We start from the raw sequence: 72,089 nt of genomic DNA, 5'->3' as shown, positions 1-72,089 counted from the left end.
ATTTGCAAAGTTCAAACGCTGATTTTTGTGGTGAGGACGTAGAAGAGGTTTTCTTCTGATGACTCTTCCATGAAGACCATATTTGTACAAGTATCTCTTTATAGTGGAATAGTGTACCACAACTCCAGTGTCTGCCAGATCTTTCTGGAGGGATTGTGCAGTCAAATGTGGGTTTTGAATTGTTTTTCTCACAATCCTGCGAGCTGTTCTGTCTGATATTTTTCTTGGTCTTCCAGATCTTGCTTTAACTTCCACTGTTCCTGATGACTGCCATTTCTTAATTACATTCCGAACAGAGGATATTGACATCTGAAAACATTTTGCTATCTTCTTAAAGCCTTCTCCAGCTTTGTGAGCGTCAACTATTTTCAGTTTCAGATTTCTAGACAATTGCTTAGAAGAACTCATGGTGCTGATTGTTGGGGCAAGGTCAGATGAGTCTGGGCATTTAAAACCTTTGAGATTGAGATCACCTGGTCTTCCCAGATGATGAGAACAATCCATGACACTGGCAGGTCTCAGCTTTGCAAAGGGGGCAGTGCATGCTATAAATTCTGCAAGGTGCCCAAACTTTTGCAGACGCCATTTTTTTTTCTATTATTTTGAAAGTGTTAATGATGGAAATAAAATCTAACTTTTGTTGACGTATTATAAGAATGTCTAATCTGTAATTTGATGCCTTTTAGAGATCTTTATGCACATCAATACAAATTTTTACCTGGGGTGCCCAAACTTTTGATCCCCACTGTACAACTTCCTCTGCAGGATACAGTAGCTGATAATGCTGGAAGGATTAAGATTTTTAAATAGAAGTAATTTAAAAATCTGTTTAAACTTTTTGGCACCAGTTGCTTTAACAAATTTTTTTTCCACTGGAGTACCCCTTTAAAGTTTGGATCAGTCAGGGTCTGAGTGTTTAGACCCCAACCAATCAGTAGAAGGTGCTGGGAGAAGTGTGTTGTCTCTGAGTCACATGCCCATGACTGTGTCATATTGCAACTCTATGGGACCCTCTTTCTTACATAGACACAGTGGGGAAAGAAGTGCATGGCTGAACCTCGAACAATAAAAACTTTTGACATGTCCCAAACAGGCAAGACTGCCTTACAAATTAAAAATTTTTCTTATCTCTGCAAATTAACTGATTTTTATATATTTCATTGTGAGAAGTTTTTTGAAAATATAACACATATCTTAAAGTATGGACCTAGCAGGCAAGATACTATATTTTCTAGTTATGCTATATATTGCACTAAAATAACTTTAAATGATGGTCTGCATTAGTAATCAGCCCATGCATATCAATAGTAGACACTTTAGAGGTGATAGATTTATTTTGTTACATATACAAGGAGTGCACCAGTGTTTCTTTCCCCATATTCAGTAACAAAACACATGCCCTGTTGATTAATACGGTGCAGTATTAAAAGTCTATGAAACCTGCCATGTATATACATCAAGAAATGCTACTGATGTTAATGTCAAAAGTATGCACACAGTTGTTCATTGACTCCCATTGTTACAAAACATATGCATATTGTATAGTTTTGTTTCGTTTTTTTGTTTCTTTTTGCAAGATTTTTTTTTATTGAAAAGCATAGTTTTGTATGGACATTGTTACTTGCAGGTGTAATTTGGTGTAGACATGGTCTTAAAGGGGTATTCCTCCCATAGACATCTTATCCCCTATCCAAAAGATAGGGGATAAGGTGTCTGATTGCAGGGGGGGGGGGGGAGGCACCACTGTGCCGGCCTGCTGCTTTAGTCTCAGAAACCTCTAAGTTTCCGGGACTGGAGACGTGATGTCAGGCCACGCCCCCTCATGACATCCCGCCACACCACACTCCCTTCATTCATGCCTATGGGAGGGGGCATGACGGCCGTCACACCCCTTCCCATAGACATGAATGGAGGGGGAGTCGCATGACATCATGTTTCAGGTCCGGGAAACTCAGAGGTTTCCGAAACTAGAGCAGCAGCCCGGTACAGAATGCTGGGTGCTGCACGGAGTTTGTGGGGGATAAGATGTCTTTGGGCGGAATACTCCTTTAGCATAATCCAAAACAAGGTTCTATTTTGCATTGACACTGAACTTTAGGTCTTTTAATCAAAGACTTAAAGTGTACCTGTCGCCAACAAAAAGTTTTTATATAATGTAAAAAAAAAAAAAAACAAGTATATGTATATTTGTAATATACACTGGTTAAAAAATTTATATTTTTGTGTAAAAAAAATTCTCAGCAGCTATTGCATTTCTGTCTTTATGAGGAGTCCAAATACAGGAAGTTGGGGCAGGACAAGCAGGGCTCTGTGCAGGCTCCTGGCTTGTCAATCATCCTCAAGTGTGAGCCCATAGCATGTCACAGAGGCTCACTCCACAGAGCCCAGCTTGTCCTCACTGCACAGAGCCCTGCTTGTCCTCACTGAACAGAGCCCTGCTTATCCTCACTGCACAGAGTCCTGCTTGTCCTCACTGCACAGAGCCCTGCTTGTCCTCAGTGTTCAGAGCCCTGCTAGTCCTCAGTGTACAGATCCCTGCTTGTCCTCAGTGTACAGAGCCCTGCTTGCCCTATGTGTACAGAGCCCTGCTTGTCCTCACTGCACAGAGCCCTGCTTGTCCTCGGAGCACAGAGCCCTGCTTGTCCTCGGTGTACAGAGCCCTGCTTGTCCTCAGTGTACAGAGCCCTGCTTGTCCTCACTGCACAGAGCCCTGCTTGTCCTCACTGCACAGAGCCCTGCTTGTCCTCACTGAACAGAGCCCTGGTTGCCCTCAGTGTACAGAGCCCTGCTTGTCCTCACTGCACAGAGTCCTGCTTGTCCTCACTGCACAGAGCCCTGCTTGTCCTCACTGCACTGAACCCTGCTTGTCCTCACTGCACAGAGCCCTGCTTGTCCTCAGTGTACAGAGCCCTGCTTGTCCTCACTGCACAGAGCCCTGCTTGTCCTCACTGAACAGAGCCCTGCTTGTCCTCAGTGTACAGAGCCCTGCTTGTCCTCACTGCACAGAGTCCTGCTTGTCCTCACTGCACAGAGCCCTGCTTGTCCTCACTGCACTGAACCCTGCTTGTCCTCACTGCACAGAGCCCTGCTTGTCCTCAGTGTACAGAGCCCTGCTTGTCCTCAGTACACAGAGCCCTGCTTGTCCTCAGTGTACAGAGCCCTGCTTGTCCTCAGAGTACAGAGCCCTGCTTGTCCTCAGTGCACAGAGCCCTGCTCGTCCTCAGTGTACAGAGCCCTGCTTGTCCTCACCGCACAGAGCCCTGCTTGTACTCACCGCACAGAGCCCTGCTTGTCCTCACTGCACAGAGCCTGGCTTGTCCTCACTGCACAGAGCCCTGCATGTTCTCAGTGTACAGAGCCCTGCTTGTCCTCAGTGTACAGAGCCCTGCTTGTCCTCAGTGTACAGAGCCCTGCTTGTTCTCACTGTACAGAGCCCTGCTTATCCTCAGTGTACAGAGCCCTGCTTGTCCTCAGTGTTCAGAGCCCTGCTAGTCCTCAGTGTACAGATCCCTGCTTGTCCTCAGTGTACAGAGCCCTGCTTGCCCTCAGTGTACAGAGCCCTGCTTGTCCTCACTGCACAGAGCCCTGCTTGTCCTCGGAGCACAGAGCCCTGCTTGTCCTCGGTTTACAGAGCCCTGCTTGTCCTCAGTGTACAGAGCCCTGCTTGTCCTCACTGCACAGAGCCCTGCTTGTCCTCACTGCACAGAGCCCTGCTTGTCCTCACTGAACAGAGCCCTGGTTGTCCTCAGTGTACAGAGCCCTGCTTGTCCTCACTGCACAGAGTCCTGCTTGTCCTCACTGCACAGAGCCCTGCTTGTCCTCACTGCACTGAACCCTGCTTGTCCTCACAGCACAGATCCCTGCTTGTCCTCAGTGTACAGAGCCCTGCTTGTCCTCACTGCACAGAGCCCTGCTTGTCCTCACTGAACAGAGCCCTGCTTGTCCTCAGTGTGCAGAGCCCTGCTTGTCCTCACTGCACAGAGTCCTGCTTGTCCTCACTGCACAGAGCCCTGCTTGTCCTCACTGCACTGAACCCTGCTTGTCCTCACTGCACAGAGCCCTGCTTGTCCTCAGTGTACAGAGCCCTGCTTGTCCTCAGTACACAGAGCCCTGCTTGTCCTCAGTGTACAGAGCCCTGCTTGTCCTCAGAGTACAGAGCCCTGCTTGTCCTCAGTGCACAGAGCCCTGCTCGTCCTCAGTGTACAGAGCCCTGCTTGTCCTCACCGCACAGAGCCCTGCTTGTCCTCACCGCACAGAGCCCTGCTTGTCCTCACTGCACAGAGCCCGGCTTGTCCTCACTGCACAGAGCCCTGCATGTTCTCAGTGTACAGAGCCCTGCTTGTCCTCAGTGTACAGAGCCCTGCTTGTCCTCAGTGTACAGAGCCCTGCTTGTTCTCACTGTACAGAGCCCTGCTTATCCTCAGTGTACAGAGCCCTGCTTGTCCTCACTGCACAGAGCCCTGCTTGTCCTCAGTGTACAGAGTCCTGCTTGTCCACCCTCACTTCCTGTATTTGGACTCCTCACTAAGACACACAGACAATGGCTGCAGGGACAAAAATATACATATTTTTTGTAACCAATGTATATTACAAATATACATAGAATGGTGTTATCTACATTATGTAAAAAAAAAAATTGTTGATGACAGGTACACTTTAATTGCAGAAATATCCAGAAATGCTTTAAAAATACAAAGATTAATTATTTCTTAGAGAAAAAATGACCTGGAATTTTTATTCTACCCTAAAAGAAATTAAGGGATCATAGAGATTAAAATTAGTGGTCTTGTCATATCTAACAAGACTATCATACGAAAGGCATGAGTAGCCCAAGTTACAATCTGTGACAGACTCTAATTAAATAACATTATTAACATGGCTTTTACCTGTATTTGGAATTATAACATTATTCTAATATGATATACAGTTAGCATTCTGAGTCAAAAAGTTTCTTACAGACTTTCCACTAAACCCTTTTCCCTCTAAAGCCTAGTTAACTATAGGGGAAAACTATAATGTTTTAAATTGGAGACCAGCTTCCAAGATTGAAATATATAGCCCATTCTTCTATTATTGCTCCTAGAAATGTAAGAATAAATGAATAACTGACACTAAGATATGTCTCTACTTAGTAGGACACTTTCAGTACAGGATATTGTAATACAGAGTGGGGGCACACCCCATACAAAGGGAATGCTAACCCAGTTGTGAGTTTAGTCATACATTTCCCGGAGAAATAACTTAAATGGGCACTCTCATTATAACAAATTTTTGCTATTGCACTCCTTATGATAAATAAAAAATCTTTCTAATGTACTTTGTTTAAAAAAAAAAAAAAAAAAAAAGAAGTTTTCTATGTTTTATTTGTGTTTTTAAAAAAAAGCTGCCACTAGGTGTCTACCTACTTGTCCAGAGCACATTTCCCCCATCTCTTGCACAGACTTTGGACTCCTGCTGGCCTGGCAGAACTCCAAAATCAGGAAATGCAGTCTGGAGTGCTGAGGGGGGGGGGGGGTGCAGCCATAGCCAATCAGAGCTCATCTCACACTGAATTGCGCTGGGCAGCAGAGTGAGGGAGGAAGTTCTCCCCCGTATGGCTTCAGATGATGTCACGTCTGCTGGGTAATGCCCAGACTGAGCAGAAAATACTGAGAAATATCAAGGTAGAAAACTAAAAAATTATAAAATAAAGGCAGGGGGTGGTTTATCATGACGGGGGGCAGGGAACTGGGAGGATTATAAAGTTTAACAAGATCATGAGAGGTACTCTTTAAGAACCACACCACACAGAGTTTTCTGAGGTGTTATAGTATTGCTTTAGTATAATGTTTATTCGTTTCTAAATCAACTCACGTACAGGGGCCTTTAGGTACTGTAGTATTGATAGACCATGGTATCCAAGGGGTTAGGACCTCCCACAGATGACAGCACAAACACAGCTCGTAAGCCCTCGCCACCACTGGCCGGCCATACATGGGCAGCATGATGCGAGAAGTCCTTTCCAGTTGTTATACATGTGCATTGTGGAAAGGTTGTTATTTTATTTCCCTTGTAGCAAAATAACATGTTACTATTTTTCTTACTTTTTAGGTGATGCCCCCTCCTCCTGATCCGGAATGACTGTTCTGCTGTTCTGCTGAATCTGCTAATCTTTAGTTTGATCACTTACACATAGCAATCCTTGCTGAGGGTGTAGCAATTGTCTTTGGGGTAACTTTTTTTTACATGTGCGACTTTAGTTTTTCTTGCGCCAAGTGCAGATGGTCAGCATGTATGAAAATGTCTGGGCCTTTTGATAAATGCCGCCTAATAGTCACGGAGCTGATGTGAGTGCACTTGTCAGTGAGCCTGGCGTGGCTGCCTGGTCCTGGCTGGTGTGCTGGTGTGACCATTGCGCAAAACTGTGTGACTTTTTTTGCAGACTTCACACTTCATAACTGTGTCTAGAAAACCACACCCATATTTTTTTTTTCAAATTAGCAATTATATGTATGAACAATTCATAATAATAATAATCTATACTTTTTTTTCTGTATGTTTGGCAGCTTCACACATAACCATATTTTATCCCAGTGACAGTAGGCCTGTATGATATACTTGTTGATGCATGCAGCTGTCTTTAACCCTATGTTTGTTATTTTAACTCAATTTCCATAATTGTCCGTATTTTAGTGGCCTTGCGGTTTTATTAGTTTTAGCTGTGGCTTATTGCGTTCGCCTTTATGTGTTTGTCCCCTTACTGTTATCTGCACCTGCCTGCATCTTTCACTCATTGCCGTACAATCTGGTTCTTCAGGTACCTGCCTCCTGCTGCCTTGTCATCTGCACCTGCCCATAGCCCTCTCATTATTTACCTCTTAATGTCCCTCTGTTACTGTTGTCTCTACTATTGTCACTGCTCCAGTTCATGCGTGAACTATCTCTTATGGTTACATGTTTTCTATACAGTCTATGATTATTTTATTTAATCGGTTTCTTTTGTTGCTGTTCTAAAAAAAAAAAAGTTTATGATAATTTTTCATTTGTATTTATTCTTAGTTTATATTTCTTCTAGAGAAATCCTGTCTGAAGTGAAGTGGGTGCTTGTTCTGGCTGTCATAGGGCAGCCCCTCTCGTTCCTAGCCACATCTGGGTGCAGTGCCCATGGGGATCCCCTGGCTCACATGGAGCTGGCTCCTAACAGATGGGCGCTTGGATCAGCTTTCTGAATCCTGAATAATTTATTAGGAACAAAATAGTTGAGTCTGTGAACAGGTCCCTCCTTCCTTTACTCTTTGTCTCTATAAAGTGCCATTGAGTGGCAGAGTTTCTAATTACAGGTCAGACAGGACAGACCCTCCTCCCCATCACAGTGAGTTATTTATACACCTGAATTACAGTGACGTCGCTTCTGTTGGAAGAAGCAGATTTATTTCACCTTTTAGAAAAAGCTGTATTCACTCAAACCTCATGACCCAGTTTAGATTCACAGAGAGCCAGACCTATGGGGAGGAGCAACACTGTGGGGGGAAAGGACAGAAACTGAGGGGGAGGATTGTCCGGGTAGAACTCTACTGTACTTCATATGAAACTAATATTAGATGGCTTAATATTAGATGGCTATTGATCCAGTAGCACATTTTCCAAATATTTGTTGCTGGACAATACTGTAATAACTAAAGCTTGCGCTCTTTCTCTCTTTCTATATATATATATATATATATATATATATATACATATATATGGGTGGGGGTAAGTGTGTATTACAAATATAAAGGCATCATGACATGTAGAAGTATCAATAATGTTAGTGGTATCTGCAACCGAACAGAAGATATTACATCATCAGGATGACAGCCATAGACTTTGCTTGCCTGGCTAAGACATGGGAAGTGCTTGAAACTAAGTATCGCCTCTGGAGGTTGGTTGGGTGAAAGATTTGGACAAACTGGGTTATAAGAGTTCCCTGGAAGTGGCCTCTGCAGTTTGTACCAAGTGAGTGATAGATGGGAGGCACTGGGCTATGCCTGTGGGTCTCTTTCCCAGCTCCTGTTTGCACTCCGCTCCCATTGATCAGGCATGTGGAAACATTCCGCCTCCTGTACTCCCATTGTCAGAATCATGTTGCCAAGCTGCAGCTGCCCTCAATAACTTCACCACAACCCCCACCTTTTGGTCACCAACCTGGGCCATTTACCCACTGTCCAGTTGCAGACATGCTAGAATCTTTAGAAGGCAAACCATAAGTACACTAGATCCAAATATTATATTGCCTGCTGAAGACAGATAATGCAAGATGAAATATGTTTTCTGGAGAAATACATTCAAGTTGTAAAGGGCCGTTATGCTGCCAAGAGCGCTGATGTGGGTCTTTCTTTTCGAGTTCCTAATGAGATGTAATGTGATGTGCTAAGATTGGGGGGTCTTTCAGGAGAGGCTTTCTGGGGGGCTCCAGCATGTTCCCTGAGCTTGAAGGACATTGGAAGTGCTGAGCTCAGCTGATTAGCATAACAATCCCTGCAGATCCTCTTCATCCTGCACTAACGCTGGGCTTTTCAATCCAATTTCCAGCCTCCTTCTTTAGCTGATTACATCAACTGGGAGGAGGGGACTGACCTTAAATCGATGCAGCATCTCCACAAACAGAGTATATAGGTCACCGTGAGATAGATGGAAACAGCTTGTAACAGAGGGGACCAAGAACAGCACATAGTGATACAGTGTGTGGTGGAGAGGGGGAGGACATTGTGGGAGGGAAGGAGGAAGTAGGAGAACATCAGTGCTTGACCAGGTGATCTTGCAGGTAGAAACTCCTTGAGCTACCGCCATGCTGTAGTGCAGTTCATATATGGATCTCATAGTGTTTCTCGATGACTGAAAACAATCATAATCTATAGCTAAAATACAGAATCCTGATGCTCTATATCATTTATCATTTCTAACAGGCCACTTAAAAGGGAATGTTCTAAGAGTGCAAGTTTTGTTGGCTCATGAGAAAATCCTAAATCCTGATACTTTAGACCCAGCTCCCCCACCTGTGAGTCAATGAATTCTTATGAATGCGCCTCTGCTTCCCACATGAGCTCACAAAGCCCTCCCTGCTCTTGTTGTTTGGAATAAAAGCTTCTATTGAGGCCCTCCCTGTAATCTCGGCAGGTCCCTCTTACCCTCTGGAATTCTTATGCGAAGCACGAGTTAATTTCAGTTTGCTAAGCTGAGAGGGAACTGGGAAGGGACCTGCTAGCAGGACACATAGTAAAGTGTGCATCTGTCCCCCCATAGTGCCCTGTCATATAGACATCTGGAGGATGAGACTCCTGAGAGGGCAGGTGAATGAGACTCTGCATGACCCTTTAAGTGCTCCATACAATATGGTAATGGTAAAACCTGTATGGGTCAAAGCAGTCAACTTGACTTTCTATGTAGTCATTGGCTGCACATACTTTGTTTCTTCTTAACGTTCTTCCCATCTGACAGTATTTAATTGTATTCATTTTATGTACGTTTACATACAGAACTATACAAATAAATATTCTCATATAAGAAGTATGGACAAGTTTTATTGAATGTGTAAGAAGAAACAAAGGTCCTTCTAGTCCTAAAGAGCCATAAATGACAGCTGCATGCTGCTTAAGGGTTCGTTCACACATGCGTATTTGCTTCAGATTTGCTGCTGCAGATTTTTCTGCCCATTGACTTCAATGGGCAGCAAAATCTGCGTAAGCAGATCTGCAGCAGAAAATATGTACGTGTGAACGCACCTTAAGGATACGTTCACACGAGCAGATCCACAGCGTATTTTACGCTGCGGATCTGCTGCCGGAGGACCGCTGTACGCGGCAATACGCAGCTATAAGCAGACACACTGCGATACGCGAGTCGCTGCGCGCATGCGCAGTATACTGTCACATTGCGGCAGCTCTTGGCCTAGCTCATAGAGCAGGGGGAGCGGCCGCAATGTGTGCAAGTACACCACACATGCGCGCGGCGACTCGCACATTGCTTCAGTGTGTCTGCTCGTAGCAGCGTACTGCCGCTCCGAGCAGGCACAAGTATAGGCACCATACAGCGGTCCTTTAGCGGCAGATCTGCAGCGTAAAATACGCTGTGGATCCGCTTGTGTGAACGTACCCTAAGGGTGCATTCACACATGCATATTTTCGGCTGCAGATCTGCTTCAGCAGATTTTATTGCCCATTGAAGTCAATGGGCAGCAAAATCTACAACAGCAGATCTGCAGCAAAAATACACACGTGTGAACGCACCCATATCATATATTTTCTGCTTTTGTTTAGCAAGTTGCAGCTTTAGACTAGGGCAAAAACCACTCAAAGAACGAGAAGTGTTATTAGCTGATGGTTATTTCGGGTTTTATTTCACCCTTAGAGATTCATTAGTTTTTACCTGCTGAAATAATCTGCAATATACTTTAATGACTTAGGAATGCTTGTTTAGTTGAGGCTAATGCTTATATTGCCAGTCACTGTGAGGTACCTAACGCCAATAAATGGAAACAGCCAGAAAAGCTTTTGTATAGTTTTATTTGGGGGAAATGGTGTTCTAGAAAATAGCACACAATAATATTTTACAAAGACATTAAAATTTGAATTGCTACATCAGTAAATGAATTGCTAAATCCCATTACTTCATGTGATATTGTTTTATACTACAACATAATAAAAGATCAGTATTATTCTGCGTCTATCTATCATCTATCTAGCTGTCTGTCTGTATATCCATCTAAGACAAGATAAGAGTTGCCCTTAATTCAGCCATCATTTTAGTATATTTATTCAGTATATTCAGTATTATTATGGGAGATTACATTTAGCAATATCTACAATATCGAAGTTTTGAAAAGTTTTCCATAATGGACATGTTCAGATCATTACCTACACCCTTCTACTCCAGATGATTTTGTTATATTTATGTTACATACCTTACTACCTTACTTTGTGTTACATTGGATGCAAATTGTATGTTGGAGTGAATGGCATATACAGAATTTGGCTAGCAGAGTGTGTTTTGGCACATGTTGCTGTTGTGTTGTTGTCCCTCATTACCCTCAATGGGTGTTGAAAACTGTATGTAAAAAAACAAAAAAACATTACTGTATGTGGAAAAAAAAAAAAAACATTAAACCAGCAGGGGTAGTGGCTTTTTAATGCATCATAAATGCTACATGAAGGTTCAGGACTGCCAGACCTTGCTTCAGGACTGCCAGTGCTTCAGATGAGCATTCCATTTCAGTTTGGTCCTTGTGGTGACATCTCTAAACTACAGCTTTATGTGATGCACATTCTAGGGCAGTGGTCTTCAACCTGCGGACCTCCAGATGTTGAAAACTACAACTCCCAGCATGCCCGGACAGCCACCTGGAGGTCCGCAGGTTGAAGACCACTGTTCTAAGGGATGGGAAATTCTACAGAATCCCTGAGGACAAGAACCTCAGATGTAAAATAAGACCATTTAGTATTAGGCTGGGTTCACACTACGTTTTTGCCATACTGTTTTCAATCTGTTTTCTAAAGAAAACCGTATGGCAAAAAAAAGGATGGAACAGTATGGAAAAAAGTAAACCGTACGCGTTTTTAAACAGTATACTGTTATTAAAAGTGCATACAGTTCCGTCAGTTTTTATAGAAAAAAAAAACATAAGTTTTTGAAAATGTTGTCCATTTTTAATGGGAGGGGTCTTGGGTGGGGACTTTAGGATTCAAATGCGCATTTGCAAAGTAAAAACGTATACGGAACATGTGCGTTTCCCATTGACGTCCATGTTAAAAAAAATTATGCGGTTGCAGTACAGTTTTTAAACCGTAGGCAAAATTGTGGTCAACCACGGTTTTGACTCCGGTTTAAAAACCGTACTGCAACCGCATATGTTTTTTTTAACATGGACGTTAATGGGAAACGCACATGTATACGGTTCCATACGGGGAAACGTATACAGTTTTTACTTTGCACATGCGCATTTGCATCCTAAAGTCCCCATCCAAGACCCCTCCCATTAAAAATGGACAAAATAATTAAAAACTATTTTTTATAAAAACGGATGGAACTGTATGCACTTTTAAAAACAGTATACAGTTTAAAAACGCATACGGATTACTTTTTCCCATACTGTTCCATCCGTTTTTTTTTTTGCCATACGGTTCTCTTTAGAAAAAGAAATTGAAAACAGTATGGCAAAAACGTGATGTGAACCCAGCCTTATTTAGCAGTATTTGGTAATATTATTTGGGAACAGAACTGAAGTATTATGTGGGACCTTAATGCCTGTACACTCTATGAGGGAGATTTATCAAAACCTTTCCAGAGGAAAAGTTGCTGAGTTGCCCATAGCAACCAATCAGATCGCTTCTTTCATTTTTAACAAGGCCTCTGCAAAATGAAAGAAGCGATCAGATTGGTTGCTATGGGCAACTCAGCAACTTTTCCTCTGGATTGGTTTTGATAAATCTCCCTCTATGTTCTTTGGGAATGGGGTTAAAGTGGAACTCTCCTTCAGGACCTAGTGGATATCTGTTCCCGTCCAAATCAATTATTAGTTGACGCATGCATCGAAGTGAATAACACACTGACACTTTTGTTCAGTACAGAAATTCTTTCTTCTCTTTATTACAACATTCCACAGGGTTTTATATAATGAATATATAATTCATTAATATATTGATTAATTATTAGTGACGTGTGTGTGTTAGTCTACGTGTACATATCTTTGTCATGCACAATTTTGACTTCTTTGGATAGCGCATATTTTTTGGGCACTATGTGCAGTGTAAGGCAGGGTTCACATTTCAACCAATGCATATTTTGTGATATACATTGGCAGGAAAACAGTATACCAACCTATTCCACAGTGTACCCCTGCCAGATTCATTGCTTTCAATGCCAACATAGTTTACAAGTTTTGGCCATTTCTAAGCTTATACTGTTTGTACTTTTTTTTTTTGGGACCCAGAAGAAGAGTTGACCTTGTGCAGGTGACCACGCTTTTGAATCCCACAAGCAAACAGTATACCCTTAAAATGGACCATACCAAATCCCTTTTGGGATACGTGCAGGGCAATGGATCCAGTGGAGTTACACTGTGGTATATAACATGCTATTCTCCTGTCTTCCTGACATATACCACAAAATATCAGACCAAATGAAAACCTATGAGAAAACAGTCCTAAAATAACAAAAAAGGACCCCTTTAATTTTGCTTAGGGTATCTATATTTGTTTATATATGTTCATCCCTGCAGTACATATATATATATATAAACCAGTACAGTAACTTTATTTCATCAATTACATTTTCTGTATATGAATAGATACGGTACTTTTGCATAATCACATTGATGTTCAGAACCCAATTCACACCTGCTCTGGCATCCTAGACCCCCAGCCTACTGATGGAATTATATTGGGGAGGTAGAATCTATTTGGGGATACATACCAATACAAACAGACACAAATTGGAATGATGAATGTTCTCCTGAGGGATTAGAGCTGGGGATAGTAAGGATGAGTCAGTTGCAGAGATGGATGTAGGTAATATATGTATTTCTGGTGGGGGAGGGGTTTTTAAGAATACTTTTTTTTCCGTTAATCATAAAGCAGTGGTTATGTGAATATCCCTATAAAAATTCAGCAGAATTCTTAGTGTTATATTTATTTTCCATGATGTTTTTCGTTTTCTTGCTTATAAAAAGGTGTATGGAAAACTACAGCCTCCATCACTACTGTTGTAAATAGTCATTCCCTTGAGGGGCTTAGCAGGGTGATGTAGTAAGGGACATGGCTTAACATTCTAGTGAAAGCAATGTGTTATTACAAAAGCTAGTTCGCCATTATTGTATCAATGATTCAGGCAGTGAAGAACATTTGAATTAGATTTAACAGAATTACAAAGAATTTATATTGTCTATTGTTATTGTCTGTTATTTACTTAGTAGCAAAAACACCATCATGCACATAAGGGGTGCCAGGTTCTAGATATCAAGGTTCTTGGCATTTTAGGGTCCGAAATGTTATAACAGCCTCTCAAAAAGCCTTGGTGAGGCTAAAGAATCCTATACATGCATCCTGCAGCTGGGACATGCACTTGTGCATACAGCAGTGCCAGCGTCCCCCTCCCCCCTGATATGTTCTCAGGACAGAACATATATAACAAACTTTGAACTCATGTGATTTTAGTTCACTTTAACTGTACAGACTTAGAGAACCCCTTTATTTATTACAGAAGTATAGAAGTTCCCCCAAGACTGAAAAGTTACAAGGTGACTGTAATGTACATGCTATCTGTTCTGTGTTATTTATATTGCAGCAACATATTTCGCGCAAAATATTTATTTCATCAGTCCCTGTCAAAACTGCCTACATGCTGACGCCAGACATTCTTCAACTACTCTATTGTATCACTTCGTACATTAGCATTGGTCCCAATGTCTGCTGAAGTGAATGCCCCACATGTAAGTATTCTTTGGTTGGTAAGTATCATTTGCATGGTGTCAGTTTTTTTTTTTTTAATGACAAACGTTTCGCGCAATGCGAAATCAACTCGGAGTACACTTACTAGCGCAAGAGAACTGCAAGCTCATGTTTCTATAGATGTCAAACATTTTGCGCAATGTGACATCAGCTCGGAGCACACTTATTAGCGCAAGGGAACTGCAAGCTCTTCTTTCTCTGATAGGCGCTGAAAGCCTAGTTAAGCATATACTTAAACTTTTTTTTTTTTTTTTTTTAATGAACTGGTGCCAGAAAGTTAAACAGATTTGTAAATGACTTCTATTAAAAAATCTTAATCCTTTTGGTACTTTTTAGCAGCTGTATGCTACAGAGTAAATTCTTTACTTTTTTAATACATTTTTTGTCTTGTCCACAGTGCTCTCTGCTGACACCTCTGTCCATGTAAGGAACTGTCCAGAGCAGCATAGATTTGCTATGGGGATTTTCTCCTTCTCTGGACAGTTCCTGATTCGGGCATCAGATGTCACTAGAGAGTACTGTGGACAAGACAAAAAAGAAATTCAAGAAATAAAGATTTTCCTCTAGAGCAAACAGCTGCTAAAAAGTACTGAAAGGATTAAGATGTTTTAATAGAAGTCATTTACAAATCTGTTTAACTTTCTGGCACCAGTTCAAAAAAAAAAAAAAAAAGTTTTCCATCGGAGTACCCCTTTAAATACAACAAATTCACTAAACATCGGGCAACTTCTTGATAAATTTGTTGCACATAAGCATATTACTTACAAACATAAGAACAGCTGTACAAAAGAAGCAAATAAAAAAAATCCCCCCCCCCCCCCCCTCAGTTTGCATCTACATCATGTCTTCCTTTCATCACAGGTTCTGTTGGGTTCAGTTGTTGGGATGTGGTCTGAAGGAACACAGCATTAGGGTGTATTCACACGTAAAGTATCCTTTGGATTTGTAGGATTTGTTGCGAAGGATTTGATGCTGCAAATTTCAAGGTAAACTAAATGACTAAACACAGCTTCACATCCTGTGCATCAAATATGCGCAGGATACTGTACGTGTGAATAGACCCTAAAAGATCGTATTACCCAAATCAGTCAGTCTGCGTAAAAAAATGCAAAAAAGGATTCTAAGAAAACTGAAAAATCAATAGCAGTTGGTTTAGGATGCTGCCTCTGTTATTAATGTTGTAACATAGTGCATATGCGGATCTATCCCTTTTTGCACACTAACCAGGGGTCAAGACCTGGGAAAAAAAGTGCTGGAACTCACCCAAGATTTCCACTGAAAGGGTGCGTTCACACGTAGTAAATCAAGAGTAATTCACGGCGAAAAATTTACGGGCGGAAAAAATAATTTTATTTTCGGAATTTGCGGAATTGTGTGCGGAAATGGGGGAGAAAGAAGTGAAGGGTTTTTCAGCCATTTCCGTGCAAATTCCACGCAAATGTTTTTACCATTGACTTCTATTGATTTCTGCTAGTGGATTCTGCTTGAAGAATGAACATGCTCATTTTTCAAGCGGAACGGAATTCAGCATCAGAATTCCGCTAGCAGAATTTCCGCAGTGTGAACAGGACAGCGGACGAAACATTAAAGTCAATGGGCAGAGGAGATGTGAATTAATTTGGAGCGGAGAATTCAAGAGTAAATTCCTCTTGAATTACTCCGTGTGAACGCACCCAAAGGCAGAATGGGAATGGGAACTGTGTTTCTGCTGTGGAAAAAGTGCAGGAACTTAGTTCCCACGCATTCCTGCAGGACTTGAGCCCTGACACTAACCATACAATTATTTTGCCATTTCATGCTGGGGAGGTAGTGTAAACTAGTGTGGTCACAGAATGAACTAGACCAGTGGTCTTCAACCTGCGGACCTCCAGATGTTGCAAAACTACAACTCCCAGCATGCCTGGACAGCCAACGGCTGTCCGGGCACGCTGGGAGTTGTAGTTTTGCAACATCTGGAGGTCCCCAGGTTGGAGACCACTGAACTAGACCTCAATGAGGGAAATGCCTAATCTAATCTTATCTGTCTATTTATGTATATTGTCTATTTACCTCATATATATTTATCTATTCATCTATCCAATCTATCTACCTAAAATCTATCTGCTTCTATATTTATCTATCTACCTAATATATATATATATATATATATCTCCAATCTATCTACCTAAAATCTATCTGCTTCTATATCTATCTATCTACCTAATATATATATATATATATATATATATATATATATATTTCAGATATGTTTAAGCTTATTTCATTTGCCATATGTATTATACACCTATCACATTATTGTGTGTATGGATGGAACGACTGAATTCATCAGACTGGAAAATGATGTGACCTGTGAGGGCCTTTTCCTCTAACATTGTCATTGTGACATTTGTAAGTCAAAAACATTAGTAAATATTTCACTCTATTATAAATAGTTTCCTTGTTGGATTTGCTATACTTTACTATACTATACTATACTTTACTATACTATACTATACTTTACTAAACTATACTTTACTATACTATACTATACTTTACTATACTATACTATACTATACTTTACTATACTATACTTTACTATACTATACTTTACTAAACTATACTTTACTATACTATACTATACTTTACTATACTATACTTTACTATACTATACTATACTTTACTATACTATACTTTACTATACTATACTATACTTTACTAAACTATACTTTACTATACTTTACTATACTATACTTTACTATACTATACTATACTTTACTATACTATACTTTACTATACTATACTTTACTATACTATACTTTACTAAACTATACTTTACTATACTATACTATACTTTACTATACTATACTATACTTTACTTTACTATACTATACTATACTTTACTAAACTATACTTTACTATACTATACTATACTTTACTATACTATACTTTACTATACTATACTATACTTTACTATACTATACTTTACTATACTATACTATACTTTACTATACTTTACTATACTATACTATACTTTACTATACTATACTATACTTTACTATACTATACTTTACTATACTATACTTTACTGTACTTTACTATACTATACTTTATTGTACTTTACTATACTATACTTTACTATACTATACTATACTTTACTATACTTTACTATACTATACTATACTGTACTTTACTATACTATACTATACTATACTATTCTTTACTATACTATACTATACTATACTTTACTATACTTTACTATATTATACTATACTTTACTATACTATACTTTACTATATTATACTATACTTTACTATACTTTACTATACTATACTTTACTATACTATACTATACTATACTTTACTATACTATACTATACTTTACTAAACTATACTTTACTATACTATACTATACTTTACTATACTATACTTTACTATACTATACTATACTTTACTATACTATACTTTACTATACTATACTATACTTTACTATACTTTACTATACTATACTATACTTTACTATACTATACTATACTTTACTATACTATACTTTACTATACTATACTTTACTGTACTTTACTATACTATACTTTATTGTACTTTACTATACTATACTTTACTATACTATACTATACTTTACTATACTTTACTATACTATACTATACTGTACTTTACTATACTATACTTTACTATACTATACTATTCTTTACTATACTATACTATACTTTACTATACTTTACTATATTATACTATACTTTACTATACTATACTTTACTATATTATACTATACTTTACTATACTATACTATACTTTACTATACTTTACTATACAATACTATACTTTACTATACTATACTTTACTATACTATACTTTACTATACTATACTTTACTATACTATACTTTACTATACTTTACTATACTATACTTTACTATACTATACTATACTTTACTATACTATACTTTACTATACTATACTTTACTATACTATACATACCTCCCTAATGTAGCATGTCACATAAGAACACAGTGAATGATGGATTGACAGTCATTTTTATTTTATAAATAATTGATTCTACAGTTTAGATCTATTGAATTATCAGGACATTTATTGGAACAAGAAGTCTTTATATGTAAACCAAGTCTTAGGCTACATTCACACTACGATTTTGCCATACTGTTTTGACTCTGTTTTTGTTTTGGAAAACTTATCCTTGAAAAACTGACAAAACTGTATGCAATCGTATGCCCAATACGGTTTCCGTTGCCTACAGTGTTATGAAAAAACGTATACGGTTTTTCTTTAGGGACACAAAACTCTTTGTAAACAGAAAAACATGACACAACCAAACACAAAAACGTACCAGTACACAAACTTACACAACCAAACACAAAAACGTAAAAGTACAAAAACTTACACAACCAAATACAAAAACGTAAAAGTACAAAAAAAAAGTAAACAACCGGATACATCTTGTTGTGTACATTTTTGTATGGGAGGTCGATGGATACGGTTGTTTATGGTTTTCAAATACAAAACCGTATGCAGGAACTGTATAGCAAAATCGGGATGTGAATGCGCCCTAAGAGGTGGCTGTGTAATAGCTGGAGCTTTAATGCTGGTCCAGGCAACTGTTGCTCCATAGTCCCCCGCACCTCTCTAACATGCTTAGCAAGTGTGACTAGATCAGAATCAGATGTCTCTGGGGCACATATACACAGTGTATCATAGCTGTGTGTATACAGGTCCTGCTCCATCACCAGTACAGTGCATACAGTGTGTATTATGTCCTAGCTGAGTGCAGGAAGGACTATGTAAACTTCACATAGAAAGATGATGATGATGCAGATGATGATGATGATGATGATGATGTAGAGGATGATGATGCAGATGATGATGATTTTCTAAGAGCCGAGGCAAGTGCTCTCTATCACCCAAAGTGCAAGAAAAAGTGCAAACGTGTCACACTAAAAAAACGTGCAGGAAGGACTATGTAAACTTCACATAGAAAGATGATGATGATGCAGATGATGATGATGATGATTTTCTAAGAGCCGAGGCAAGTGCTCTCTATCATCCAAAGTGCAAGAAAAAGTGCAAACATGTCACACTAAAAAAACGTGTACAGAGGATGTCGTCTATCGCTAAGCCCTTCTCCGACAGGAGAGAGGCCCCCCAACAAACCTGCCCTTCACCTCTGGGCCAAAAGGCACCTGCAAGGATGATGATGATGATGATGATGTAGAGGATGATGATGCAGATGATGATGATTTTCTAAGAGTCGAGGCAAGTGCTCTCTATCACCCAAAGTGCAAGAAAAAGTGCAAACATGTCACACTAAAAAAACGTGCACAAAGGATGCGGTCTATCGCTAAGCCCTTCTCCAACAGGAGAGAGGCCCCCCCATCATCATCATCTGTATCATCATCATAATTATCTGCATCATCATCATCTACATCAGTGGTTTCCAACTTGCGGACCTCCAGATGTTGCAAAACTACAACTCTACCCTTCACCTCTGGGCCAAAAGGCACCTGCAAGGATGATGATGATGATGATGTAGATCAGTGGTCTCCAACCTGTGGACCTCCAGATGTTGCAAAACTACAACTCTACCCTTCACCTCTGGGCCAAAAGGCACCTGCAAGGATGATGATGATGATGTAGATCAGTGGTCTCCAACCTGTGGACCTCCAGATGTTGCAAAACTACAACTCCCAGCATGCCCGGACAGCCGTTGGCTGTCCGGGCATGCTGGGAGTTGTAGTTTTGCAACATCTGGAGGTCCGCAAGTTGGAGACCATTGATGTAGATGATGAAGATGCAGATGAGGATGATGCAGATGATGATGATTATATTATAAAGGTCGGACACATGAAGCTTTCATGAGAAACAGCCCAGCCTACACAGCTACATGTGGCATCTTAGAAGAACTATTCTCCCAAACTGATGATGCCAGCCTTAAGTCACCACCAGCACAGCTGGGCAGAGGATGGTGACAGGTTACTGGAAACCACTTATAGGGCCTGTGATTCATAGTTAATGCTTTATATGTAGTCCGGGTGGAATGTCATCCCCACCCCCACCACATTTCCAGTGGCTTTAGGGACAGTCAGTGGCAAGCTGGCTCAGTAGGGGGGGTAGTGGGGGCAGGTGTCAGGGAGGGCTCCAGGATAAGGAGGCGGGGCGCAGCGCTACAGTGAGGGCGGGGTCTAACAGCAGGGAGGCGTTTCCTTGTCGGATAAACCGCTAGGTTCTGTCCCAGAGGGGGCGTTCCGGGACGACTGTGGGCGGGGCTACCACGCCCCCTTCCATCCTCTTGTCCCGGGAGCTGCCTCCGTTCTCAGGAGCCGCCAGAGACCGAATGGAGACAGAAGCGCCCCAGCCCGGACTGTCGCCTCCGGACTCTGCGCACGACCCTTGGTAAGGAGCACGGCTCGTCCTTATACCGGGGACCGTCGCCTCTCTGCTCGGCTCCGTGCTGGGGTAGCAGCCGCAGGAGGGCATCATAGGTTGGGAGGTACCTGGGTACACAGGGACCTTATGTGCAGGGGCATGAGTAGTGAGGCCACACTGGCGATTGTCCTGGTGCCCAGGGGGCACTGCTACAGGGATGCTGGAGGAGTGATGTACCAGTGCAGCACTTGTGACTATGGCTGCCAGGTCTCCTGAGTCTCTTGTTCAGTCAAAGTTTAAGTGGCACTTAGTTATTCTGCCCTTATACTGGCATGTATGCCATCTATTTAATGGAAGACTGGTTCATCATCATGGATGAGTGTGATAATCCTGTACCCTTAATCCTTGGTGCTGAACATCCCAGGGCATCACTGTGTGCTATTAAGTTCCTGCCCCACCACAGGGTACAGGATAGTCAATTCCTTGTCTTTAAACTGCAGACCTCCAGCTGTTGCCAAACTACAACTCCCAGCATGCCGCAGGCATGCTGGGAGTTGTAGTTTTGCAACAGCTGGAGGTCCGCAGCTTGGATACCACTGCTCCTTACAACCGAAAAGTTCACCAGATTGTGGGGGGAGGCGATAGTCACCTCTCAATCCCATCGATGGGGATGTTAGTGTTTAGTAAAGTTTCCTGGCGGTCCCACGAGTCTGAATTCTAACTCCAACGGTTTGATAAGTCCAAGAATGATCTTTATTATATGACGGATTGTCTGAATAGATTACATAAATGTCTGCCTCTAGATATATGGATATATAATTGTGGTGTGTTGGCTTAATAGACTCTCAGGAATTTAGGAAAGATGGATGGAAGTCAATGAAGCACTTGTATAAAATCTCTCGGTTCTATAAACTTTCGACAGGCGCCCCCGCCCCCCTCCCATTGCTCTTCTATCTCACTATCTTTGTTATCATTTATGACAATATAACGTCTTCCTTTATTAATAAATATATGACGAGACGTCCTTTTCAGCCGGGCGGCACTGCCATGAGGCCCTCTCTTTTTTATCTGCAGCTCTTGCCCCGGGTCTTCATATCTCATCCTATTCTTTATCCAGGTATTTTTGCCGTGTCCTGACATTTTCTCTCGCACCTTTCATCCAGCGAGACGTCCTTGCTGCCGGTTTATACATATTTCCCCCCCAAATAAGTTGTGACTTAGCGTTTGCCTTTTGTTTGTCTTTCCTGACGCTTCTTCGTGTTCCTTTTTTGTCCTTCAGCAAAATGTTCATCGGGGGACTGAGCTGGCAGACTACACAAGGTGAGCGGAATCATTGGATTGGTAGTATATTCAGGGAGCGGGGTGGGCAGAATGTGCGGGCATTGTATTGTTAGCACCCCTTTACTTTTTCACCCCTTTTTTCTTCCTTGTGTTCTCCACCCTTTTCTTTCTGTCTCCCTCCTATGTGCACCCTCCCTCCATCGCATTCTCTCCCTCTCCCTTTGCTTGGACAAGATGTGATTGGATTTTCTGTTGCATTCTGGGATCCGTCTGCCTCGCTTGGTTGTGATAGGCTGCTCTTGTGTTTCTAGAGGGACTGCGGGAGTATTTCAGTCAATTTGGGGATGTGAAGGAGTGTCTTGTCATGAGAGATCCATTAACCAAGAGATCCAGGTAAGGTTCGGTATAACTGTCGACCCAATTTGCCGTTTTCCGGAGGTCACAGGTCACTGGTCTCATTCTCCCACACTTTGCTCTCCATTAGGGGTTTTGGATTTGTCACTTTTATGGACCAGGCTGGAGTCGACAAAGTCCTTGCTCAGTCAAGACATGAACTGGACTCGAAGACGGTATGGGAACCATTTCTTCACATAGCCTCCGTTAAAAATTCAGTACTATGCGGAATAATACATGTGTTTTATTTGGATTTGACTTAGATGTGTTTCTAACAACATTGTAGCGTTTGTTGTTATTAGTATGTTTGCTTTATAAAGATGGTGTTGTTGTTGGAAATATGTCACCATGTTAGAGTGAAGGCCGAGGCCTGCGGTCCACTAGCCATTATTCACAAAGTGATCATTTTGAAGTTTGGGTAACAATGGTTGACACTTTGCACAGACTGTAGCTAAATTTACAGCCAGTACAAAGTTTCTAGGGGATCTCCGGCTTTAGTGGCGCGGTGGCGTCAACTGCTGCAGATAATACAGACTTGCTCGTCATTTGTGTGAAAAGTAAAGTATCTTTTTTGTTTAGCAGGCAAGCAATTTAGACAGCATGTGGGGGAAAGCAGGTATGATACCGTGTTGTATAGGTTGTGTCATTCCCATTAGTGATGCCACATACTAGATCACTAAAAAGAACCTAGTTAGACCGCTGTATTCAGTACTGGAGACCAGATCTTAGAAGGTCGTCAGTTCGTACAACTGCTTTCTTGTCACATATCCATTAATGTCTCTTAGCTTTTTAGTTATTTATTCTATCATTTATTTCCTTCTAAGATTATATGTTTGTGTGTTCGCCTAATGATTCTTTGATCTTTTTATGACATGAAATCAATTGTTCATTGTGAATCTCCTTTAGTTATCAGTAGTAGTTTACTACAATGTTGTTTTGCTTTTTTTTTTACCTGTTTTCTATACTATAAACAGGTGTAGATCTAGACAACCTTTGATGGGTATATTCATTTAGGTCGTATGCCTAGTTACTTTTCACTTGAATATTCATGTTGGCTTACTTGTATGCTGCAAATCCCATGATACCTAGCAATTATTCCGAGCATCATCTGTGGTACAGTAGACCTGTCATAAGCCAATACCTGATGTAACACAGGAGACTCCTTTTTATTTTTTTTTTATTTTTTTTTTTTTGAGTAAAATGAATTGGCAGCAGGTGAACAACAGTACTAAGACCCTTTTAGAAAATTCTAAATATTTTCATTTAACACATTAACAGTGAACATATCCTTGTGGGGGTGCGGGCTGAGTCTATTGAGGTAAGCAAGATTGCGGTCACATCCGGTAAATGTCAGGGAAGAAGAAAATCTCACCGTGCAATTCTTACAGAACATTTCAGGTGGCAGGAGGAGCTTTCATCAGGTTGTCATTACTATTAGCACTTCTCCCCAGAGGATTCACAACAGGTAAAATCTGTGCACAGAGACGACTAGGCTATTGCTAATAACAGTATGTGCCGTACAGTTTCCCGTGTACATCAAGTCTATTGTTTTTGTTTCTTATTTTCCATTATAGCACCAACCTACTTTGTGCACAGAATGCAATCTAGTAAGACCACTTGGCTGTAAAAATCACAGGTCTCACTGTTCTGTAATATTCCATATACCTAGACGCTACCTGGATGTAAATAGGCCAACATCAAAAGTATGGCAGTGTTTTTTTTATTTTTTTTCTCCTTGCTATTGATGGAAGATCATTTGGAAACATATAACTTGTGCAGCCATTCTGCTAACTCCCTGGCACTTTCCATTGAGCTTATTGCAGTGCGTCCCAGTCGGTGGGCTCTTGTTTATCAGTAAGAACTGTGAGGCTCTGGGGACTGTGTCTCTGCTGACACAGGGGGAGGGGGAGCAGTGCGGCTCATGCTGCTGTCCCCAGCTTCTTGGATGGGAAGTTTCTTTTGTTACCTGGGAGGGGACAAATGTGTGTGTTTCATACAAAGAACAGTTGGAAACAGAAGAGATGCAAATGTAGACACTTTATAATTTAGCTGCGGTTGGAGGAGTAGAGGGTTCGGTGGGAGGGAGCTGTAGGGGTAGGTTAGGGGAGGCTGACTTATTTACATATGGAGGTTACATGAACTGGAATATAAAAGTTTTCATTGTGGATAAAATAAAGATTTGATAACTACTGGACATAGTAAAGAATTTGCGGTATAGCAGATTATCTTTTTGAAATATTGGGTGCTTGTGTTTTACTGTAAATTTTGTTAATCAGCTCAGTCATTGGCAAGTGGACCGAACCTATCAACATGACCTGATCCATTCTATAGAACATGTATAAGGTTACGTTCACACGAGCGGATTTTTTTGCGGGTTTCCCGCTGCGTATTTGAAAGTGGGCGGGCTCTTCTCGGCTGTCCGCGGCATATTTTCCGCGGCAGAATCTACGCTACGGAAAATCCGCCGCAAGCCCTATTGAAGTCAGTAGGGACTGTGGTGGATTTTCCGCAGCGTAAATTCTGCCGCGGAAAATATGCTGCGGACAGCCGAGAAGAGCCCGCCCACTTTTAAATACGCAGCAGGAAACCCGCAAAAAAATCCGCCCGTGTGAACGTACCCTTAGTGTGTATGTTATAAACCTTCATCCTCTACAGATCAGATTGTATTATGACACTTTTGATGTGTTATTGGCTTTCAGGACTTGGCGATAAACAATACAAAGTATTCTAGCAGTTTTATAAGGAACATCAAAAAAACTTTTTTAGCCCATTCCTACCATGTCACCCTACTCCAATTCTTAAAAAATTCTAAAGAATACTTTTTTATTTGTAGTGTGTAAACGAAATTTACACTTTTATTCAATTACAATGGGAGCCTTGGTAGGAAATGTGTTTTATTGTGAGTTTAATAGTTATTAGAATTTTAGGTGGCTTATCTTACCTTTAATTCTTATCTGTGTACTTGTATGGCTTGTCTCTGTACACACCCGCTGTATATAATATGGCAATTTCTGCTGTCATTGTCATTGTCTGGGAGTTGATATTGGTAGGTGGGAATTATCTGGAGGCTGCGGCTTTAGTAAATTGTACTTTTTATGTTTGTGAAACTGCTTGTAGATCATTACCTTCTATGTCCATGTAACAGGACCCATGTGGGAATGAAGTCTTTTTAAGATCAGAATGCCCTTTAATTCTGTCTCTTTCTGTCTGTACTCTTCCTGTCTCTTCTCCTGCTACTGAATGCTACAGGTGTCTGTGCCATTTACCTGTAACAATAGTGACTTGTGTTTAGTGATGTGAAATTGGTGCAGTCCCTCCTGCTCCGAGCTGCAGCTTTCTCAGTTAATAGCATCTTCCTGGCCTTTGCTGACATAGCACAGAGGAATGTCATGACAAAGGGGTATTGTTGGGATATTCTATCTCCTGTTTTGATTTCTCTCCCTTGATGCCCAGAAGCACAAACATTCCCCAGTTCATGACTATTCGGTGAGGGCTGTGGACTCTATGCCAAACCTGACCCTGATATTTCGGCAGGTCTTCTGTCCTGGTAGGGGTCAACCTAGTTTACAAGTTTATAAGCATACAAAAACTATTCTTATCTACTTTATCATTCTAACTATGGCAATAGTGTGTTAACTGACCAATAAATCTACCCCGACCAAGTAATTACAATGTCTCCCATGAAAACGGTAAGACACCAGCTTTCCTTAGGAATATATATCTCTCTCTTAGAAAAAGTATTATGAAAAGAGCAGCGCTCCTGGAGTGACTGTTTACAGTAACCATGGCAACCTGGGTGTCACTACATTGATATAGGATCCCTAGAAGACATGTTTCCTTAGGCACATATATTTTACAGCCGTCAGTCTGATGAACACTTTGTAGCTAATTTTCAGGATTTATTCACAATACTAATATTCAATACACAAATACACAATGTTATTCTCAATTGTTATGAATTGCTATCTATTAACAGGATATTCCCATGTCAGACATTTATGGAATATGGACAAACTGTCTAAGATGCCAATGTCCCTTTAATAACATTATTTGCATCTGAATGTATAACATTTTAATGATATTTTGGTAGAATTCTGATACAAACTACTCCTTAAGTGATGTAGTTGTAACCCGGCAGCACTAGGTTTTTTTTTTTTTTCTTCTTCTGTTTTGTAAAATAGTGGTGATTTTAATTATTTTACATTTCCAGCCCTTTTTTTTCTTATATTTTTATGGTTAATAGTTGTGATGTGCTATTTTCTTTAATGTATAGGGAATTATATAAATCATGTTATAATAACATTAAGGCTGCATTCACACGGCCATCTAGACCCAACCCGTTCTTCTCCCGTCAAAAATAAAAACGGACAGTAACGGATGTTAACCGTTTGGATCCATTATTGTTCAGTTAATTAAAAAAAAATAAAAAATTAAATTTTTGGGTTCTGAGCAAAACACAAACGTATGCAAACGGATGACATTAAAGGCTCATCTGTTTTCCATAGACTTCAATGTTAATTTATTGTATCAATTTTGTCTTCCGTTTTTTTGACGGAAGAAAAAATACTGCATCTGCCATTTTTTCTGCCGTCAAAGAAACGGAAATGAGTGCAGACGGGTACAAACGGATGTAAACTGATTGTAAAAAAATCCCATTGACATGAATGGGATTTTTTTTAAACTGTTTTAAATCCGTTTACAGCCTGCAAGAACGGAGACCCAAACTGGGATAAAAAACGGGGACAGACGGCCGTGTGAACGCACCCTTACTTACCAGTCATTCTCCACACAGCTTTGACAATCCACATACAAAATAAAATAAATAAACAGAAAACTAGTGGTTTCCTATACCTGTCCTAGTTATGCAGTTGAGTTTACTCTGAAGTGTGAAGTATGAAACCATAGATACAGTTATTACAGTGATTTATGGTACATTTTATGTAGTGTAAATCTGTCTGTATTGTGTCAGGTATAAAATTCTAGGTTTCTGTATATCTATTTGCATAGTATTTCCCTTTACTGGACACTCAGGCATGTATACTTTTTATGGCGTTGTACTATTGACAGGTGAACACTTGCAGTGTCTTTAATGTCTTTGCGCCCTGCTGTACAGTTTTTAGGCATTAGTCATGTTTATTTATTATGTCCCAGTAGCCTTTCTCTTTAGTACCTTCAGTTGTCCGAAAGTTTAAAAATGTTCATATTTTCATTTTCAGATTGACCCAAAAGTAGCTTTTCCTCGCAGAGCTCAGCCGAAGGTAAGTTTGAAATCATCAGTATATGGGCTTCAATTGGCAAATATTTTTTATGCAAGTAAATATGTTTCTTTTAGAATTCCTGGAAGCACTGTAGTGGTGATAGTTGGGGACAGTCAGTTTAAGCAGCAGGGGAGAGGGCTAGGAGGGAGATGTAACTATTGGAAGGAAATCGGCTTATGTCCAATAACTAGCAGGTGGATCAGAATTGGGTCCTGCAAACACCGGCAGAATTGGGTTAATTCCCTTAAGTAGTTTGTTGACAGACGGCATCTTGGTGTCAGAGCCAGGAAGCTTAGCACCAGGGTAATTAGGGGCAGCTGGGAGACCCTCAACAAGGCTCATTTTATTAGTTACTGTGATTGTTTTTGTCTGATGATTTTATGTGATGTACGTCTCTATATAGTATCTGGCAAGTGTCTTGCGGGATTGATTTCAGGCTGCAATCTCTATAGCAAAGACTGAGGTTTTCCTAGGAGCTAGAATACTTTTCTTTGCCCTACATATGCTTCCAGGGAGCTTGAAAAAAAAATCTAATCCCTTCCATCATATACAGAAGCAGCACCTGTGTTCCTGCCTGCTGCTCATCCCCTGGTCAGTCCCTTGTCCGCACACGTCACCTGACTACTCTTAATTGTTACAGATGGTGACAAGGACAAAGAAGATTTTTGTGGGCGGATTGTCAGTGAATACGACTGTTGAGGATGTAAAACAATATTTTGAGCAGTTTGGAAAGGTGAGTGTGCCACGGCAGTGAGGGGCAGTGAGGTTTTACATAATCTGCGAGGGGCAGGTCCCAAAGTTTCAGGCACAAATTATGGACTGAGCCATTTGGTAATTAGCCGAACATCCATCATCATGATGAAGCGTGATGTTAATGGAGGCCTGCGGTCTCTATGACAGCTGGAGAGGCATTCTCATCCGCGTCAGTAAGTCGCTGGTCAGCACGTGGGGAGATTTCAAAAGAAGCCTGTAGATTTGGGGATTAAGTGAATAAAGCAATACACATTTCCTTTTTTTTCTTTCTTCTTCTTCTTTTGATCGGGAGGAATTGCTAACTACATCAAGCATAGTAAAAGTTGCAATTCTGCAGTTGTAAAGGGATTATTCCCAACTATGGCTTCTCCTCTCTGTCCATGACACCTGAGGATGGCCCTCCCCCATTATAAAGCCCTTGCAGACAGTGACGAACAAGCCTTGTTATAAGGCGATTAGATCCCCATTTAATTAGGAGGTTGGAGAGATCACTGGATGACTCGGATTTCTCTCCCATCGGCTGCAGATTATCTACCACAGTGTAATGGGGGGGGGGGGGGGGGGGGCGGTGATCGGACATTACACACATATGACAGGAATACATTATATTGCAGCAAGCATTTATAGACTGTGAATTGATGGGTTACCTGTCCAGACACAGTTGTTACAAAACAAAGTAAAATACGCCATCTTTGGCTTTAAAGTAAAACCGTGCCTATATCTTGTTACTTTATCTTGTTATTTCATTCCTGCTACTTTTATTTTTCGTGCCCACTTTTGTCTTTGTTTCTTCTTTCTAGATCTCTTCTTTTCTTGCATCTCATACTCCCTCTCCCCCTGATATCTGGTGGGGCCCTCCCCCCTCCCCCCATCTTTTCAGTTGCACACAAAAGCTTTTGCCTCTTTCCCTCTCCCCTGCGGCTCAGGACATACTAAGCTGCAGTCATAGTAACAGGACAGGGCTCCCAGAGCCTCCGATTCTCCAGGGAACCAAACGGTTTTCTTTGAAAGGCAAGAAACTGTTTGACCTGATGAGTAAATAAATATCTCATAGATCTTAAGGCAGGACACACAGAAACCCAGAGCGCCTCTGTTTCCCGGTGCTTCCATTTTCTCCCCTCAGCTCCTTGTGTACCTCATGCATTTCTTTTCTCTGTGTTCCCCCTCATTCTGAAGTCCCTGTGTGGCCTCCTTCTCCTTCTTTTCTTGTGCCTGCTCCCTGCCCTTCACTGTAGGCCCCTTTACCCCTATTCTTTTCACAATGCAGAGTTTCAGCACCCCCCCCCCCCCTTTCCTGCTTGCTTCCTCTATGTGATCCACCTGTGTCATTTTCAATCTACTCCGCTATAATCATTAGATTCACCCCTTCAGCTTGTTTCACACTTTGTCAGCGGCACATCTGCCAAGATGTCTTACATTTACATGGGACTGACTGCCCCCTCTCCCCTTGTTCTCTCATACAGGTCGATGACGCCATGTTAATGTTTGATAAAACAACAAACAGGCACAGAGGTAAGTCTCCTTGCTGTGCTTTAGACATGTAACAGAAATGTGTCTACCCAGATCTGCTCCTTGTGATGTGATAATCCTCTTTGCAGAGGCTTGTGTGTATAAAATGGTAAAGTTCCTGGGGATGAGTGTTCAGCATGAGGTCCGTGCTGAGCTGGACACAGCTTCATTGTTCTTTCCCTTCCTGACTCTGAATACCTGTCCATCCTCTTTCTGTTGCCTGCAGCCTCTCCTGATAACACAGTCAGATCTCCCATTTTCAGGGTCCACTATCACATATGGTGGGGTTATTAACTCATGCTGACAAAGCATATATAGAGCCCGTGGTTATAGCCCGATTTTACAGATCTTTATCTGATCAGTCACATGATAAGGTCACCAGGCAATCATCACATTTACATGGATCCCTTAGGGCAAGGAATGAATTAGGGTACTTATGCGGCTATTGTGTGGCCAACACATAAAGGCTACTTATATGCAGATTGGAAAAGCAGGTAACTAACCATAGTCCAAAGAGTCCCTTACCTCCCCATAGTGCACAGATAGAAACATCTGTTCTAGTTGAACTATAGAGGCACATTCAATATGCGTCATTTATTTTACTTCTATTATTAGAAGGGTCGGTGTTAAACTGGTTTCGGAAATCTTTAACATTTGAAAAATATTTGAGAAGTCAAATGATCTTTTAGTTGCTACACTCAGCTCAGTCCTTACTAGCGTCACAGGGATCTGCTCTCTCCGGTTTGTTTTGTCATTAAAAATGGGATCAGATCCCAGAAGAGGAAACAAGAGAAACCAATTGTAAATGAAAGGTTCGGGAATGTTTTCCCATGTGTATTCTTCTGAGATACATTCCTCTTCTTGTTAAGAAAAGACTTGAAACAATAAAACAGGACAAAAATACCTAAATATATACCCCCGTGATATCTGCTTTGGATTTACACTATGTATACCAAAGACTTTGCTGCGGTTCTGGATGCAGACTTAGCCACCTTCAGAGGGGTCAGTCTATGTCCTGACTGCACAACTTAGTTTCTGTGCAGAATCCCTGGCAATAAGCGTCATGTCTATTATTTTTTGGGGTGTATTGATTTCAGATCTGCAGCAGATAAAAATCCATGTAGTATGAACCATGCTGTGGATCTCCAGTAAAAATAATGGGAAGCTGTTTGTGGATAAAATTCTCTTGAATTTGAGCATGGAATAAATACAGGTTCTGCATCAAAATCAGCAAAAAATCCAGCTTGTGAGCATGTCCTAAAACTTTTAGTTCTTGTATTATATGTAATAGGTTATAGTTCGGTTTGCCCATACATATAGTCCGGAACTTTACTGTTATGTGAAGGACTCCAGAAGATGACTCCATAAAGGCTGTTGGTTATCACGTGCTTACCACATTTTCCAGCATGTCCAATAGTGATCAGTTCAGCTTGAAAGCATCACTATGTATTGTTTTGAGATCACACATGCTGGGAAATCGGACACTTGCCCAGAACTGACTTTGATATAGGAACATGTACAAGCATCTTTAAGGGTTTGTCATAAACATAGTTCCTGACCAAATACACTCTTAAGGATTTATGGACATTAAAGGGGTACTCATTTTTTAAATGAACTGGTGCCAGAAAGTTAAACAGATTTGTAAATTACTTCTATTTAAAAATCTTTACCCTTCCAGTACTTTTTAGCAGCTGTATACTACAGAGGAAATTCTTTTCTTTTTGAATTTCTTTTTTGCCTTGTCCACAGTGCTCTCTGCTGACACCTCTGTCCATATCAGGAACTGTCCAGAGCAGCATATTTTTGCTATGGGGATTTTCATCTGCTCTGGACAGTTCCTGATACGGGCATCAGGTGTCAGCAGAGAGCACTGTGGACAAGACAAAAAAGCTGGATATTTTTTAATAGAAGTAATTTTCAAGTCTGTTTAACTTTCTGGCACCAGTTGATTTAAAAAAAAAGTTTTCCACCGGAGTACCCCTTTAAGGAGGAGGGGGTCCTTATTTGGAAATGGTTACATTGTGGAAGTTTGCCCAGGAGCCATACCCATCATGACTAAACGATCATCACAAGGATCCATTTTGAAGGGGGCTGTTTGCAAAAGGAATGCCCCTTTAAATCTACATGCAGAATTCAGCTTTCTATGGGCTGGAATTTTTTTTCACTTTTTTACATTTTAATATTTTAAAAAACAAACAAAAAACTAGTTATAGGTTTGTCAGCACATCCTAGAAAAAAGGAGTGGCTTTGTCATTTTTACATGGGAGATAATGCAAGATCAATGGGGGGGGGGGGGGGGATTTATTAAAACCTGTCCAGAGGAAAAGATGGCCAGTTGCCCATAGCAACCAATCAGAAGCGATCTGATTGGTTTCTATGGGCAACTCAGCAGCCTTTCCATAGGACAGGTTTTGATAAATCCCCCCCAAGTCTGTGGCTAACTGTGCACTGTTTCTTTTCAGACCATTAGTAAAATGAGGCCCAAGAATAGGGATCCAACGGGGCAATCCCTTGTGCATAAACATGGAAACTCTCCTGTCAATGACTCAATCCATCCTCTTCCTAATTTAAAATGTTTAATATCAGAAAAGGTAGATATGTTAAACAAGGTTTAAGAGCCTTTTACATTGGACAACTATAGATAGAAATCCCTCATTTATAAACATCTTAATGATAATTTTCCAGTGTGTGCATAGACGAAAATCAATACAAAATCATTATTGGTGGCGTAGTCAGTAAATGGAGGTGTCCGAGTAGTTACATTTACAATAGACAATGCTGTCTATTCCAAGAGCAGTCAATAATCAACAATGATGCAATTCGACCGTCTAGGAGGAGTTTGCGGACAGTCAAGCTGTGCCCATACACATGGGTTGTCAGCGCAGTGTTGCATATTTAGTGCCTGGTTATATTTGGCAAATCCTTTTTCAAACTGATCCTGATAAATCCTATTGACTTTACAATTTCAATATTTTTGACAGAACAAATAGCACAGCAGACTACAAGATTCTGCATGTTGCATTTTTGGTCCATTTTTCTCAAAAGAGGACTTGTGGCTAAAACCCCCCAAAAATGAACATTTACTGACATTAAGTAGTTTAGGTTCCTTGATCACACACCTTTTTACAGTTTCTTGATATGCCCTTCCATTCCCGAGATATGTGGGTTTATCATTTGTCTGACAATTCAGTCAGATGGGCGTGAATTTAATTTTAATCAGGTGATGGGCGGGATTATACAGTAAAGGGGTGTGAATGTTTTACATTGAGGGACGGGTATCCCTAACACCTGACTGTATAATCCTGCCCATCACCTTATTTTCACGAACATTATAAATAAAAGTACACACCATCTGACTGATTCTCGTAATTGTCAGACAAAATATAAACCCACATGTCTTGGGAAATGAAAGGAGTATCAAGAAACCGTAAAAAGGTGTGTGATTAGGGCACCCTAAGCTATTTAATAATAATGAAAAAATCTCATTTTCTGGGGTTGCCTACAGGTCCTCTTTAAAAAAAAACACTCTGGGTAGAATATATACATTGTATTATCCCCAGTGCAGGGCCTGAAGGAGCAGTACTGCTTGAATCAGTGAGAAAGGGCTTTTATGTACCATGTAGGAAATTGGAAGCATAAATAGGTACAGTATTGTCCCATAGAGCTTGTGGCTTTACTTTGGACTGCTACTTTTCAATGGCTGCGTACCACAGGGAGGTGGGGTCCCCTAAAGTGGGACAACCTTTACTGATAATGTAGCAAAATTTGCTATGTCCTATATCTAATGGTCAAATGAAACATCTGTAAGTAGACTGTTGTGAAATCAGAAAGCTATGTGCCATGGTCTTTCTACAAATTTCCTTCAAGGGGTTTTCTTGGAATTTTGGATTGATGGCCTTTCCACAGAATAGCCATCATTTGTTGATTGGCAGAGCTGTTTTGTCCCTCCGCACTATACAGTCAATGGGCCTGGAAGCCCTGTGCTGTTCATTGTATAGTAGTGGCGCCGGGTTACTGCAGCCCAGCTACCATTAAAGTAATGACGGTAGTAGTTGGAAGTTCAGCTGCAGTTATTCGGATGCACCAGTATACAATGAATGGTGCAGGGCTACTGTAGTGCTAAATGCTGAACAGTGGACCGGTAGCACTCATGGATAGACCATGGATCAGTCAAAAAGTCCTAGAAATAAAATTTTACTAAAATGTACCCAGTAAGGCCAGGTACACATATGGGAATGCCAGATGCAACAAGCTGGGTCCTGTGCCCCATAGGTGGAAATAGGCCTTGGCATGGGACATATGAAACATCCAGCATTGTTGCTCTCTGACGTGGTTGTGGCTAATCAAAATTCATGCAATGTTTTTTGATGCCAGATGGCAACTATGTCAAACATCTGTGGACTTGGCCTTACTGAATATTTGTATATAAACAGTGAAACAAACAAGGATAGCGTTGGACTTTCATGCAGGACAGATTTTGTATACTTGTGTATAGATATATACGGTATAACAATGTACTATGCTACATCAGTTATAAGAAAAATATTGTAATACTAGTAAGTAAAGCCCATTCTTAGTGTACTAAGTTCAGTATACTATAATTTATACTATAGTCTGTCCTAAATACTGTAATTTGTATTTCTATGAGGATGTGCAGACCAACAAGGCTATTGCTTGTAAAAAGGTTTTAGTTTACATTATAAAGTGAGAACATTGGTAGGAATAACATTAGTATTGAGAAGCGGGAGACCTAGTGAGGAGGCCGAACAGTGTTAAGCCACCTACGTTGCCATAGAGTCGCCCTATTCCCTGTTTGCTACATGCTATGTATTAGTGATCGGATTGCATTCATTCACGGCTATATGGTGGTTTATGAAACAGGACTGTTAAAGTCAGGGATTGGGAGACCTGCCAGGAACAAGAGTTGACTAGTGAATTGTGTGTGTGAGCCATGTCTCATGTTGAGGTAGAAAATAGTTGAAAAGTTTGAAATCCTCTTTTAGATGTAGGAATGTATGAAATGTTCCAAGATAAAATATTCAGCACTGGACCTGAGCACTAGACGTTGCTCTGAATTCAGGGAGAGTTGTGTCTCCTCTAAAGCGTATAATGGGGCCATTGTTTCTTACAGCAGAAGGTTCTGATACAGTTCCATATGCCGAGGGCTTGTCACAATGACCAATCTGCACAGTGAAGCCTGATCATGTATGGTTCTTGTGCTGCTCTATTGTCCACTCAGCGCAGATTAGAGAATTGAGCCAGGGTATAGGGTTGAAGAGGCAGAAATATCAATCAGAGAAATCTGTAAGATACAACCAGGCAGTGCCCAAATAATACAACTGTATTATGCCCAAATAGCATCTCTATATACTATGCAAATAATACAGCTATGTAAATAAAAAATCCTTACTAGTAATTGAGGATAACAAAGGGTTAAAATCCCTTGCCTCCTTGCATCCTCACCCCACAACAGTTTATCCTGCAGTTCACACTATTTCCTACTGGGCTGTAATAAAGGGTTTTTCCTCAAATTGTACATTTATCACCTATCCTTAAAGGGGTAATCCGGTGGAAAACTTTTTTTTTTTTTATCAACTGGTGCCAGAAAGTAAAACAGATTTGTAAATTACTTCTATTAAAAAAATCTTTATCCTTCCAGTACTTTTTAGCTGCTGTATACTACAGAGAAAGTTCCTTTCTTTTTGAGTTTCTTTTTTCCTTGTCCACGTTGCTCTCTGCTGACACCTCTGTCCGTATAAGGAAAAGTCCAGAACAGGAGAAAATCCCCATAGCAAACCTATGCTGCTTTGGACAGTTCCTGATACAGACAGAGGTGTCAGCAGAGAGCACTGTGGACAGAAAAAAAAAAAGAAATCCAAAAACAAAAGAACTTTCTCTGTAATATACAGCCGCTAATAAGTACTGGAAGGATAAAGATTTTTTTAATAGAAGTAATTTACAAATCTGTTTAACTTTCTGGCACCAGTTGATAAAAAAAAAAGTTTTCCACCAGAGTACCCCTTTAAGATAGGTAATGTCTAATACCTGGGACCCCCGTCAATGACTAGGACTGGGAGTTTGAGTGGCACAACAGTCTTGCAAATTCAGTGTCTACATTCCGGATATCGATGAAGAAGACTAACGCCCCTCTACTTCCCCATGTCCCCTAGTGGTTTCTTAATAGTTTGGCCCTGTGATCTGCCCCTCCCTACCCCCATAGTTCCCATCTCCCCTCCCCGATCACAGATTGTGATATTTTGTTATTTGACGTTGGTTTTATTATGTATGATGGAGCGGAGTGTTAGTGTCGCATATGGTACTATGTGTAGCTTAGGGAGCTTATGTTGTATATTGTACTATCATGCTTTGTATGGTTGTAATTTATAGTGTGATTTGTAATCACTGAATGATCGATTAAGCTCAATTGCAAAACTACAACTCCCAGCATGTCCGGACAACCTTTGGCTGTCCGGACATGCTTGGAGTTGTAGTTTTGCAACAGCTGGAGGCACCCTGGTTGGGAAACGCTGGTCTATAGAGCTGACATAAAAAGCCGGGTGCCGTGTTGGCGCCATAAGTCACATAGACATTGAATGGAGCTCAACCATTGAATCATTCAAAGATATTACTGATTGCAGTAAGGAGTAATTGGAAGCGGGGTGCTTAGGACCCCTGTTCTAGTGACTGTTGACGTTGCCAGCTATAAGGGCTCCAGAGAGACATTAGTGATAAACATCCTTGTGGGAAAAACCCTTCAATGGTGATATAAATAGAAACATACAAGATTGTTGGCAGAAAAAGACCACCCGGTCCATATAGTCTGCCCTTATGTTATTTCCTTAGTATTTATCTTAGGATAGATATAGGTTTATCTCAGGAGGTTTAAATTCACGTACTCTGGATTTACCAACCACATCTGCCTGAAGTTTGTTCCAATCATCTACTACTCTTTCAGTAAAAAAAATAATATTCCGACATCACTTGGTATTTCCCCCCTTAACCACTCTCAGATTGGGCCCCCCTTATTCTTGTGTTTAGATTATTTAACCCTTAAAGAGTAGCTCCCACCTTCCTTTTTTTTTTTTTTTTTTTTCTGTCCCTGCCTATTGCCCATCTATCCCTTCCTAACCCCCTCCCTGCCTTTAATTTTTTTTTACTATCTTAGAAATGGCTTTTTGTCTACCTGGTAGTGTGCTAAGGGCAGAAATCGACCCCCAGCAGGCATCAGTGATGTCACGCCTGCTGGGGGTCGATTTCTGCCCTTAGCTCATCTATACGCCCTTAGCTTATCTATATAGGCTATGATTGTTTTCCTAACAGTGTACCTCCAGCTGTTTCACAACTACAATTCCCAGCTTGCCCTGACATCTATTGGGTATCAGGGCACGCTGGGAGTTGTAGTGGTGAAACAACTGGAGGCACCATGTGTTGAAAACAATCTATCTTTGTTATGGCCCTGGCTGCCAATCCCCCCGAAACAACTCCCCCCCACCCCCGAAACAACCCCTTATAAGACCTCAGATCAGACATACCCAAGTACAGGACACATGCGTCCTGAGGCAGCAGCAGCGCAGCACGGAGATTCAGTGCGCACTGCCGCGCATATATGCCGGGAGTTGGGGCCAGCGCGCGAGGCCAGGGAGCCAATGCGCACAGCCCCGGCGTTCACAACGCTCTCTCCCGCCTCTTTGATTGACAGGCAAGCGCAGGCTGACGGAATTCGGACTGATGCCCGGCCGTGATAAGTCCAAATTCAGCTGTGACGTCACAGCAGGCTGCAGCCGGCTACTAGGAGGGAGACCCCTAGTGGCCGGATTTTCAACAGTAAATTAAAATAATTTACACAAAGAAAAATAATAGAAGTATATTAGAGATATGTTGTAGTACATAAGTACTACAACATATAAAAAAAAATTATGACATTGCCCATTTAAATATATTTAAAGGTTTTATTCATGTGCCCCCTTTCTTTTCCTCAAGACTATACAGCTATAAGTGGGAATTTATTTTGTGACTTTTTCAGCACTATCTTCTTTATTTTTTTAAACTGCCACGGCAGTTTTTGAGCCAAAGCCAGAAGTGTTTTCAAAAGGAATGGGAAATATATAGGAAGGAGTTATATTTCTCCTTCCTACTGGATTCACTTGTGACTTTGGCCCAAAAACTGCAGTGGCAGTGGCTTTATGCCAGTTAAATTTGTGATATTGTTGATGATATTATTGATGTGTTGATCTATTATGAATTTGCACACTTTCAATGAACTTTTTTGTATACTTTTTTTACGCCCACCTTTTTAGTGTTTAATTTTGCAAAGATTTAAAAAAAAAAATTCCAAATTGGTTGCTATGGGCAACTGGTCAACTTTTCCTTTGCACATGTTTTGATAAATCTCCCCTATATATTATATATACCATACTACCTTTTTGTGCCAAAAACTAAAAATAAGGAGTATGCTGGGGAAAAAAAAAAGAAGCTTGATCAATGGGGGGAGATTGATCAATACCTGTCCAGAGGAAACGTTGCCCATAGCAACCAATCAGATTGCTTCTTTCATTTTGCCGAGGCCTTGTTAAAAATGAAAGAAGAAATCTGATAAATCTCCCCTAAGGTGTCTAAAATATCAGAAAAGGTTTGCAAAAGTTCAAAAAAGAAGATGTCCAGTGCTAAGAAATATATTCCCTATTTGCAAGATAGGGGATAAATGTCTGATCGTGGGGGGTCTGACCGCTGGGACCCCCGCGATCTCCAGTACGAGGCCCCGGCTTGGCCCCAGCCCTGCTCTGCTAGAGCGCGTTTCATACCCAGCACGTCAGCTGGTCAAAACACGCCCCCTCCATTCTCCGATAGAGATGAATGGAGGGAGCATGTTTGTGCCAGCTGACCTGTTGTGTGCGAAACGACCTGCTGTGTTCGGGGCTCCGTACGGGAGCTGACTCTCTGCGATCATTTATCCCCTACCCCTGAATTTCTTAGCATTGGACATGTTCTTTAGGTCTATCTTGATATGTTTTATGCTTTAGCTCTTCCACCGTAATAAGGTCCAGTTTAACCAAAACACCACATTGACGCCATAAATAATTTCACCTTTTCTGGAATATGTATTATTGTGAAACATAAAACAAAACCAGCCTACCACCTGATACCAGCACAGAAAATCAGCACAGAAAAAGGAAATATCTGCAGAGTATGGGCATGTTCACAATGGCACAAGATGTGCTTGTGTGAAGTGCTTCAGTGTGGCTCAGTGTGTAATCTGTGGGCAGTGCGGTGGGGGGATTTGTGGGTGGCCCTAAGGCTCCCATTGACTTAAACTAAAGTCAATGAGAGCCTAAGGGTCACTCACAAATCCCCCCACCGCACTGCCCACAGAGTTTTGGGCAGTGACACTGCATTGTTTTGGACGTGAAAATAGTTTTCTATGTCCAAAACAGTGTGTTATCTGCTGTGAACATACCCTTATGCAACTTTTGTATTTGTAGATTTAACCTGTAAAATGTTAAGTGGAATTATTCTTTAAGTCTGAACCCTTCTCTTTTAAAGGGGTACTCCGGCCCTAAGACATCTTATCCCCTATCCAAAGGATAGGGGATAAGATTTCTGACGGCAGGGGTCCCGCCGCTGGGGACCTCGGCAATCTTGCATTCGGCACCCACCTCTTTGAGCTGCACGGGGCCAGAGTATCGTGACGTCACGCCCCGCCCCTGCTATGCAAGTCTATGGGAAGGGGCGTGACGGCCCACGGGGGGGAAGAGTCGTGACGTCACGATACTCCGGCCCCGTGGTCGGCACCCGGCAGTTTGTGAGCTGGCAGCGTGGCGTGCAGCTCAAAGAGGTGAGTGGCGAATGCAAGTTTGCGGTGGTCCCCAGCGGTGGGACCCCCGCAGTCAGACATTTTATCCCCTATCATTTGTTTAGGGGATAAGATGTCTTAGGGCTGGAGTACCCCTTTAAATATTATTGTGTATGAATATAAAAAAGTAGTATTCCAGCTCATTGTGTATATAGCTGTGGTCTTCCCAATCTGTGTGTGCTATATAAATAAAGAATTATTATTATTATGGGCTCATGAGTAAGGGCTTATTCACAGGTTGAAGTCAAATTTAAAAAACATTTGCAGTGATTTAATGAAAATATCTGCAAAAACTGCTATGTGATTGCAGTGTGTGCATAGACCCTAACACCTAACAATGTATACCTTAGTGGAGACCACACGATCAGTAAAACATAAAACCACAGATGGCTATCTGCTATACAGTGACAGTTTAGCATCATCGTTCATTTGACCAGTAATCTTGGGGTTTTCTTATAACTTACTAATGTCCATTCCAAGGAAAGCCATACAGTCTGAGTGATGTCTGGTTCTACTTGCAGGATTTGGCTTTGTGACCTTTGAAGGGGAAGACATTGTTGAGAAAGTCTGCGAGATTCACTTCCATGAGATCAACAATAAAATGGTAAGTGGGAATTTGGTTGCTTAGGTCAGTTTATTCTGTGACACAGGCGACTTAATACAAAAGTATATACAACAATATAAAATAGACACATTTTTATATTTGTGATGATAGCTGGGTGACATCTCTTCAATCAGCTATACAATTCGCCATACTGTTTGTCACCAAGCTTGCACAGAAACTATTTGTAAAGCTTTTCTATCACTTTTATTTTTAAACAGAAAATAGGAAGAACTCCAGCTCGATGCAGATCAATATGCCATCTTTATTACTCGAAGCTACATGGATCACAGGTAAAACAGGATGTGACGCGTTTCGGCCAGGTGCTGGCCTTACGCATATTGATCTACATCGAGCTGGAGTTCTTCCTATTTTCTGCTTGCAAAGTTTTGGTGCAGTCCGCACCTTACTCCGTGCTCGACTTGGTGGAATTCGGGAGAGCTGGTATATATACTTCTATTGTGCACTTTCATTTTTAGGTTGAATGTAAGAAGGCACAGCCAAAGGAGGTAATGTCACCAACAGGCTCTGTACGGGGACGGTCTCGAGTGATGCCATATGGAATGGATGCCTTCATGCTAGGAATTGGCATGCTAGGTAATTGTCAATGGAGAATCAAGTAGATGGAACTGTTTAACCTATGAGCATAGTTTCCCTCTACTGATCATTAGTGGTTACTACACCTCAAGATATAAATACTGGCTATCTATCTATCTATCTATCTATCTATCTGTCCATATTTGTCAATTTGCTGAATGTAACAGACACTGAGTGAGCTTTACTGCAGTCAGTTTATCCACACACATTTCTTTGTCCACACAGGACATATTTGTTGCAGAATTCCTCAACAAAGTACAGTGCAGTGTTAGTGAATAAGGTTTTAACAAACCAAATTCACTCACAACATTTAAAGTCCGTACTGGATTGTATGCATGGGCATCATGCCCTATCTGCTGTGGAAGTGTTGCAGATTTTTACTATAAATTTTATTCATTCCAATGCAATAAAGCATGCAGATTTTGTTGCAGTATTTTATGCTGCTTCCGCTGTGTAATTTATACGTAATATTTATTTATTTATATAGCGCCTACAGATTCCGCAGCGCTTTCAATTGCAAACTCACCCTAAAAACAAATTCCAAAATGTGAAGCTAAAACTTTAGATCCATATAACAGCCCCAGCCTTCCTTGTGTTAACAGAATGCTGAACAAAACTCCCATACTGTACAAAAATCCCATAGACAGTGAATGGAGCAGTGATTGACCAAGCACGCATGTTTCCGCTCCATTCACTCAAGGGACACAGGACCTCCATTCTCATGATCAGTGGGGGTCCCAGTGATCAGACCCCAGCTAATCAGCTAGTTCTGACTTTCAACCTTGGGATAACCCTTTAAAGTGACTAAAGAAAGGATCACGGTATGTTTTAATATTAACATGTATTTTTACATACATAAGTATTGAGCGGTGTTATACTAGGTCGACTTACAACCTTTGGTACTTGGTACCCTGAACTCTACACCAGGGTTTCAAGAACATTAGCCTGTTGGGTGAGACGCCAGTAAACGAAGTGATACCTGGGTCTCACCATACATACTAAGATGCTGTGTGGACCCCACAGATTGAGAAGCATTGCTCTACACTACACAGTACTAGTAGTTTATTAGTTGCTACCATAAAAAAAAATACCCAAAGAGCTGTCATACTTTCTAAATGTTCCTCTTATTGTCTCTTTTGCTTAACATATATATATATATATATATATATATATATATATATACAAAAATATAGAAGCAGCACATGTGGTGTGCTGCTTCTATATTTTTGTATGCATTGAGGAACCAGTGGACCGAGGTTCAGAATATGCGGGCACCCCAATTTCTTTTTTTCTTGATATTTCTGGAGGTGCTGTTCTTATTGGATATTTATATATATATATATATATATATATATATATATATATATATATGAATATAAATATATATATATTAAAAAAATTATTATTTTATTTATTTATTTTATCTAGGATATCCTGGTTTCCAAGCGGCTACTTATGCCAGTCGCAGCTACACGGGCATTGCACCAGGGTATACTTACCAGTTTCCAGGTAAATCAATCATCCCCGTTAATAGTTTTTACTTCTCTTTAATGTGCATGTGGCTTCCTTGCTGAGGACTTGTGTAGACTAATGGTGGCAGACTAGTCTAAAGGCTTTACTGCTTTTGTCACTTAATATGTCCATTCAAGGATTGGGAGCATCAGCAATTATTTAAATTGACTGGTTTTTCATTGGCACTGGGTGGTTTTGGTCAACTATTCCATACTCATTGCCAGTCACCTCTGTAGGCTGGGCTTCTAGCCATTCCTAAGCTGTTTCACGTTTCGTTTTAGAATTTCGAGTAGAGAGAACCCCTCTCCCGGGCACCCCCGTCCTCCCAGAACTAACAGGTCAGTCCCATTAACTTCCTAAACCTCACCAATGAGGAGAACAGCATAAACAGAGTGTGAGCTGGTGCCAGCCCTGCTCTGTGGGTAATGTGGACTGCATCTGGCACTTTTAGAAGGATAAGGCATCATCATGTCCATGACATTTTATTAGATGTTCCATGTAACATACAGGTGCTCACAATAGTATTCTTGCTTTGGGTGATTTTGTGTTGTTGTAGCTATCATATGACTTTCTATCTACAGATATGGTGGTACACTTGGAATAGTATTTCCTCTTCTTTCTTGAATAAGGAGACATTGCTACTTTCTCATTGTGACCTTGTGTCGGCGAGTGGTCACCTTTCTCTGCATCTACTGTGCCTCCTCCGGAGCTGACACGTGCCCAGATTTGCCGCTGTCTCCTGCTACAACTTAGCCAAACATTTATTTTACTTGTGTGGAGAACAGTCCTAATTCTACACTTCTTTTTATGTATTCTTTATTATTTCTGGATTATCCTATAAAGCCCCGGATTGTAATGATAGAATGTTGTTTAAGCCGGATAAAATACACCAGAACTAGAAATTCCCCTTTGGCAGTACATTTTATCTAACTCAGTGTCATTGTGTCTCCCAGCTCCTTAATACGCTCTCATACAAAATAATGGGGCTGTGAGATGACACTTCATTTCTACCGCAGGTTCTGAGCCTCTGCCATTAGGGGGGGGGGGGGGCAGCAGGAAAGAAGGGCCTCCTGAAAAAACTGATGGTGGCCCTCACTATAAAAAAAAAAAAAAGACTGATAGCACTTCATCTAAAAGTGAATTTCCTATCCTGGCTGCTAAATTCTTTCATTATGTTTTATGACACGAAGGCCTAACATGAGTGTACCTGTTTCGATTGGAGCTGAAATCTCCATAGCATATCTCTGTTTCTTTGCATTGTGCTGCATGTTTCATGCGTCTCTACTGACTAGAACAGTGTTCATTCGTCTGGTGGCATCATCCTTTCTTGCATGTCTTTAAGAAGAAAACCTTCTGGTGCATCTTGATCTTGTATCTAGTCTTGCTGCTCTTTCAACAACAATATCCAGTGTATTCTAAGTGTAACCTTCTTGTGTTTTTCAGCAATTCCATTGACTGCATACGGACCAGTAGCGGCAGCAGCTGCAGCTGTGGTGCGAGGTAAACAGTCTATTATGAATACATTAAGAACTCTAATTACATTAACATTAGTTGCGTTATAATGACTGGTCAGTTATGTGATATGTGATAGATGCTCGTGACATAGGTTTTACTGTAAATATTATGTATTGGTTGAATCCTTAGGCCTAATGCACACAAGATGGATTTGCTGAAGATTAAGTGAAAATCTGCCGTTTTGAATTTGATTTCCCCCAATCTGCACCAAATCCACTGCATTTCCACGTCATTTATTAAATTCACACCAGAATCCTCACAACTTCATGCAGATTTGTCTTGTGAGCTTGTTGAGTTTCCACAGGAAATACATCTTTAGCATTAGAAGATGAGGTCTAAATGCATCTTTAGCATTAGAAGATGAGGTCTAAATGCATCTTTAGCATTAGAAGATGAGGTCTAAATGCATCTTTAGTGTTAAAAGATGAGGTCTAAATGCATCTTTAGCATTAGAAGATGAGGTCTAAATGCATCTTTAGCATTAGAAGATGAGGTCTAAATGCATCTTTAGCATTAGAAGATGAGGTCTAAATGCATCTTTAGCATTAGAAGATGAGGTCTAAATGCATCTTTAGCATTAGAAGATGAGGTCTAAATGCATCTTTAGCATTAAAAGATGAGGTCTAAATGCATCTTTAGCTTTAAAAGATGAGGTCTAAATGCATCTTTAGCGTTAAAAGATGAGGTCTAAATGCATCTTTAGCGTTAAAAGATGAGGTCTAAATGCATCTTTAGCGTTAAAAGATGAGGTCTAAATACATCTTTAGCGTTAAAAGATGAGGTCTAAATGCATCTTTAGCGTTAAAAGATGAGGTCTAAATGCATCTTTAGCGTAAAAAGATGAGGTCTAAATGCATCTTTAGCGTTAAAAGATGAGGTCTAAATGCATCTTTAGCGTTAAAAGATGAGGTCTAAATGCATCTTTAGCGTTAAAAGATGAGGTCTAAATGCATCTTTAGCGTTAAAAGATGAGGTCTAAATGCATCTTTAGCGTTAAAAGATGAGGTCTAAATGCATGTTTAGCGTTAAAAGATGAGGTCTAAATGCATCTTTAGCATTAAAAGATGAGGTCTAAATGCATCTTTAGCGTTAAAAGATGAGGTCTAAATGCATCTTTAGCGTTAAAAGATGAGGTCTAAATGCATCTTTAGCGTTAAAAGATGAGGTCTTAGACCTAGAAGTGTCAGTACAAAAGGGGTGAAATGAGAGGAGGGGAAACAATAAATGTCTAGGTTGCTAGCTGGGGTTGTCTAGATTTTCAAGTGGAGGGGACGGAGCTGGGGACAGAGAGTAGGGGGCTTTCTGTAAGATCTACTTTTTTACTTTATAAACAAGGCTCCACTCCAACCCGCACAGGGGGTTTTCTGGGAACCAGCAGCCCAGGTCCAATGGCAGAACTGTATGGAGCAGCCAATCAGGAATCTGCAGTCAGCAGCTACATCAGCGCAGCAAGTCCAGCACCAAGCACTGGCTTTGGACACAGCCTTGGGGTAAGTGCGTTTAAGTAAGAATTAGTACAGCAATGTGTTATCAGACCCTCAGGAATATAGTGGAGCTTTATATAGGCTGTATCTACTTTCTTCATGTATTTCTGTTTCATTTGTCAGATAAGAATGTTTTTCTCTTTCTGCTTTTGCGGTTCTCTACTTCTTGTTCTTCTGCTACTTTGTATGTATATACTGTATTGACAAACAAACAACAACAAAGCATGTCCTTATTATACCCATTCAGTGGTTATGTTAGGCTCCTTTCACACTATGAGCATTCATCCGTTATTAAACGTCTATTTTCTGTGTGAAAACGGATGTATAATAACGGATTAAATAACGGGTGCTAACGGCTGAATAAATACTCATCTGTTAAGACCTGTTATAACATCCCTGACTCCCACAGCCGGGACTACTACTACTCCCATCATGGAACAGACTTGTTTCCATGATGGGAGTAGTCATTCCCTGGCTGCGGGAGTCTGCAGACCAGATGGGGAGGCTACATTAGTGTTTGTACTACTACCCCCATCATGAAACAGAGGGCTCTCCGCAGGAGATTTAAAAATGAACATTGTGAGTAGCAGGGGGCAAGATATATAGCGTTGCAGGGTGCTCCTATATGCCTCCTGCAGCGCATTAATAAAAATATGACCCCCGCCGGCACATTTATACATATATACCCCCCACCGGCACATTAATAGTTATATACCCCCTGCCGGCGCATTCATAAATATATACTCCCCGCAGGGCTTGTATAATGTACCCTCGCAGCGCAGCCCATCTATATACATATGCCAATGCAGCGCTATATGTGAAAAGCTGTATGAAATACTTTTCATACATAGCGCTGCAGTGGCATATGTATATAGAAGCGATGTGGGGGGCAGATAACGCTATATGTGTTCCCCCCAGCACTTCTATATACATATACCCCTGCAGCGCTATGAATAAAAAGTATTTCTATTAGCAGCGCATAGTGCTGCAGGGGTATATGTATATAGAAGCGCTGGGGGGTGCAGACATATAGCGTTATCTACCCCCCACAGCGCTTCTATATACATATGCCGCCGCAGCACTATGTATGAAAAGTATTTCTATCAGCAGCATTGGGCCACCGGCTGCTGCTAGAATGCTTTTCACATATAGCGCTGCAGTGGCATATGTATATAGATGCGCTGCGAGGGTACATTATACAAGCTCTGCGGGGGGGGGGGGGGTATATATTTATTAATGAGCCGGAGGGGGGTATATATTCATTAATACGCTGGCGGGGGGTATATATTTATTAATGCACCGTCGGGGGGTATATATGTATAAATGCACCGGCGGGGGTCATATCTTTATTAATACACTGCAGGGGCATATTATAAGTGTGCTGGAGGGCTAGATATATAGGCTACATGTCTGCCCCCCCCCCCCCCCCTGCAGCGCTATATATCTTGCCCCTACAGCGCTTTTAATATACATATGGCCCCCTGCTACACACAATGCTGAGCCCTGATTGACTCCTCAGTACCGGCCATTTAGGGCTCCCCGCGGGGGATTCAAAAATGAAAGTTAAAACACACTATACATCGCAGGGTTGCGGACCATGCCGTCTGCTCCCCTGCTTAATAACTTCTGATCGCGTCGAGTCTCAGAAGTGAAACCCGGTGCGATCAATCCCTCAGCCCCTGTACTGCAACCCCCATCATGGACCAGGCTCTGTTCCATGATGGGGGTAGTAGTACAAACACTAATGTAGCCTCCCCAGCTGTCTGCAGACTCTCCCAGCCAGGGAATTACTAATCCCATCATGGAAACAAGTCTATTCCATGATGGGAGTAGTAGTAGTCCCTCAGCACTGCAGGAATCTGCTGATGTCACCTCTTATGAGCATGCTCAGAAGTAATAACGGATATTATAAACCAGGTGTAAAGGGATGACATAAAGGTTCATCCATTTGCCATAGACTTCAATGTTAAAAAATAACGGCCGTTAATTTATCCGTTTCTTGTGACGGAAGAAAAATTAGTCCATGTTCCGTTAATTCTTCCGTCACAACTAACGTCCGATAGTCATGACAGACCATAACGGGTCATAACGGATAATCAAAAAATCCCATAGACTTTAATGGGATTTTGTAACGGATGTTTAACATCCTTTTTTAAAGCTTTTCTAATGGACGTTTATAACGGATCTTTTAACGGAGGAATTTTATAGTGTGATGGATGGGTTCACACTACGTTTGTAGTGTACGGTTGCTGGATCCGGTTGGGAGGGGCGAAAACCGGCCGCTCCCGTATCCCAGCCTTAAACTGTCGTATACCACGGTTTTTGGTCCGGTCAGAAAACCGTATACAGGGAAAAATGAGACAACCGGAGTCAGCGTTTGACTCCGGTCGGCTCATTGAAATGAATGGGGTTCGGGCTGTATCCGGCTGGGATACGGGAGCGGACGGTTTTCGCCCCTCCCAACCGGATCCAGCAACCGTACACTTCAAATGTAGTGTGAACCCACCCTTACAGTGGCGGCGCTCTGACAGTGCGGTGAAGCTCATGAGCGCTTGCTAAACGTTTACAAAGAAAGCCCCTGGTAAAGCATATAATAGTTGCATTATATTTAAAGTGATTGTTAGGAAGGTTCTTGCCCTTGTCAGTACAAGTGTATGCCAGTATTCTCTTTTATTCATGTATCTTTTTTTCCTCAGGGTCCTCTGATTGCCACGGCTTTCACTAACGGATACCACTGAATTCACAGATCACAGTGGAGGTTAGTAGAAGCATTTACTTCTCATATAAAAATATGGTCTGTTAGTGCTTTAACCACTATTACTATCTCAGCCATTGATGGCAAAGTCACAGGATATGCTGTAAATGTCTAATAGATGCGCTAATAGACGTGAGGCCCACACCTGTCTCTAGAACGCGGGCACCCAGCCCTGCTTGGCTTTGTTGCGCCAACCAGAGCTGGCCAGGTCCCTAATACAGCCTAGTGGACTGTTTTACACAGTTTACATCATTTCCATAGACATTATTGGTAGTTGCGTAAACAGCATAGCAGTGATATATGAAGGTACTAGAGGTAAGACCTACATCTAGCAGATATTTATAGCATAGTCTGTGAATATGCCATACAGTATTGAAATGGGAAGGTAATAAAGATTCCTGATCTATTGTACTTACCTCAGCATAGCTGACTGACCTTGGAAGGGACATTATGTGACTTCTATTATACTTTTCTGGGGCTTTATTAGATTACATATTTGGTGAGCGCAACAAGAACAACTGTAACAATTTAGTATCATTCATAATGTGAAACATAATGCTGCCACCTTGGTTTGTCCATTCCAGTGTTTCCCAACCAGGGTGCCTCCAGCTGTTGCAAAACTACAACTTCCAGCATGCCCGGACAGCCAACGGCTGTCCGGGCATGCTGGGAGTTGTAGTTTTGCCACAGCTGGAGGCACCCTGGTTGGGAAACACTGGTCCATTCAGTAATACGTAGCACTTTTTGTTTTAAAAGGGCAAGACCAGCTAGAACTACTAAGCAATGGATCAGCATAACCTAGGTTCTGTCCATAATAAAATCTACCCAGATTTATCAAACTGTGTGAGAGAAAAAGTGGAGGGATTTTTCCACAGCAACCAATCACAGCTCAGCTAACGAGCTGAGGTAAAGTGAAAGCTGAACTGTGATTGGTTGCTATGGCAAAATCATTCCACTTTTTCTCTCAGACAGTTTGATAAATCAGGGCCAATGTGGGAGATTTATCAAAACCTGTCCAGAGGAAAAGTTGCTAAGTTGCCTATAGCAACCAATCAGATCGTTTCTTTCATTTTTAACAAGGCCCCTGCAAAATGAAAGAAGCGGTCTGATTGGTTGCTATGGGCAACTCAGCAACTTTTCCTCTGGACAGGTTTTGAGAAATCTCCCCCAATCTGTTTATAAAAAAATCTCTTAAAACTCAAAAGGAAAAACAAACAACATAAAGCCATGAAGCATTATGATATCCTAACGTAAAGACATATCTCTTGCTGTAGAAGATGAGTGGCGGCAGATTACAATTGTAAACATATATATATTATGAATTGGCAGTTGAAACAAAAAATATGATAGATCAAAGTTTTCACAGTTTAGCATCTTTTCAATTAAAATCTCCCAACCATTAAATGGGAACTGTGCTTATAGAAAACTTTTCATATACCGAAGAGGCATGTCGATAGTTTGATTGGTCAAGGTCAGGGTGTTCTGTCCCCAACCGATCACTAGAGGCCGGGAGAAGTGCATACCATATATACTCGAGTATAAGCCGACCCCAATATAAGCCGAGGCCCCTAATTTCACCCCAAAATCCCAGGAAAAGTTATTGACTCGAGTATACGCCTAGGGTGGGAAATACATCATCCCCCTGTCATCATCCAGACCCCCGTCATTAACACCCTCATCATCATCACTCTGTCATCATGCCCCTTCATCATCACCGCCTGTCATCATCCCCCCTTCATCATCACCGCCTGTCATCATCCCCTTGTCATCATCCCACACCCCCCCTTCATCATCCCCTTGTCATCATCCCACCCCCCCTTCATCATCCCCTTGTCATCATCCCACACCCCCCCTTCATCATCCCCTTCTCATCATCCCACACCCCCCTTCATCATCCCCTTCTCATCATCCCACACCCCCCTTCATCATCCCCCTGTCATCATCCCACACCCCCCTTCATCATCCCATTGTCATCATCCCCCTGTCATCATCCCCCTGTCATCATCCCACACCCCCCATTAATCATCCCCTTGTCATCATCCCACACCCCCCCTTCATCATCACCACATGTCATCATCTCCACATGTCCCCACCTTCATCATCACCGCTTGTCAATGTCTGATACAGTGGTCTTCAACCTGCGGACCTCCAGATGTTTCAGAACTACAACTCCCAGCAAGCCCGGGCAGCCAGTCTGGTAATGCAAGTCTATGACAACTTCAGGCTCGCATTGACACAGAGCTGGGAGAGAACAGTGCGACTACATACTTCTCTCCCCATTCGTTCTAGTGATCACTCGTGGTCTGACCACTTAGATCCCAACCAATAAAAACGAGTCACATGTACCTAGGACATGTCAAACGGATGACATATACCATTTAATGAAATAATGCATTGGATTCTTTGTCCACCACATTCAACAAATCTAGCAGAAATCAACAGTTGGGTGAAAAAACTTTCCCTACATTGAGAACTGCCTTCTCCTTACCTACAAGTGGAATAATCGCCTTAAAATGAACATCCCCACTACCCGGTGGCAGACCCTTACTTGTGCCTATTCATGACCTACTCCATAGTCAATGTTTGACATATTTCTCCCTTTACAATCATAGGGTTCATCAGGGGAATTGTGTTAAAAAAAAAAAAAAAGACATACTCATGTGCAAGGGCACATCAATACATATCCTTACAATTCATTTGCTTATGTGGTGTTATTTATGTGCCATTATGTCACACAATGTTACAGCATGAGATATGCTACATCATATTGTATTGCTGCATAATTCTATTTTGTTAGTTTTTTTTCTTCTGAGTTTTAAGAAATTAAATGGGTACTCCATTGCTATTCAAAGGATAGGCGATAAGATATCTGATCGCGAGGGTCCAGCCACTGGGACCCCCCCGCGATCTCCATGCAGACACCCAGCTGTCACGCCCCCTCCCATAGACATGAATGGAGGGAGCATGGTGGGACGTCAAGAGGGGGCATGGCGTGACATCATGACCACGGGCTCCCAAACCCAGCGTTCTGCACTGTATAGAGGAGTTTGGTAAACCTTCCTAATGGATTGTCGTATTGTGTTTGTAGGTTCCACTTTGGAAGCTGTTCATGTCCGTGACTCTGTCCCTCTCCTCTGAGATTGTCAGACGGCCACACGCCACCTTGTGTTCAAGCAGAGTAACTGGTGCCTCCTGCATAACTTTCCCTTCTCCCCAGAACGTTTTATTTATTTCTTGTTTTTTTTCTCTCTCTCTCTCTCTTATTTCATGTCTGTCTTGTTTTTCTCTTCTTAGCTTTGTGTTTTCATGATAGATGTCAGGAAAACATTTCTCATGACTTTAGATAGTTTTGTTCTGGTGGGATGTAGGGAAATTCTGGTACCATATACTGAAGGGGAGGGGATGGCATTTTCAGTCCGGCTGTCTGGGAATGTGTTTTGTTTATTTTTAACAAAAAAAAATATTTTTTATGTAAATTTCGGCTTTTATGACATGGAGTGGACGATGCACAAGAACAAGACAAATGTATATTTTGCTAAATGAGAAACTATTTGTAGAACAGAAATTATTTTAATTTTCTCAAAACTGGGTTGAATTTTTTTTCTCTGTAAAATATGTAAATATTGCAGACTGATCGTTCTGCCAACTCCAGGTCTTCTCTGGTCCCGGCTTCTCCTTCGCCAATTTGGGTCCGTACTTTAGCAATATTTTCCTAAAACCTGAAAGGATTGACAGGTTTTTTTTTTAAGAAACTTTTTACTACAACTGAGTTCTGTCCACTGGAATAAGCTGGGGTGTTTTCGGTGCAGGAGAACGCTGAACCCTAGCATTATCCTCGGTCCAAATTAACTCTTCCAGTGCCACACAGCTTATGATTGCAGAGGATATTATTATGACCTAAGAAAATTGCAGAATACAACACAACGCAGAACTGATCATGCTGCTGATTTACTGTATGTTGATTGAGCCCCATCAGTAGGCAACATGTTGGTTATTTCAGGTGTCCCCAAACACTTAAAATGTTGGTACATTCCTACAAGCAGGAAATAAAAACAGTGCATTCCAAATTGGTAGCATCCTGTAACTGACTCCTCCTGCAAAGATTGTGTGACTGTACATGAAGAGTTAATTCTGAACAGGGGAAAAGTACAATGCTGTATTGCAAGTTCAAAGCAATAATATTTGTTACGGCAACTGGAATTTTTTTTTAAGATAGTTACAAAAAAAATAAATGATGAATTTTAAATGTGTTTCTCTTCTTTTTGTCTTAAAGGTTTCTAAGATTTTCTATACTGTCTGTTTGCATGATATATAGTACAGACCAAAAGTTTGGACACACCTTCTCATTCAGAGTTTTTTTTATTTTCATGACTATGAAAATTGTAGATTCACACTGAAGGCATCAAAACTATGAATTAACACATGTGGAATTATAGACATAGCAAAAAAGTGTGAAACAACTGAAAATATGTCATATTCTAGATTCTTCAAAGTAGCCACCTTTTGCTTTGATTACTGCTTTGCACACTCTTGGCATTCTCTTGATGAGCTTCAAGAGGTAGTCACATGAAATGGTCTTCCAACAGTCTTGAACGAGTTCCCAGAGATGCTTAGCACTTGTTGGCCCTTTTGCCTTCATTGGGTTCAGGTCCGGTGACTGTGGAGGCCAGGTCATCTGGCGCAGCACCCCTTCACTCTCCTTCTTGGTCAAATAGCCCTTACACAGCCTGGAGGTGTGTTTGGGGTCATTGTCCTGTTGAAAAATAAATGATGGTCCAACTAAACACAAACCGGATGGAATAGCATGCCGCTGCAAGATGCTGTGGTAGCCATGCTGGTTCAGTATGCCTTCAATTTTGAATAAATCCCCAACAGTGTCACCAGCAAAGCACCCCCACAACATCACACCTCCTCCTCCATGCTTCACGGTGGGAACCATTCATGTAGAGTCCATCCGTTCAACTTTTCTGCGTCGCACAAAGACACGGTGGTTGGAACCAAAGATCTCAAATCTGGACTCATCAGACCACAGCACAGATTTCCACTGGTCTAATGTCCATTTCTTGTGTTCTTTAGCCCAAACAAGTCTCTTCTGCTTGTTGCCTGTCCTTAGCAGTGGTTTCCTAGCAGATATTCTACCATGAAGGCCTGATTCACACAGTCTCCTCTTAACAGTTGTTCTAGAGATGTGTCTTCTGCCAGAACTCTGTGTGGCATTGACCTGGTCGCTAATCTGAGCTGCTGTTAACCTGCGATTTCTGAGGCTGGTGACTCGGATGAACTTATCCTCCGCAGCAGAGGTGACTCTTGGTCTTCCTTTCCTGAGCCAGTTTCTTTGTAGCTCTTGATGGTTTTTGTGACTGCACTTGGGGACACTTTCCACCTAGAATATGACATATTTTCAGTTATTTCACACTTTTTTGTTATGTCTATAATTCCACGTGTTAATTCATAGTTTTGATGCCTTCAGTGTGAATCTACAATTTTCATAGTCATGAAAATAAAATAAACTATTTGAATGAGAAGGTGTGTCCAAACTTTTGGTCTGTACTATATATATATATATATATATATATATATATATATATATATATGTGTATATATATATATATATATATATATATATACACACACACTTTTTTTTGCAATGCATCCAATGCCCGATGCCTTACACTGTATGGCTATACTGTGGCATATGTCTGGTGTATGCATTGGCAGTAAACTTCCGGGAACACGCTTATCAAATAGCATTGTGTACATAGTCTTAGTGGGCTTAAGTAGGCTTATGGGTCATAAGTAGGCTTATGGGTATATGGATGTCATAGTGAGAGATCTCCCAATCTGTACCCTCTCTATAAGGGAGAATGTTCGCACGGAAAATTTATGTGTGGACATCCCCCTGACAGGACATACCAAAGCTAGGACTGCTTGGAAATGCGTATTGACGGCAATGCATTTTTGGTGCAGACTTCGCAGAAGGAATAGACTATTCTTTTTGTGGACTCTGGAATCAGTATTTCCACAGCAGAAACATTTTCTCGGGAAATTCCCCTGTGTGTACAGTGCAGCAGAATCCCATTGATATCAATGGGACTCTGCTGCTGTGGAATCTCTGTGCTGAATTCTTACGAAATTCCATTGTGTGAACATGACCTCTCAGTGCAAGCATGTTTTACATGGCCACCTTTTACTGAGAACTGAGAATAATTCTACCTGCATTAACATTGTCAGCGTCCCCCAGCAGTTGATGGCCAGAGGATCATGTCATGCATAGAGGCGCAAGGTCTTCTAGAGCAAGAGCTGCTGGTACAGATTGACTCTCTATTCTTACACATAGAGGGGGTTCCAAGGATATGATGTCCATGTGACCTATTTGGTCATATAGGAAGAGGTTGTAGTAGTGAAGCCACCCTTCCACTTTATCTATATTGTCATTAATTTTTTATGTTCCAGATATAAATATTGATCTGTAAACATGATGTCAAATGTATGTAAAGTATAGATATGAATAATGGATCAATTTTTATAGACATCTGTGGCTGTCCAGCATCCTGATGGAATTCTAAATTGATCTATATAAGTATAGATTCTGATAGATGTGATTTTTGAAGTGATTCTGATCATCATCAGCTAGAAGGATGTGCAAATCATTGTACTGCTGATGTGGGACCAGAATTCCAGACTCTAGATGGTATGGGTAAGTAAGTCTAGATAAGTGTGCCAACAAGGGCACCATTTAGCTAGTAAAAATGTATACTTCATGATAACATTTTATGTATTTTATTGGGAGTTGAACAAACACTTTGTAGCCCTGTGAGCTACTCTGTTTACATAACTCCACGAATTGCGTAAACAGCATGACTTGCATGGCTTCACCATCCGCATAACTCCCATTAAAGTCAATAGGACATATGCATATTGCGTAACTTCCCCGCTTCGGCTGCTTTTGGCTTTTTCGATCACCTGGCTGCTGCAAACAAGCTGGAGAAGGTGAAAAAGCAGGAAGTACCGAGGTGGAACAACCCCAACCCCTTTAAAAAGAGTTATGGGCATGTATAGATAGCTGAAGGGGGGGTGGCATTTTACAGTGTGAACTGGACTTTTTATACAGCAGGACACGCATACTTAATGGCCAGGGGCATGTATCCAGATTTTTTTACCCCACAGATTGTAATGAAAATTTATTGGTAATCACTCATTAGGGTTTTAAATACTCTGTATAAAAAAGTCTCACTACACAAAGTATAGATGAAGCCCAAGTATGTCAGCAAGGTTCATAGCTAAACTACACGCTGGTTTCAGTCACGCCACATTTTACACTGTCACCCTCCCTCATCCAAATTTACCAATAACAAGTAAGTTACCATAGTCAACAAGATATGGAATCTATTCTTAGAGATGGATATATTTAGAGCTCTCTTTAGCACTAGCGTACATTATAGTCTTATCTGCAAACCAGCAGTGCTAAGTGGTGGTCTTTAGCTACTTATGCTCTTATTGTTGGAGAGTAAACCACAGCATGGGACTTACTATACTGCAGCTAATATACTGGTAAACTATAGACCTGAGAAGGGTTGAGGAAAGAATATATGAACAAAGTAGGGGTTCATAATTTGGGGAAAATCATATTGTGATTATGGAGGTAAATATTGTGATTTTAATATGCGAAATTCTGATATGGCAAAATTCTCCCTATTTCATGTCCAATCTCCTCCATTTCATGTCCTGACCCCCACATTGCAGGTCCAATCCCCCATTTTATGTCCACCCCCCATGTCATGTCAGTTCCTCTATTTCATGTCCCATCACCTCATTTCATGTCCATACCCCCATTTTATGTCTACTTCCCCCTCCCTCCATCCATTTCACGGGCATGCTGAGAGTGGTAGTTTTGCAATATCTTGAGGTCACAGTTCGGAGACTACTACAATATTCTAATATGCCAAATCTAATATTGTGTATATGTAAAAAAACTGATGCCTACCTAGAACCGGCCCTCTGTTGGTCTGCTACGGATCCCGTTCTCCTCCTCTAGTCCCGGTGTCTTCTCTGTGCTTCCTTCTCCTGAGACAAGCAGGACTGTTCCACTTAGCCAACCCCTGGTCGAGGCAGGACACCACTGCAACCAATGACTGGCTGAGCAGAAAGGTCCTGCAGCCAGCTGCTTGTCTCTGGAGAAGGAAGCACAGAAAACTGATTGGAGGAGAACAGGATCTGTGGCAGACCAACGGAGGGGGGGGGGGGGTGTCAGGGCTAGGTATGCATGAGTTTTTTATGTTTCCCAGCACTATTTTACACACACAAGGGTGGTCGGGTGGATGATAAATATAAAAGAGGACCTTTGGTGAGATATGGACATGTGTAGATAACTGAGGAGGGCTCTTTGTAGACTGGTGATCACCTACCCCCACCCCCATTCCAGAGATATAGGGGTTGGTATCCACTCTGATGGTCTTTTTACCATCATGTGTGTAGGACAGCTTCATACTATGTGTCCTGTACTTCCAGTGGGAATGCATGTGTGGCGACCCAGGGGGTTGTCTACTAGGACTAGTAGTGCTACTAATATATAAACAGTGCTTTGAGTAGATTGAAATTCCCTAGTGTAAGCTGGCCCCTAGGAGCTTTGTCATTGGAGGGCTGCACATACTGATTAAAATCACTTGGGGCATGTTCCTGTATACTGTGTACTGGTAAATGTTGGTCAGGATGCCCTTGGTGTTATGGTGCGTGCAGTTAAAGGGGTACTCCGCCCCTAGACATCGTATCCTTTGGATAGGGGATAAGATGCCTGATTCCCGCCGCTGGACCTTCCGCAATCTCCGTGCAGCACCCGGCGTTCTAAACAGTATGTTGTGATGTCACGCCAAGGCCCCTTCATTCATGTCTATGGGAGGCGGCATGGCGGCTGCACAGAGATGAAACACCAGCTTGGTCAGTTGGTGTCCTAACCCATTCCTGATGCCTTTTACTTATGTTGCACTACAATATAAATTTTGCAAAGCTGGCTGGTGATGGGCATAAATAAGCAAGAAATGTAAATGAAGACATCTGGCAAGAACATAAGCATTTTTTTTGTTCTTAAAGGCATAGTAAATAGTAAACTCTTGGTGGCTGCATGGGATAAGGCAATGTCCGTAGCAATAAGTAAGAGTCCTTTAAAGTACACAATAAAGACAGAAATTTACCACTGTAAAGCTAGTATGACAAAAATCTCTAGCTTTCAATAAGTGCAAAAGTAAGACATTGAAACAGCAACAGTTCATTATAGCACTGCTGCAATAGAAAAAGTGAGGCAATAGAAAACATTATATAGAGCAGAGCTCATCTGTCATGTAACCATGGATAGTGTGTGTTTGATTCTCTTAAAGTGCAAGAAAGTAGGTGGTCCATAGGAGTAAAGAGCAAGATATGAGTTCTGTGCAACCTCACTATAAAGTTCAGTGAGACAGGGGGATACCACATCTGCTGGAAAGACGGCAACCGTGGAAGCTGTGGTCCAAATCACAGCTAATTCACAGTAGGTGATTGTGACATTGGGTGCTAGTGTTGAAGCTTACAAGGCAGCCACTTGCCGGGCTGACGTGGCCGGTTGTAGAAGGACAAACCACGCTGGGTGGTCCTGAGGTGATGAAGTGTCAATGAGGATCTTCCTTCCTCTATGCTGGAGATGATGTGCTGGCAGTTTCAGGCTAGTAATTCCAGCGGGCCACCAACCTCGGGGCCCAGCATTGGGGCAAACTTCACAAATGTGCCTGGCAGTATAGTTGGCTAGTTGAAATGTCGGGTGCTTAAGTAAGACTTGAACCCCCTGACTGGATCATACTTCTACAAGATGTCATTGCAATGGAACATAGTCTCCTTTTCGTTGATCCTCCAGCTTTCTCTGGATATCTCTTGTTCGGCTCTCTCCCAGGACCATTGTTAGTGGTCTGCGGACTGGGTGGGAAAGCGTCAGAAAATGGATGATTTTCTCTTTAGCTGCCTGGTTGGTATCAGGGGCTTGTCCAGGGCCTCTAGTGATCGCTCTTCATCGCCAAAAAAAAAACACATATGGCAGATCAGGACTCCAGAACTGGCCTTCCTGGCAGGAATGCAGTCACACAGCTGCTGATATAGGCTGTGGACCTCTGACAGAAGATGCTTGGGGCCCCTCACTTGACCTGGTGGTGTAGGCTCATATTCATGCAGTTTAGGAACCGATGCTTCAGGCTCAGGTGGCTCAGGGGCAGAAGGTGGTGTCTCTGCAGCCACTGCAACAAAATCAGCATGGTATTGCTCCTCATAACTCTCCGCAGGAGCATCATTATCTAGCTTTTCTCTCCTTTCCATCGTGAGTATGACTGAACTTGTGCTGGCCTCTGCTTGTCTCTGGACTTCACACTTTTTGGTCCTCGACGCATTCTGTGGGTTCTGTAGTCTTCTAAGATGGCAGCTTTGTGTGACTCCTTGAAAGAGTGAAAATTATCAGGGGTTACCAAGCTCTACATCTCCAGAACATGGGGCTGATCATCATACTTTAAAAAGGTATGTTATCAGCCCCCCATCAGCTCTCTATTCATGCCTGTAACTTACTTTTTAAAGAGAGACCACAGGTCACACAGATCTAACTTCTTGCTGTCTACTCTGCAAGCTTCTTGTACTTATATACTCAAAGCCTTCTCCTGTGCTTGTTTATTTTTAAGTAATATATTACCAGTCCTTTTTCTAGTTATCATACTATACATTGTTGGTTGTTCCCTTTGCTTTGTACACATATTTTTTTCCATAACCCTTCTCAAGCCTTTTGTTTTCTAGTATATTTACTGCTTCTTTCTATACCCGGTGCCCCTTAATTTCTATGTATTTTATTAGACAAGTCCCATGCTGTGGTTTAGTCTCCAACAATAAAAGCATAAGTTGCTAAAGACCACCACTTAGCACTGCTGGTTTGCAGATAAGACTATAATGTACACTAGTTCTAAAGAGAGCTCTAAATATATCAATCTCTAAGAATAGAGTCCATATCTTGTTGACTATGGTAACTTACTTGTTATTGGTAAATTTGGATGAGGGAGAGTGACGGTGTAAAATGTGGCGTGACTGAAACCAGCATGTAGTTAAGCTATGAACCTATAAATCTAGTAACCAAACCCCTAATCAGTAATTTCCAAGAAATGTTTATGACACAACAATTCTACTACAATTTTTTTTTTTTTTGTCACAAATCTAGTCCATTGGGTGTCAGCCGTGTGCAGACATTTCCAGGAAATTGTGGCTTGCAGCTTGTAAGTGACCTCAGGCTGCTCACGCATTGGAGGCTGGTGGGATAGGAGAACTCCCCTGAACGGGACCCAGGCTCTCTAAAAGGAGCGCATGCTACAGGCTACATTCATTCTCTATGGGAGTGCCGAAGATACCTGAGTGCTGTACTCGGGCATCTCCGGTGCTCCTATAGAAATGAATGGATCCTGTGAAATCCTGAGGATGGGGGATCAGTTGTTTTTCACTGGACCAACCCTTTAAAGGCTATAAATACCTTTTGCATGGAAAAATGATTTAAGTTAACAATGTTACACTAATTTAAAGGAAATTGTCACCCTGATCACCCACACTAAACCCCATACACCAGGACCAGGAGTCCAAAGAGGGGTCACTTACTAAATTCTGTCCAGTGGTTCTTGTGGTATGGGCTCCAGCAGATCTCTTGCTATATTCACTTAATTGCGCATAGGAGACGGGATGCCACTGGCTGGCCGCCCCTTCCTCTGTCCCTCTCCTTCTACTGCTGGCCCCTCAATTTGCATAATCATCTTCTGTGACTCCACGTCCTAGTGACATGGATTCTTCGGTCACTTGAGTGCTTCACTCTGTAGCTAGAATAGCTCTCTGTCAGCAAGCACAGTTCTCACGCCATTATGACTTAAGAGCTAAATAGTCAGTCGGAGCATGCGCTCCAGCTACAGAGCGGAATGCCCACATGACCTCACACGACTTCATACCTTTTCAGGTAGTCTGAAAAGGTAAGAAGAAATTAAGATGGCAAATTACAGTCTGTGTAAGCTGTCCTCCAAGTATGCTTTCCCCACTGTCTACACTTTTGACTGCTGTGTACAACATAACTCTACAGCTGCTATCTCTTACACTGAGAGAAGGGAAAGGTTGAGTAGAAAGTTATCAGAAACAGACACAGTTGTCTGATTTTTTTCACACTCAGGAGGACAAATAGCTTTGCATGCTCTGTGGAAGCTAAATGGTGGGAATGAAATCAGTAGGATGGTGTTCATATCCTTTAACCTAGGATCTTTTTCGGTCTTTTGGCTAAGATCAAGTGTACCGGTAGTATCTTCCTGTTAGTTGGTGGGGTGGAAGACCACCAAGGCAGGATATGGGAACCACAAAGAATGGTGCAGGTGTACCAGGGTCAGCTGTATCTTCTGGATCTTGCCCTAAGGTCCAGGTAGGGTAAGAGCCGAGGTGCAAAAGTGCTCTGGGAGTTATGAACCCAGAGTGCCGGAACTCACTTGGGAGTAGCGACCCCACTTGACTGATGGCACACAGCACGCACGTTATCTCTCACTCTTCTGAGCACTCACCTCTAGCTTTCCGGCTAGGGCTCAGATTTATGATCGTTACACTAGAATACAACGACTATCCACTGGAAGCAGTAAAACCATTTTAAGAAGTTGTTATATATACTGCTAAAATGTTTAGGAGCACTGATTAATATGAAAAAGAGAAATACATAAAAAAGAGCAAACCATCCCTTATTATTCTTCTCTCATTGCTATTAAAACTGTGAAAGATATATAAAGACTTTTTTCTATATCTACACAATCATAAGCATGGTACTATAAAATAATTATATATAATGATATTTTATTGAAAATACAAAAATAAATATAACATAATCAGAAACACCCCCCCCCCCCTCTAAAAATACACGTACATAAAAGACATGTTAAAAACATGCTTGTGGGGAAACATAATATCAATACACAGTGTAGGACAGCAATCACACTGATGGAGTAAATAACAGTATGTGTGTGTGTGTGTATATATATATATATATATATATTTATATATATATATATATATATAGATGTTGGCTGGTAACAATATATCCAATATCCAAAATAAAGAGCCCTGTGCATTAATATCAATATAACTGAATAATATCAGAAATATAGGGATAGGGTCGCCCCAATTGCAAATATAAATAAGTCACAGTACTATGTACCAATAGGGGCTATATAGCATGGATACAAAAGTAAACAGTAAGGTAACAGAAAGGACTCAGGCACAAGATAACAATACAATGATACAGACCAGCAATATGGGATGCTTCCACAAAGATGTTCCCCAACCTTGCGTTTCGCCTAGCTTCCTCTAGAAGAAGTTACTTGCTACTCCTAGAGGAAAACCAAAGAGTCTTTGAAGAGTTATTGAGTTCCAGGAAAGCTACTTCCAAAGGATGGTACCAGAAAGCAAGTTAATTTCCTTCTGAAAGAGAGCTACTTAGCATATCCTTCTTCCTAAGATTCCTAGTGGAGAATAAATGTCTTAACATGCCTTTTACCACTTTTCTCAATAAAAAATATATTACTCCTTTGGGTTAAAGACAGACTAGAGGGGAAACAGTACATCTCATTTTATAGATATAGAAAAAAAAATTATAAACCTACATGAAAACTAGGACTAACCAAGGATATAATTAGACCCAAAAGCTTGTATAGCAAGTAACACTAAATGACAAATCACCTATAAAAAAAAAGGCACCTGCAAGGCTCCAGGTACAATGTCCCCTTTTGCAGAAGCTACTCAGGGACCGAATAGTGCTTCTGGTGAACAACTAGGCTTTAACCAAGTGGCCACCTAGAAACCAGTAAAACTGGTTCGGCATCCATGCCGAAGCAGGAATGCCCGGGGTATGGCAAGCCACACACACACACCTCCCCTTGACCAGCAGGAGGGACACCCTGAAGGGCTACCACACCCTGACCAAATCCTTGTGAAAATAAAAAGAACACAAGCGTGATCACAGTGACAAAACAAAGAATTAATAAGTGGACGTGCACAGTGTAATAGTTCCCTGACATCCGCTGCCAAATCAATAAAAATTCCTCAGCAGATCAACAGCTAGAAGGACGGAACGCTAGAGGTGAGTGCTCAGAAGAGTGAGAGATAAAGTGCGTTCTGCGTGCCTTCATTCAAGTGGGGTCACTACTCCCAAGTGGGTTCCGACACCCTGGGGTCACCACTCCCAGAGCACTTTTGCACCTCGGCTCTTACCCTACCCGAACCTTAGGGAAAGATCTAGAGAGTAGAGGTCGCTTTAGGGTCTGTAGCCAGGCCATACAGCTGACCCTGGTACACCTCTGTAACACTGTGAAGTTCCCCATCCTGCCTTGGTGGTCTACCACACCGCCAACTAACAGGAAAGGTACTACACTTGATGTTAGCCAAAATGTCGAGAAGTAAGATACCATGGTTTTCAGTCTGGTCACAAAACCAGATACGGGGCAAAAATTAGACAACCGGAGTCACTATCTGAATCTGGTAAAATCAAAGAGAAAACGTAGCCTGCACTCACCGCACAGTACGGGTATCACGGCCTCAGATTCCGGACCACCTCGGTGACGTGGGAGTAACAGCCGCTGCTGACAGCGCTCAGAGAAATTTCTCTGAGCGCTGTCAGCAGCGGCTGTTACTCCCACGTCACCGAGGAGGTCCGGAATCCGAGGCCGTGATACCCGTACTGTGCGGTGAGTGCAGGCTACATTTTCTCTTTGATTGTACTATGTTTACTGAAGTCGACTCTCTGTCCTAGCACCGCCATGGGCTTTTGAACTGAGACTCCCAGAGCTGTCCTTGGTCCATAATAGTGGATTTAGATACAAGTTGCTAGTGCCCCTGTTTTTCTGTACTCTTGTGAAGTGTATACTATCTGAATCTGGTCGGCTCATTCAAATGAATGAGATGCGTGCCGGGTCCGTATGAAAGGACAGTATCCGATCACCGTATGAAAGAATTGTGGTGTGAATGCACCCTTACAATGCATATTGTTTGTTCTAGCATTGCCCAGCCTGTGCAGTCCAATAAATGTATTAACCCACCAGTCTGTACCTGATGTGCATGAATTTTATGGCTTGTCAGTCGAGATTTCATGAGCATTATTACTACTACTCTGTTCCGTTCTCTGCATACATCTGACCACAAATAATATCTCTCCTGTTGTGTGTAGTTTGCATACATTTAACTCTCTCATATGTTCCGTTCTCTGCATACAACTGGCTTTAAATAATCTCTCTCACTTCTCTGGCCTGTGCTTTGCATATATCAGAACGTGAATAATATCACACCTGTGTTCCATACTCTGTATACATCTGACCCTGAATAATCTCTATCCTGTGTCCTGACCACACATAACATATCTCCTGTGTCCTGTACTCTGCATACATCTGACCACACATAATATCTCCTGTGTCCTGTACTCTGCATACATCTGACCACACATAATATATCTCCTGTGTCCTGTACTCTGCATACATCTGACCCTGAATAATCTCTATCCTGTGTCCTGTGTCCTGACCATACATAACATATCTCCTGTGTCCTGTACTCTGCATACATCTGACCATACATAACATATCTCCTGTGTCCTGTACTCTGCATACATGTGACCACATATAATATCTCCTGTGTCCTGTACTCTGCATACATCTGACCACACATAATATCTCCTGTGTCCTGTACTCTGCATACATCTGACCACACATAATATATCTCCTGTGTCCTGTACTCTGCATACATCTGACCACACATAATATCTCCTGTGTCCTGTACTCTGCATACATCTGACCACACATAATATAACTCCTGTGTTCTGTACTCTGCATACATCTGACCACACATAATATATATCCTGTGTCCTGTACTCTGCATACATGTGACCACATATAATATCTCCTGTGTCCTGTACTCTGCATACATCTGACCACACATAATATCTCCTGTGTCCTTGTCACGATGCCGGCTGGCAGGTAGTGGATCCTCTGTGCCAGAGAGGGATTGGCGTGGACCGTGCTAGAGGATCGGTTCTAAGTCACTACTGGTTTTCACCAGAGCCCGCCGCAAAGCGGGATGGTCTTGCTGCGGCGGTAGTGACCAGGTCGTATCCCCTAGCAACGGCTCAACCTCTCTGGCTGCTGAAGATAGGCGCGGTACAAGGGAGTAGACAGAAGCAAGGTCGGACGTAGCAGAAGGTCGGGGCAGGCAGCAAGGATCGTAGTCAGGGGCAACGGCAGGAGGTCTGGAACACAGGCTAGGAACACACAAGGAAACGCTTTCACTGGCACTAAGGCAACAAGATCCGGCGAGGGAGTGAAGGGGAAGTGAGGTGATATAGGGAAGTGCACAGGTGTAAACACTAATTGGAACCACTGCGCCAATCAGCGGCGCAGTGGCCCTTTAAATCGCAAAGACCCGGCGCGCGCGCGCCCTAGGGAGCGGGGCCGCGCGCGCCGGGACAGAACTGACGGAGAGCGAGTCAGGTACGGGAGCCGGGGTGCGCATCGCGAGCGGGCGCTACCCGCATCGCGAATCGCATCCCGGCCAGAGGCGGTATCGCAGCGCCCCGGGTCCGTGGAACCGACCGGAGCGCTGCAGTGAGAGGAGTGTAGCGAGCGCTCCGGGGAGGAGCGGGGACCCGGAGCGCTCGGCGTAACAGTACCCCCCCCCTTGGGTCTCCCCCTCTTCTTGGAGCCTGAGAACCTGAGGACCAGACTTTTGTCCAGGATATTGTCCTCAGGTTCCCAGGACCTCTCTTCTGGACCACAACCCTCCCAATCCACTAAAAAGAAGGTTTTCCCTCTGACCTTTTTAGATGCTAAAATTTCTTTGACGGAGAAGATGTCCGAGGAGCCGGAGACAGGAGTGGGGGGAACAGATTTGGGAGAGAAACGGTTAATGATAAGTGGTTTAAGAAGAGAAACATGAAAGGCATTAGGAATACGAAGAGAAGGAGGAAGAAGAAGTTTGTAAGAGACAGGATTAATCTGGCGCAAAATCTTGAAAGGACCAAGATAGCGTGGTCCCAACTTATAGCTAGGGACACGGAAGCGGACATATTTGGCGGAGAGCCATACCTTGTCTCCAGGGGAAAAAATGGGAGGAGCTCTTCTTTTCTTATCCGCGAATCTCTTCATGCGTGAAGAAGCCTGTAAGAGAGAATTTTGGGTCTCTCTCCATATGATGGAGAGATCACGAGAAATTTCATCCACAGCGGGCAGACCAGAGGGCAAGGGGGTAGGGAGGGGGGGAAGAGGGTGACGGCCGTACACCACGAAAAACGGGGATTTGGAGGAAGATTCAGAGATTCTGAAATTATACGAGAATTCGGCCCAAGGTAGAAGATCTGCCCAGTCATCCTGGCGGGAGGAAACAAAATGTCGTAAATAGTCACCCAAGATCTGGTTAATTCTTTCTACTTGTCCATTGGATTGAGGATGGTATGCAGAAGAAAAATTTAATTTAATCTTGAGTTGTTTACAGAGAGCCCTCCAGAATTTAGACACAAATTGGACGCCTCTATCCGAGACGATCTGCGTAGGCAACCCGTGAAGACGAAAAATGTGTACAAAAAATTGTTTAGCCAACTGAGGCGCTGAAGGAAGACCAGGAAGAGGGATGAAATGTGCCATTTTGGAGAATCGATCAACGACCACCCAAATAACAGTGTTGCCATGGGATGGGGGTAAGTCAGTAATAAAATCCATACCAATCAGAGACCAAGGTTGTTCGGGAACAGGCAGAGGAAGAAGAAAACCAGCGGGCTTCTGGCGAGGAGTCTTATCCCGGGCACAGATAGTGCAGGCTCGCACAAAGTCCACCACATCAGTCTCTAGAGTCGGCCACCAATAGAAGCGAGAGATGAGTTGCACAGATTTCTTGATGCCCGCATGACCTGCGAGATGGGAGGAGTGACCCCATTTGAGGATTCCGAGGCGTTGGCGTGGAGAAACAAAGGTCTTTCCTGGTGGAGTTTGCCTGATGGAGGCTGGAGAAGTGGAAATCAGGCAGTCAGGAGGAATGATGTGTTGAGGAGAGAGTTCAATTTCAGAAGCATCTGAGGAACGAGAGAGAGCATCGGCCCTAATGTTCTTATCAGCAGGCCGAAAGTGAATTTCAAAATTAAATCGGGCAAAGAACAGAGACCACCTGGCCTGACGAGGATTCAGCCGTTGGGCAGACTCGAGGTATGAGAGGTTCTTGTGATCGGTGTAAATAATAACTGGAAATCTTGATCCCTCCAGCAGATGCCTCCATTCCTCAAGTGCTAATTTAATGGCTAGAAGCTCTCGATCCCCGATGGAGTAGTTCCTCTCCGCAGGAGAGAAGGTCCTAGAAAAAAACCCACAAGTAACAGCATGCCCGGAAGAGTTTTTTTGTAGAAGGACAGCTCCAGCTCCCACTGAGGAGGCATCAACCTCCAATAGGAAGGGTTTAGATGGGTCAGGTCTGGAGAGCACGGGAGCCGAAGAGAAGGCGGACTTGAGTCGTTTAAAGGCGTCTTCCGCTTGAGGAGGCCAAGACTTGGGATCGGCATTTTTTTTGGTTAAAGCCACAATAGGAGCCACAATGGTAGAAAAATGTGGAATAAATTGCCTGTAATAATTGGCGAACCCCAAAAAACGTTGGATGGCACGGAGTCCGGAGGGGCGTGGCCAATCTAAGACGGCAGAGAGTTTATCTGGATCCATTTGTAGTCCCTGGCCAGAGACCAAGTATCCTAGAAAAGGAAGAGATTGGCATTCAAACAGACATTTCTCAATTTTAGCATAGAGTTGATTGTCACGAAGTCTCTGAAGAACCATACGGACATGCTGGCGGTGTTCTTCTAGATTGGCCGAAAAAATTAGGATATCATCAAGATATACAACAACACAGGAGTATAACAGATCACGAAAAATTTCATTAACAAAGTCTTGGAAGACAGCAGGGGCGTTGCACAGGCCAAAGGGCATGACCAGATACTCAAAGTGTCCATCTCTGGTGTTAAATGCTGTTTTCCACTCATCCCCCTCTCTGATGCGGATGAGGTTATAGGCGCCTCTTAAGTCCAATTTAGTAAAGATGTGGGCACCTTGGAGGCGATCAAAGAGTTCAGAGATGAGGGGTAAGGGGTAGCGGTTCTTAACCGTGATTTTATTAAGTCCGCGGTAGTCAATGCAAGGACGTAGAGAGCCATCTTTTTTGGACACAAAGAAAAATCCGGCTCCGGCAGGAGAGGAGGATTTACGGATAAAGCCCTTTTTTAGATTCTCCTGGACGTATTCAGACATGGCAAGAGTCTCTGGGGCAGAGAGAGGATAAATTCTGCCCCGGGGTGGAGTAGTGCCCGGGAGGAGGTCGATAGGACAATCATAAGGCCTGTGAGGAGGTAGAGTCTCCGCTTGTTTTTTGCAGAAAACATCCGCGAAGTCCATATAGGCCTTAGGGAGACCGGTTACTGGAGGAAGCACAGAGTTACGGCAAGGGTTACTGGGAACCGGTTTTAGACAGTCCTTGGAACAAGAGGGCCCCCAACTCTTGATCTCCCCAGTGGACCAATCCAGGGTTGGGGAATGAAGTTGAAGCCAGGGAAGTCCAAGGAGAATTTCCGAGGTGCAATTGGGGAGGACCAAAAGTTCAATCCTCTCGTGATGAGATCCGATGCTCATTAGAAGGGGCTCCGTGCGGAAACGTATGGAACAGTCCAATCTTTCATTGTTTATACAATTGATGTAAAGGGGTCTGGTGAGACTGGTCACTGGGATGTTGAACCTGTTGACGAGAGAGGCCAAAATAAAATTTCCTGCAGATCCAGAGTCTAAGAAGGCCACGGAAGAGAAGGAGAAGGCAGAGGCAGACATCCGCACAGGCACAGTAAGACGTGGAGAAGCAGAGTGGACATCAAGGATTGTCTCACCTTTGTGCGGAGTCAGGGTACGTCTTTCCAGGCGGGGAGGGCGGATAGGACAATCCCTCAGGAAGTGTTCGGTACTAGCACAGTACAGGCAGAGGTTCTCCATGCGGCGTCGTGTCCTCTCTTGAGATGTCAGGCGAGACCGGTCGACCTGCATAGCCTCCACGGCGGGAGGCACAGGAACAGATTGCAGGGAACCAGAGGAGAGAGGAGCCGAGGAGAAGAAACGCCTCGTGCGAACAGAGTCCATATCTTGGCGGAGCTCCTGACGCCTTTCGGAAAAACGCATGTCAATGCGAGTGGCTAGGTGAATAAGTTCATGAAGATTAGCAGGCATTTCTCGTGCGGCCAGAACATCTTTAATGTTGCTGGATAGGCCTTTTTTAAAGGTCGCGCAGAGGGCCTCATTGTTCCAGGATAATTCAGAAGCAAGAGTACGGAATTGTACGGCATACTCGCCAACGGAAGAATTACCCTGGACCAGGTTCAACAGGGCAGTCTCAGCAGAAGAGGCTCGGGCAGGTTCCTCAAAGACACTTCGAATTTCCGAGAAGAAGGAGTGTACAGAGGCAGTGACGGGGTCATTGCGGTCCCAGAGCGGTGTGGCCCAAGCCAGGGCTTTTCCAGACAGCAGGCTGACTACGAAAGCCACCTTAGACCTTTCAGTGGGGAACTGGTCCGACATCATCTCCAAGTGTAATGAACATTGGGAAAGGAAGCCACGGCAAAGCTTAGAGTCCCCATCAAATTTATCCGGCAAGGATAGTCGTAGTCCAGAAGCGGCCACTCGCTGCGGAGGAGGTACAGGAGCTGGCGGAGGAGATGGTTGCTGGAGCTGTGGTAGTAACTGTTGTAGCATAACAGTCAGTTGAGACAGCTGTTGGCCTTGTTGCGCAATCTGTTGTGACTGCTGGGCGACCACCGTGGTGAGGTCAGCGACAACTGGCAGAGGAACTTCAGCGGGATCCATGGCCGGATCTACTGTCACGATGCCGGCTGGCAGGTAGTGGATCCTCTGTGCCAGAGAGGGATTGGCGTGGACCGTGCTAGAGGATCGGTTCTAAGTCACTACTGGTTTTCACCAGAGCCCGCCGCAAAGCGGGATGGTCTTGCTGCGGCGGTAGTGACCAGGTCGTATCCCCTAGCAACGGCTCAACCTCTCTGGCTGCTGAAGATAGGCGCGGTACAAGGGAGTAGACAGAAGCAAGGTCGGACGTAGCAGAAGGTCGGGGCAGGCAGCAAGGATCGTAGTCAGGGGCAACGGCAGGAGGTCTGGAACACAGGCTAGGAACACACAAGGAAACGCTTTCACTGGCACTAAGGCAACAAGATCCGGCGAGGGAGTGAAGGGGAAGTGAGGTGATATAGGGAAGTGCACAGGTGTAAACACTAATTGGAACCACTGCGCCAATCAGCGGCGCAGTGGCCCTTTAAATCGCAAAGACCCGGCGCGCGCGCGCCCTAGGGAGCGGGGCCGCGCGCGCCGGGACAGAACTGACGGAGAGCGAGTCAGGTACGGGAGCCGGGGTGCGCATCGCGAGCGGGCGCTACCCGCATCGCGAATCGCATCCCGGCCAGAGGCGGTATCGCAGCGCCCCGGGTCCGTGGAACCGACCGGAGCGCTGCAGTGAGAGGAGTGTAGCGAGCGCTCCGGGGAGGAGCGGGGACCCGGAGCGCTCGGCGTAACAGTCCTGTACTCTGCATACATCTGACCACACATAATATATCTCCTGTGTCCTGTACTCTGCATACATCTGACCACACATAATATATCTCCTGTTTCCTGTACTCTGCATACATCTGACCACACATAATATATCTCCTGTGTCCTGTACTCTGCATACATCTGACCACACATAATATATCTCCTGTGTCCTGTACTCTGCATACATCTGACCACACATAATATATCTCCTGTGTCCTGTACTCTGCATACATGTGACCACATATAATATCTCCTGTGTCCTGTACTCTGCATACATCTGACCACACATAATATCTCCTGTGTCCTGTACTCTGCATACATCTGACCACACATAATATATCTCCTGTGTCCTGTACTCTGCATACATCTGACCACACATAATATATCTCCTGTGTCCTGTACTCTGCATACATCTGACCACACATAATATATCTCCTGTGTCCTGTACTCTGCATACATCTGACCACACATAATATATCTCCTGTGTCCTGTACTCTGCATACATCTGACCACACATAATATATCTCCTGTGTCCTGTACTCTGCATACATCTGACCACACATAATATATCTCCTGTGTCCTGTACTCTGCATACATCTGACCACACATAATATATCTCCTGTGTCCTGTACTCTGCATACATCTGACCACACATAATATATCTCCTGTGTCCTGTACTCTGCATACATCTGACCACACATAATATATCTCCTGTGTCCTGTACTCTGCATACATCTGACCACACATAATATATCTCCTGTGTCCTGTACTCTGCATACATCTGACCACACATAATATATCTCCTGTGTCCTGTACTCTGCATACATCTGACCACACATAATATATCTCCTGTGTCCTGTACTCTGCATACATCTGACCACACATAATATATCTCCTGTGTCCTGTACTCTGCATACATCTGACCACACATAATATATCTCCTGTGTCCTGTACTCTGCATACATCTGACCACACATAATATCTCCTGTGTCCTGTACTCTGCATACATCTGACCACACATAATATATCTCCTGTGTCCTGTACTCTGCATACATCTGACCACACATAATATATCTCCTGTGTCCTGTACTCTGCATACATGTGACCACATATAATATCTCCTGTGTCCTGTACTCTGCATACATCTGACCACACATAATATCTCCTGTGTCCTGTACTCTGCATACATCTGACCACACATAATATATCTCCTGTGTCCTGTACTCTGCATACATCTGACCACACATAATATATCTCCTGTTTCCTGTACTCTGCATACATCTGACCACACATAATATATCTCCTGTGTCCTGTACTCTGCATACATCTGACCACACATAATATATCTCCTGTGTCCTGTACTCTGCATACATCTGACCACACATAATATATCTCCTGTGTCCTGTACTCTGCATACATGTGACCACATATAATATCTCCTGTGTCCTGTACTCTGCATACATCTGACCACACATAATAACTCCTGTGTCCTGTACTCTGCATACATCTGACCACACATAATATATCTCCTGTGTCCTGTACTCTGCATACATCTGACCACACATAATATATCTCCTGTGTCCTGTACTCTGCATACATCTGACCACACATAATATATCTCCTGTGTCCTGTACTCTGCATACATCTGACCACACATAATATATCTCCTGTGTCCTGTACTCTGCATACATCTGACCACACATAATATATCTCCTGTGTCCTGTACTCTGCATACATCTGACCACACATAATATATCTCCTGTGTCCTGTACTCTGCATACATCTGACCACACATAATATATCTCCTGTGTCCTGTACTCTGCATACATCTGACCACACATAATATATCTCCTGTGTCCTGTACTCTGCATACATCTGACCACACATAATATATCTCCTGTGTCCTGTACTCTGCATACATCTGACCACACATAATATATCTCCTGTGTCCTGTACTCTGCATACATGTGACCACATATAATATCTCCTGTGTCCTGTACTCTGCATACATCTGACCACACATAATATCTCCTGTGTCCTGTACTCTGCATACATCTGACCACACATAATATATCTCCTGTGTCCTGTACTCTGCATACATCT

At 42.4% G+C, this 72,089-nt stretch overlaps 1 protein-coding gene across 5 annotated transcripts; it reads left to right on the top strand.

Annotated features, from left to right (window-relative positions):
- Positions 1 to 20,737: 20,737 nt before the first annotated feature.
- MSI1 (musashi RNA binding protein 1) lies at positions 20,738 to 52,580 on the top strand. 5 transcript variants are annotated; one of them, XM_056530135.1, is made up of 15 exons: positions 20,738 to 20,855; positions 22,108 to 22,148; positions 22,421 to 22,502; positions 22,594 to 22,678; positions 27,719 to 27,760; positions 28,401 to 28,493; positions 29,977 to 30,025; positions 40,394 to 40,476; positions 40,953 to 41,070; positions 42,499 to 42,579; positions 42,864 to 42,920; positions 44,026 to 44,082; positions 45,454 to 45,587; positions 48,278 to 48,339; positions 51,425 to 52,579. In XM_056530135.1, exons 1-14 carry the CDS (start codon positions 20,797 to 20,799, stop codon positions 48,317 to 48,319), a joined length of 1,023 nt encoding a protein of 340 aa, XP_056386110.1. In that variant the 5' UTR covers positions 20,738 to 20,796; the 3' UTR covers positions 48,320 to 48,339; positions 51,425 to 52,579. The 5 variants fall into 5 exon arrangements, with proteins under 5 accessions (XP_056386110.1, XP_056386101.1, XP_056386114.1 ...); XM_056530126.1 differs by having other exon boundaries at positions 45,433 to 45,587; XM_056530139.1 differs by lacking the exon at positions 42,864 to 42,920 and having other exon boundaries at positions 45,433 to 45,587.
- The last annotated feature ends 19,509 nt before the right edge of the window (positions 52,581 to 72,089 follow it).

The sequence above is a fragment of the Hyla sarda genome, chromosome 1 (genome assembly GCF_029499605.1).
Source record: "Hyla sarda isolate aHylSar1 chromosome 1, aHylSar1.hap1, whole genome shotgun sequence".
Taxonomy (NCBI): domain Eukaryota; kingdom Metazoa; phylum Chordata; class Amphibia; order Anura; family Hylidae; genus Hyla; species Hyla sarda.
Note: the sequence above shows the minus strand (reverse complement) of the source record. Positions and strands in the feature narration are given on the sequence as shown.

Coding starts and splice junctions, on each gene's coding strand:
- MSI1 (XM_056530126.1), top strand. CDS start 20,797: ATGGAGACAGAAGCGCCCCAGCCCGGACTGTCGCCTCCGGACTCTGCG. Junction 22,503..22,593: donor CCATTAACCAAGAGATCCAG/GTAAGGTTCGGT, acceptor GCTCTCCATTAG/GGGTTTTGGATTTGTCACTT. Junction 45,588..48,277: donor GCTTTGGACACAGCCTTGGG/GTAAGTGCGTTT, acceptor TTTTTTCCTCAG/GGTCCTCTGATTGCCACGGC.